Source organism: Mercurialis annua, linkage group LG4 (assembly GCF_937616625.2).
Source record: "Mercurialis annua linkage group LG4, ddMerAnnu1.2, whole genome shotgun sequence".
In the NCBI taxonomy this organism is placed as follows: Eukaryota; Viridiplantae; Streptophyta; class Magnoliopsida; order Malpighiales; family Euphorbiaceae; genus Mercurialis; species Mercurialis annua.
Window position 1 is genome coordinate 38,266,216 of NC_065573.1, and position 61,569 is coordinate 38,327,784.

Below are 61,569 nucleotides of genomic sequence, written 5' to 3' on the forward strand. Positions count from 1 at the left end.
AAAATTTACCATAATCACAGTGCCATGGCCAGGCTGATGCTATGACAGACAAACGAAAAAATGTTAATTTCCCAAGTTTCAGTTGTACTTCCATGCTGGTTTTTTTCATAGATGTAACATTGCACTATCCACAACTCATATAGAAATTCCAAATCACAAATGCATTTCTAGTTATGCTTATGAATTATTAGCAGGCAATCTTATATTTCTGGTCAATTTATCCACAGAAAGAGACAGATTTTCATAGATAAGTAATCCACATCAAATTGGAGGCTAACCAACCTTCAGGGACCCCTTGGCCAATCAACCGGGCGGTTCGACCTGTCTGCTCCAAAGCTTCACTCATAATCTTTACAGGTGAAGAACCAAGAACCCTAACCACTTGATTCCCCAAATCCACCTCCACTTTCCTCACTCCTAATATTTCACCAACAGGGCAAAAAACAGAAAATTAAAAACCTAACATATCATTAATTCATCAACCAATGCTTGTTTGCACCAATTAAACTAAAAATAATATAACAGCATACCATTAACAGTCTGCAATTTATTCTTGACAGCATTAACACAACCTTCACTATTCATATACACCATGAATTCCGTCTGTCACCAATTCATTTAATCATAATCATAACATAAAACCAAAACCAAAATTTAGCTCAAAAAAATTGAGGTCAAACTCATATAAACTTACAAGTAGCTCAGGCCGCAAGACTGCATCTTCCTATAAAAAAACATGAAAAAAAATCAAATTTTAAAACCAAATTCAACAAAAATTAATTTCTAAACAAAAGGGCAGTGGTTAATTAAGAAACCTGAGAGGTGAGCGTGTGATCAGATGTTGGTGCTGCCATGCTAGCTGCAGAGGAACGGTGAGTCAAGCTCTTGACTCGGTCAAAGCAAAATGGAGATAAATTACAAACTGAAAGTTTGAGATTGGGAGAAGCAAATGCTGCCACTGAGCTGGTTTGAATTTGTTGTTGTTGCCACTGACCAGGTGTTGATTTGTAGATGTTGCCACTATGGGGTGAAAATGAATTATTAATCGATGTTTTAAATGCTACAAATTCCTTAATGTGCATGGCTCAATTTGTGATGTTCATGAAGTGGTGTGCATGATATTGATAACAAGCTCACATTTTGTAGGAAAGATCGATGGTGCTTGAATTTCTCCATTGAGCTGGTGTGGATTGGTCCACCTAATTCGTTATGGCTTCATTTAGAATTGGATGTACTTTTGGAATTGCATGTACTTGCCTCTCAGTACTAATGTACTAACTCATGTTCCATAAAAAACTATGTACTATTCTTTTTTTGAACTTCAATATGTACTAATGGATATCACATTATGTTGACATCAATGACATGTACAAACGGAATCTTATAAAAAAGAATATCAATTACTTCTATTTTTTTCCATTTTATGTTTAACAATGCCCTTTAATTTTTCTCCTTTTTCAAAGGATAACGGTGTTTGATTCTTTTATTCTTTCAAATATATACTAGTATTTTAGTATTTGATTTTTTTATCGTATAATATTTTTAATCATTTTCAGCCACTAGTATGTTAAAAAATAAAATTAAGTCATTTTTGCTTTTATTTTTAGTATATTAGTAATTAAATGATGATAGTATATGCAAATAACACACTTACCTATATGTGTAATTCAAAATCTTTTTGTTAATAGTTTGGTGGTAAGAAATAGCTCTTTTGATATATATTTTTAAAATTGAAATATTCATTGAAATAAAATAAGAATTCATACATTAAAATAGCAGATCTTCTTCACATTTTATAAAAATGAAAATGAGGGTTTGACAACTGGTTATGTGAAAGACGAAAAAATCCTAGGTAAATCAACATATATCTCAAACAAAAATGATTTAACTACAATTGGCAAGTCATATAATAAGCATGGGATAACTACAAATACAATAATATCCTAAAAATCACTTTATTTACAAACATACGAACTTAGTCAAAAAAATTCACTTCCACCTATAAATTGAATATTTTACATAATTCACGTACTTTTTTTTAACTACAAAAAAATTATATTTTTGACACATCTCTGCTATAATATGTAAAAGATAAAAACATATTTTGTATTTTTGTACATTTTTTAGATATCAAATATAATTTTTTTTGAAAAGTACCTAATTTTATAATTTTTTTCGTTTTTTTTTGTAATTTTTCCTATAAGCATGGTGATAGTCCTATTTTGGAAATAAATATGGGCTGTTAGCATATTGGGCCTCGTTAACATCAAATCTATAAAATGGCCCTCGGTCCACTAAACAAACTCTAATTGTAGAAGATAAAAATGGGTTTTTTACATAAATCCCTCAAAAGTGCTATAGTGTTCCATTTTTCTCTCAACATTTTGATTTTAGCAAAAATCACTCAAAAAAAAAGAAAAGTTTTCAAAAATCTCCCATAACCCAAAATAAAAGAAAATGAGACAATATTGTCCTTACTATTTGTCAATATCTTATTGGTCTATATTTGAGTCAATAAAATGTTGACATGTGGCAAATATGGGTTTGGTTAGACTAACCAACCGACCGCAATCGACCACCGGCCAATTCCGGTCCAACCACACAGTCAACGGCGGAGGTCAACGCCGGTCAACGCCGGTCAACGGAGGTCAACGCCGGTCAACGGCGGTGGTCAATGACGGTCAGCGGAGGTCAACGGCGGCGGTCAACAGAGGTCGGCGGCGGTCAGCGGTGGTCAACACCCGGTCAGCGGCGGTCAACTATAGTGGTGAGATTTTAAAAGAATTAATAAAACACAAATTTGCTCTTGGTAGGGTTTGAACCTATGACCTCTCACTCTTTGTCTAAGTGCCTAACCACCAAGGCAAGACATGTTTGTTGTCTTTATTTACTCTTTAATATATATACATGTTCTCTTTAATAATATATAAAAAAGCATATAAACTAAATATCAACCTATTAAAATGGTTGATTATAAATAATATATTATTATAAAACACTAATAAGATATTACGCTTGTCAAAATTTAAAAAATTTATTCTAATTAAATATTAACTTAAAGTAAACTAAGTTAAAATAGATTTTATAAATTAATGTATTAAAAACACAATCAACTTAATATCAACTCGACATAAACTCAAAACAAATTATATATGTTAATTGAGTTGATATTAAGTTAATTTTTAAAATTATAATAATTTACTAAAAAAATTACTTTAAATTGACATGTAATTTACATTGAGTTGACATTGAGTCGATATTAGGTTTACATTGAGTTGACATTGAGTTGACATTAGTTTGACATTGAGTCGACGTTCAGTTATTAAGTTTGCATTGAGTTGATATTAATTTACATTTCAAAATTAAAATAATTTACTAAAAAATTACTTTGGATTGACATTAGGTTTACATTGAGTCGGCATTAGGTTTACATTGAGTTGACATAGAGTCGGCATTAGGTTTACATTGAGTTGACGTTGAGTTATTAAGTTTACATTAAGTTGATATCAATTTACATTTGAAAATTAAAATAATTTACTAAAACATTACTTCGGATTGACATTAGGTTTACATTGAGTTGATATTGAGTTGACATTGAGTCGATATTAGGTTTACATTGAGTTGACATTGAGTCGACGTTGACTTATTAAGTTTACATTGAGTTGATATTAATTTACATTTTAAAATTAATATAATTTACTAAAAAGGTACTTCGGATTTACATTAAGTTTACATTGAGTTGATATTAGGATTACATTGAGTTGACATTGAATTGACGTTGAGTTGATATTAAATTGACATTGAGATGATATTAAGTTTATTTTTAAAACTATACTTACTAAAATACATTATTGAGTTGACATTAGGTTTACATTGAGTTGATATTGGGTCGTCATTGAGTTGATATTGAGTCGATATTGAGTTGACATTAAATTTACACAAATTACTGTAATAATAACTTAAATAATTTACTTTCAATCTACTATAGTTTATTTTTGAAAGTATAAATTATAGAAAAAAAATTATATAATAATAAAAAAAATTCATTTTAAAATTATAATTATTTATCAAAACATTTACTTTAAGTTAACATTCAGTGAACATTAAATTGATATTGAATTTATATTGAGTTCACATTTAGTTTACTTTGAGTTTATATTGCGTTGACATTGAGTTAATATTAAGTTTATATTCAGTTCACTTATATTAAAATTACTTTCGGTTTATTTTATTTTAATAAAAGCTTAAATAATTTACTTTCAAATTACTATTACTTTATTTGTAATATTATAAATTACTTTTAATAATATACATAATGAAGTTGACATTAAGTTATCATTGATTTGACATTAAGTCATCATTGAGTTTATATTGAGTTTTTATTGAGTTTTCGGACACTACGGGGGTCCCACCACCACATATTCGACCACGACCACTAAACCATTATATTTTTTAATTTTAAAAGTGAAATATTTTTATTAGTTGTACTTATGTATTAATAAATTGTATAAAATATAAATATATGTATATTTTATTTTTTTATTGTATAAATATTTAAAAAATAAATAAATTTAATTAGACTAATTTAATATTAAATTTATAATAAATTTAATTTAAGTTGATATTTAGTTGATATTTAATTTGCATTATAAATTAATTTCATTCTAATAAGTTAATCTAAATTTATAATCAGTTATATATATATATATATATTATAGAGTAAAGGTTGACAACAATCAGCCTTTGCCTCAATGGCAAAGCACAAGCTCTCCCTTATAAGAGGTCAAGGGTTTAAATCCCCTCACCCACAAAAAAGTGTTTTATTTAATTTTTAATTATTTAACTAAAATTGGTCCAACCATTAAAAATGGTTAGACCACAAACCAGTAATGGTCTGGCCGTTGACCGCGGTGGTCCGGCCGTTGACCGCGGTGGTCCGGTCGTTGACCGCGGTGGTCCGGCCGTTGACCGGCGTTGACCGCGGTGGTCCGGCCGTTGACCGGCGTTGACCGCGGTGGTCCGGCCGTTGACCGGCGTTGACCGCGGTGGTCCGGCCGTTGACCGGCCAATAATAGTCCGACCGGTGGTGGTTCGGTTAGAAATGGTCCGGTTTATGTAAAATGAGGAGAAATTATTAGGTGTAATGGAAACACAATTGGTAAAATACACCATAAGGATAAAATAGTAATCACAACTATTAAAAGGTAGAGATGAAAAGAATCTTTTAAAATTGAGGGATTTTTGCAAAAAAAAAAAAGTTGGGTGATTTACACAAACTTTTGAATTTTTGGGTGATTTGGTGTAATTTTCTCGATAAAAATTGACAATTGTACAACCTAACCATAAATAATTAGAGAAATACGCCTATGATTTTCCATTTAGATAATTATTTTTCCCTTCTTTTTTCTTGCAAAATTAACTTTCATAAATTAGAGATATACGATTAACATTTGATTAAGGTAACAAACAGCTCTGATCAAAGATTCCCCTAAAATTGCTCTCAATTTTTAATTCACACAAATCTTTCCTAATTAGAAAAATATTTGATCCCATGAAATCTGTTGATATTCAGTTCTTCAAAAGTGAGAGACTACAGAGAATTCCATCAAACAACAGAGAGTAAAGTAAGAAATTTCAGAGAATCCAATCAATTGAAGAGAAAAAGGTTGAAAATTCAGCGGCGGACGTGGAAGTCGCGATTGTGGAGGCCACGGTGGTGGGTTTGAGTTCCGTGATGAAGGTCATCCTTCTTTTCAGCGATGTCATCTTCTCCATCTCGTCTTTGTATCATCTACGCAGCAACGACGTCATCTTCTCCATCTCGTCGTCGTTCCTCAGAAGTGAAAGCGTCGCCGTTCTTCCCGCCATCAATAGTGACACCACTAGTGGAGACGACAATTGTTCTGCTTTAATGATCCTCTTGTTTTAGAGAAATCAGTGAATCAAAGTCACGCAAATCTCCCAAAGATAATCAAATCGGAATCATGAAATATTTTTGCTCTTAATTTTGTTTTAAAATTCAATTTTAGAAAAAAAAGATTTGATCTTTAATGTTTATAGCTGCAATTGGATTATGTTTTTGGAACGATGAACACTAGTTCAATGATGAACAATGTTAAATAACCTAGTTTATTTTCAGTTTTAACAAATTCTATTGTTTTAATTTAAATTTTTGTTCAAACAATTCCGTTTAATCTTATTAACTGATTTTAATTATAGGAATGACAACATTGAAAATACTTACTACAATGGAGTATGAGATGAGAGTTTCAGGCACTCGAATTATAAAATCAAGATAGTGCTTGTCAAAGAGGATATAAATTGTGAACAGTTAAGCAGGATGATATCTAGTATACTGAAAGATACTAGTTGGAATACCAAATTAGAAATCAGATATCAATTGAGACCTAATCAGTAGCCGTTGGATGTCGAGGATAATGAAAGCGTACAACGCAGCCGATGTGGACATCAGAGACATAATAAAAGACTTGTCGCGGTCTATCAAAATAGTTATAGATATGATATAATTCAATTTTTTGGTCTGAGTAGTATGCTATTAGTTGTTGCTTGTTATACCGTTATAACCATTGCTTAATTGTTTAGCGGTTGTTTTATTCAACCATTTTTTGACATATAAAAAATAATAAAAGAAAAATTTAGCAAAACTTTATGTGTGTTTTTAATTAAAAATATATGCGGGGTGTTTATAATTTTTTAACCAATTTGTTAATTAGTTACCCAGTTATCAACCAAACGATTACTATGTATATACTAACTAACAACTTCACCAGTATGTAATAGGTAAAAAAACATCAAGTATAGTCTAATTCTGGTAAAAAAAAGTGATATATATTGTTTGAATCACAATGCAATACAAATTATAAACTAGATTGTATAACAAAAAAAAATTGTGCAATAACAAAACACAAAATATTAGAATAACCAAATAGGAACCAACTGTGTATCAAATGTTATCCAAAATAGAAACCAAATATGTACCAAAAACTGGAGTGTACCAACTAGTACCCAAATGTGTTCCACAAACAGTTATCAAGTGTGTTTGAAACACAAACAAAAATATCAAAAACATCTAAAGTAACAACTATATTACATCTATTCAAAGTTTTTCTTCAATCTACCAGTCTTCAATTTTAGTTTTGGTTCAAGCTCCTCGTCGCTGTCAATGTTTATATCAATCTTCATCTGTCCATAATTATTACAAGTTAACCAACGGTTTACCCAATATTAACCATTGGTCAACCAACACCTAAAACATTACATACATAACCGTTTTATTCTCATAAGCATTTCTTCAAACACCAAGAGTGCAGGCTGTGCGTACTAAAAAATCGAACCAGCAGTTGCAAATCAATTTCCACCATAGTCACTGCAAATCAATTTCCATGTTAATTACCAAAATCAAAGAGCGAGAAAAAAATGAAAGGGATCGAGAGAGATTGAATCACTAGAAATCAACAGACATTATTATAAGCATTTTTATTCTCATAAACACACATTAACGTTCTATTCTCATAAGCATTTCTATTCTCATAAGCATTTTTTTCATCTTGTTATTGGTTAACCATTAGTTAACCATTGGTTAACCAACTGAAAACCTGATCATAACAACTACAAATTAAAAACTTCCTTCATCTCCAAACAATTTGAATTTGTGACTCACTAACAGCTGCAGCGGTAAACAAAGCCACCACCACTACACCAGAAGCTCTTCCTCTTCCGCCTTTTTTCCTCCGTCGAACTCACTCCGTTCAATAACATAGCGCCGTCTCCGCCTCCATAGCAACAACGCGCCAACTTCATCTCTATTGCAGAGCAGCGATTGATTGGAAAATAGAAGAGAGCAGCAACTGATTTTGGTCGATGGCGATGATGATCCACGCCGCCGCTGCTCCTCGATGATCCACGCCGCCGAGCAGCAACTAATTTTGGTCGATGGCGATGATGATCCACGCCGCCGCTGCTCCTCGATGATCCACGCCGCCGAGCAACAATTGATTTTGGTTGATGGCGATGATGATCCACGCCGCCGCTGCTCCTCGATGATCCACACCGCCGCATCATACGAGATCCATGGAGAGTTTTTGCTCTCTTTGCTTCATAATCATCAACAACAACCGCCGCAATTTCCAATTCCGATTCCGATGACTCCAGTACACCACCAACAACAACAACAAACTGTGAATGAATTCAAATTCTGAAAACATATTAAAATATGAAGTTTGAAAGAAAAGAAAACCATAATTTGAATGGAGAAAAGGAAGCCGAGGATCTCGTCAAATCTCTTAGCGTTTACAATCGTATTTTTCTAATTATAAAAGTATAAAAATTGAAATTAGAAAGGTTAGAAATAGAATAATTGAAGATGAAATGATAAATATCAATTTTGAAACTTAAGGCCGTAATTCTCTTATTATTTTGTGCTAAGACCGTGTTTCCTCTAAAAAAGTCATTGTAGAAATCTATAAAATGGCCATTGCGGGCTTCTCTTCCCAATGATTGGAGAGACTCTCTCCCCAATCATTGAGAAGATATAATTAATTTTTTTAAAAATTTTAATTTTAATTTTTTTTAAAAGAATAGTTAAATTATTGCAGAATTAATTTTAGAAGTTTAATAAATAATAATAATAATAGAAAATAAATGACAATTAATAAAAAAGATGATTTTAAAACTACCATAAATAAAAAAAAGATTAAAAAAGGTAAGCAATAATACACCAAATCATTCCACCATAATTTATATATCATATATATGTCCATATTTGTATTTCTCACAAAATTAGGAGAATAGTCAAATTAGGGAATAAAAAGTTAAGATTAAAGTGGGCTAAAATAGAATAAATTAAAAAATGTAATAACATAAATATAAAATAAAGTAAGTCAAAAATAGAATAGAATAAAATTAAATAAAAAAATAATGATTAAATATTAAAAAAAACAGCATTTTAATTCAATTAGCAAATTAAATTTAAAATATAATTATATTTTTAAAATTTTTTTATACAATCTTATATATAAATTATATATTGCTATAATTAAGTTGAAAATAAATATCATATTTGACTTAAATATTGAAAAGCTACCATTTTCAAGTCAATTAGCAATTAAAATTATTTATTAAGATTTCATTACCAAATGATAAATAAAATAAATAAATGACATATCTTTTTAAATTTTAATTAAGATATTAAAGTTAAAGTATTATTATATTTTCAAAATTACATATAAGATTTTAATCTTAAGAAGTCAAAAAATTTATAAGTTATTGCTCTTAGAATATTAGAAGTCTAACAAATAATAATAATGGAAAAGAAATGGCAATTAATAAAAAAGATGATTTTAAAATTACCATAAATAAAAGAAAAAGATTGAAAAAGGTAAGCAATAATATAACAAATCATCCCACCATAATTTATACATCATATATGTCCATATTTGTTTCCTCGCAAAATTAGAAGAATAGTCAAATTAGGGAATAAAAAGTTAAGATTAAAGAGTGCTAAAAATAGAATAAATTAAAGAAATATTATCATATATAATTATTTTATACAATCTTATATATAAATTAAATATTGCTATAATTAAGTAGGAAATAAATATCATATTTGACTTAAATATTGAAAAGTTACCATTTTTAAGTCAATTAACAATTAAAATTATTTGTTAAAATGCTACACTCGTAATTTATTTTTATCGTAAAAATACTTATTAAAAAAATTTAAATTGTTGATTTTAAGAAAAAAGTTAATTATATCACGAAAATGTATGGGACACAAAAAAAAAGAATTCCCCCAATTAAGGGGGAATAAATTTGTCAAAAATCCTAACGAAATAAATCAAGCTCAACCAATGACCTATACTTCAAATGTTATGTATCGTGTGATCAAATTTTCCCAAAAGCTCCAAAATCTCCACTCTCCCAGTTATTTGTACAAGCCATCAGCTTTTAAAACAAATTCAATTCTACAACAATCTACCAACTTTTGCTCTACTTTATTTCTTAAAGATAACCTATAAATTTAGGAACACGTTCAGTAAATTGTAGCTAGTAACCCAGAATTGCATGCCATTCTAATTTCTAAACATGGAGAACAAAACATGCAGCTCCTTACCTAAAATAATGGTTATTTTTTTAGTTAGTTTCATTTCAATATTTTGTTTATCTCTAGCAATCAATGAGGATCAAGCAGACACTTACATTGTTTTCTTGGAGAAACCTGAAGGTGTTGATTCTTTGCATTTTACAGATTTAGAAAAATGGCATCAGTCGCTTTTGCCTGTTTCTAATTCGGCCTCGATCAAACCAAGAATCGTGCATCATTACCGCAATGTGGCTACCGGCTTTGCTGCAAAAATGTCAGCTAAGCAAGCAAAATCAATGGAAGAGAAGAAAGGTTCTGTTTCTGTTATTCTGTCAAAGATGTTGCCTTTGTATACTACTCATACTCCAAGTTTCTTGGGGCTTCATCAGAATTCAGGTTTCTGGAAAAATTCGAGTTACGGAAAAGGGGTGATTATTGGGGTTCTTGACACTGGAATAACACCTGATCATCCTTCGTTTAGCGAACAAGGTATGATTCCTCCGCCGGCAAAATGGAAGGGGAAATGTGAATTCAACAACAGGACGGTATGCAATAATAAGCTAATCGGTGCGAGAAATCTGGTTTCTGCTGGTGAACCTCCATTGGATGATATAGGCCATGGGACTCACACAGCCAGTACAGCAGCAGGAAGTCCTGTACAGGGCGCTAGTTATTATGGTCAGGTTAACGGAACTGCGATTGGCATTGCACCATTAGCGCATTTGGCGTTTTACAAGATTTGTGGAGATGCAGGTTGTGGCGAGGCTGAGGTATTGGCCGCAATGGATGCTGCAATTGAGGATGGTGTTGATGTGATTTCACTTTCGCTCGGGGGAGAATCGGCCCCTTTCTACGCGGATGTGATTGCAATAGGTGCATATGGGGCTATTAAGAACGGGGTTTTTGTCAGCTGTGCAGCTGGAAATTCCGGGCCTGATAATAGCTCTTTATCAAACGAGGCACCTTGGATTCTGACAGTAGGAGCCGGAACTGTCGACAGAGCAATACGAGCAACTGTGTTACTCGGAAACAACTCAAAGCTGAATGGTCAATCCCTTTTTCAGCCTAAAGACTTCGTTGCAAAGCAATTACCTCTTGTTTATCTAGGCGGGGATGCATCAAGGTGTCAGACAGGGTCATTAAACAATAGTGATGTCAAAGGGAAGATTGTATTATGCGACAGAGGACGTGATATAGAGATAATTGAGAAAGGACAAGAGGTGAAGAATAATGGCGGTGCTGCCATGATTCTAGTGAACGATCACGAAAGTGGCTATGATACCTCAGCGGATCTTCATGTTCTGCCTGCATCGCATGTTGACTATGTCGATGGTTTAGTCATCAAGGCCTACTTAAACACCAGTTCATCACCAGAAGCTACAATCTTCTTTCAAGGAACTGTGACAGGATTGCAAGAGGCTCCTCAAGTTGCTACGTTTTCTTCACGAGGCCCTAGCCAGGCGAGTCCTGGGATCTTAAAGCCTGACATTATAGGCCCTGGTGTTAAAATTCTTGCCGCTTGGCCAGAATCAACAGATAATTCTGACAAAAGGTTTAATATGATATCAGGAACTTCAATGTCTTGCCCTCATCTTACCGGCGTTGCTGCTTTGCTGAAAAGTGCTCATCCAGATTGGTCACCGGCTGCCATAAAATCCGCCATTATGACTACTTCGAGTTTATCTACCCTTTCGGGAAATCCCATTTCTGATCAACAATTCGTTGCTGCAACAGTCTTTGATATTGGTGCAGGCCATGTGAATCCAACGGCTGCAAATAGTCCAGGGCTCGTATATGATATCCAACCTGAGGATTACATTCCGTATTTGCGTGGTCTTGGCTATTCTGATAGCCAGGTAGGACTTATTGTGCACCATACCGCCGAGTTTTCAGATGATTCAAGCAGCAGTATACCTGAAGCTCAGCTGAACTATCCTTCATTTTCAATCAAAATGGGATCTGATCCACAAACATACACAAGAACCGTCACAAATGTGGGCGTGGCAGGTTCGAGTTTCAACAATGAGATTACTCCACCACAAGGCATAGATATTAGGGTTACACCTGATAAGCTTGTGTTTAATGCTGTGAACCAGAAAGCAACATACTCCGTGACATTTACGAAAAATGGGAACGTCACAGGATCTTTTTCTCAGGGATATCTTACTTGGAAGACAAACCTGTATACTGTTAGAAGCCCGATTGCTGTCATTTTTGCTTAGAATTAAAGAAATGCTCAAAATTGCTAGAATTAATAATTGTGTTGAATGATCATAGCTGTCTGATTTTTTTCTATATGGCTTAATCATAGGCATCACATAAGAAACTTTACGAAATCTACTTTTTCGCTTCTGATGGCAGGAAACACTTGCAACATAAATTATTCTAATCCTAAGATCATTTATGCAACTTAATTAACAATTTTTTTAAGTAAAATTTGCAGTCAAGAAATTAAAATTTCTCGCTGCCTAATATTAAAAAGAAAATAAAAAATCAATTACAAAAACTCAAAAAACCAATACTACTGCTACAACAAAATTATGTTGCAAAAATTATAAAACTTGAATGCCTATTTTTTTTTGATAATATATTGATTCAACAAGCTAGTAGAAACTGCAACTGACAATTAAAAATAGATAAACCAGTTGACATTTTAGAAGCATCAAGGGTCAACCAGAACACGATGATGATGTTTCGGCTGATCCCAAATCTCTATTATATAGTTTGGGTGTTAATTTTCGATTGCTCTGCTCACTACAGCGTTTAACTCTACGGCCATGTTTGGTTCATGGAATGGAATAGTATGGAATAGAATAGCTATTCCATAAGGAATGGAATAGCCATTCTTTAGTTTTTGAGAGGAGTCCTTATTCCACAAAATCATGGAATAGCAATTCTTTAGAATACCTATTCCATGAACCAAAGTAAAGAATTGTCATTCTATACGGAATAGCTATTCCATTCCGCACCTATTCCATGAACCAAACATGGCCTACAGGCAAAACCAAGGACTGATTAATGCAAATCTCTTAGAAAACTCTATTAATTCTGACTCATCTTAAGAAAAATTCAAGAACTTCTTGCTAACAAGTTATAAACTATTTGGCTTTAAAGCCAGATTCAACATTACCAAAAAAGAAACCCTAATCTTGCATAACTTATACCGCAGCTTTGTTACAACATGGACAGAGCCAACAAATTAAACTTGGTCCAAATTTATACTCCCTAGAGGTAGCCATGGGCCAGGTTGAGCTGTGAACGGGCCGGGTTGAACTGTGAACGGATCCGGTCAAATCTTGAATTGTGTCTAACTCGGCCCAGAACCGCCGGCAGGCCAGTTCGGGCCGCTTCAGTATTTTTTTGGAACCGGACCGTATATTTTCAAATATATATATACCTTAAATTATTTATTATATATATATATATGATGAATTATTAATAGAGCGTACTATATTTATTTATAATATATATCGTTATAATTATATAAAGATTATTTATTTATTTTAATTTTTTTATTCCTTTTAAATACTAAACACTAATTGTATTTCATTTTTATAGCAATATATGATTATATCAACCATATGAAAATAATTAATTATCAAAATTTATGATATATTAAATGTTGTTTTTAATTTTGAGTATAATTAATTATTTATATTAAGTAAAATTTCAATTTTAGCTTGTTTTAAAATATTTAAATTTAATTTTATAAAATATGTTTTTTTATTTTTCAAACCGTCAAAATCGAAATCGTGAACCGGAACCGGCGGGTTCTAAACCGGCATGGAACCACCCAAAGGGATGTTCAGGGTCGGTTTCAAGTATACCTTGAACTGTGACCCGACAGTTCCAAATTGGGACCGTCGATTCATGAACCGTGGCCACTCCTAATAGTCCATTTGTTCTAATAAAATTGCCCACTTCCATTTTTTACACAGTTTAAGAAAACATAATTAATATTATTGATGTTACAAATTTAGATCAACTTTCCTTAGTATACCCTTATTTAATGATTGATAACAATAAATATTAATAATAAATAATTGATGAGTGAGTTTTAAATAGAGATAATATAGAAAAAATTATTTTAAAAATTGTTATTTATTAGAATTGGACAAGAGTTTTGGGATAAATTTTTTATGAAAGTGGACAATTCTATTGTGATAGATAGAGTAATTTTATTCGGTGTTTAATTTTTCTCTTTCTAAATTTTTGTGCTCTCTCTTCTCTTTAAAAACTGTTTTTCATCTTCCTCTCCGCTCATAAATAATATATAATCTATAATCTTAATCTTCTTTTCAATAAAATCTCTTCGATATGAAGTTTATCTATCCGTCATGGAGTTTATCTTTTCTTGAAAGAATTCTTTTATGATTGTATGTTTATTTTGTAGTTTGTTTTCTTAAATTGATCAAGAATCTTTAGTGATTGTTCGGGGTTTAGAGTCAGTTTTTTGTAGATTTAATCTGTCAATCTAACTTTCAAAATTCTCATTGTAAAAAATGATCAAGTTTCAACGGATCAAGTGGGTCGTGTGTATGGCCGGTCAGTCGGAAAAAAGACAAATCTAAATATCTGCTTCGACGGAACTCTTAATTCTCGTTCGGTCCAAATATGCAGAATCTATGTCCAAATTTGCCGTTTTTTCGATTTACTTATTGCTTGTATTTTGTTTTATTTGTTAGTATTTGTTAGATCAAAGATTAAAAGATAATATTTTTTTTTATTAAATGATTTTTTTTATAATTTAATCTTTATCGATGGATTCTATTTAAATAAAAAATAGAGTAACTTTTATGTATGGACTACTATATGTCATAGGAAAATACAAGAAAAATTCGAGCTGATGTAAATGCAGACCATAATCATATTCATCCACTATATTATTAGAAAAAGGGTCATGTTACCCTCTCAACTTGGCACCAAAAATCAAAAAGGTCAGAATTTACAAAATCGGTTTATTTTTATCATGAATTTAACAAAATTAATTCGGTTTCATTCACAGGCAAAAAAAGAGAATGGGATAGTTAATTCAACCCACTTAATAATCATATTTAATATTAATTAATCCCTAATTATAACCTTTTGTATGAATACTTTAATTTAAAATCTTAAGTAACCTAGTTAACTTGATTAAATCTGATAAACTAATCTAATCAAAATTAATTAAATCTAAACCTAAACCTAATCTACCGTAATCTATCCCGCCATAAGGTCCAAATTAAATTATCCGTGTTTTTTCTGTTCTTCTTTATCTTTTTTATACCTCCTCACTTGCCAATACTGATACATCATCTAATGCGAAAGAGACGAAAACTTATATCATCCTCGTAAAGAAATCAGAAAACTTTGTGTTCACTAGACCTGTTCATGGACTGGGTTTGGGCGGGCTTGACTTTTTTAAAGGCAAACAAAAGCCTGACTTGAGCCCGGTTCAAGCTTCAAATATACTACCCAAATCCGGCCCTATTACACCATTTTTATGGGCTCAGGCCAGATTTGGGCAAGTCTATATTGATTTTTTTATAATATGAAAAGGCCAAGTCCGCCCATAATATGACAGGCTTTTTTCGGGCTCGGGATGAGCTTGAGATAACAAATCATGCTCAAGCCCGGCCCTAGGCGAACGGGTCTGGGCGGGATACCCAGGCCCATGAACAAGTATAGTGTTTACTCAGTCAAAAGATTTAAAAACATGGTACGCGCCATTATTTCCAGATAACACCTTTAGCAATGATTAAGGATTTGCTGCAAAACCTACAGCAGAAGATGTTAAGGCAGTGGAGAAAAAGACGGGTTTGTATTCGATCGTCCGAGAAGGATGGTTCCTCTGCATACAACTCATACGCGTAGCTTCTTAAGTCTAGACTATGGTTTAGGCTTACGGAACCACTCGAATTATAGGAGTGGAATTATTGTTGGACTAATTGATAGTGGAATTATGGGTGGCCACCCTTCTTTCAGCAGTGAAGGAATGCCTACTCCACCAACAAAATGGAAAGGAAAATGTGACAATTCAACACTTTGCAACAACAAACTTATCGGTGCAAGAAAGTTTTCCAGCGAAGGTAATTATACTTCATACGACTACATGCATGGGCCTCACACGGCTAGCACAGTTGTAGGAAGTCATGTCCTAAATGCCAGTTTTTTCGGGCAAGCCAACGTAACTGAAGATATCCGACCTAAAGATTACATTTCGTACTTATGTGGATTGAATTATTATGACGCACAATGAACTATAAAATGCTCAAACGAATCAACCACACTTGAAGATCAGCTCAATTGCCCTTCATTTTTCTATCAAACTGGGTTATGCTACAAAGTCTTACACCAGAACAGCAACAAATGTTGGCAAACCTCCGTGAGCATACACTCTTATTATATACCCACTACTGGGCGTAGATATGAAGGTGACACCTGATATAATTTATTTTAGTGAGGCGAATCAGAAAACCATGTATATAATAACATTTGGTAGAAAGGCCAATGCTAGTGGAACATTTTCTCAAGATTATCTGACCTTGTTGGGTGTAGGCTATACTGTTACAAGCCCAATTGCTGTCATCTTTGAATAAACAGACATTCATTTGATTATTTCATTAATTCTAGTTATATGTACCAGGTTATCATACTCTTTATTTTCTTCCTTTTAAATAAAATCTGACTTAAAAAATTTTCTTGTTCATATACTGTTCTTTCTTTTAAATATATATATTTGCAACAACTCAGGAAGAGGGAGAGAAAACATTGACTAATACTCCTTCTGTCCCACAAAAATAAGTTTAATTTACGCAGAAATTAAACAATAGAAGTTAGATTAATTATTTTTAATTAACTTCCTATCTTGCTCTTAACTTAATTATCTAGATATTTTAAATATTTTTAATTATACACTTTGAAAACATCAATTGCTTGTTTAAGCTACAAATAAATTTTTAAAAACTAAATTTGTTTTTATTTTTTATATTGAAATAATTGTAAAAATGGTGATTAAATAATATGATATAAATGATTGTAATAAATGAAGGATAAAGTTGACATTTCAACTTAACCAACTAAATTGAAATGACAACTTGGCTTATATTTTAGAACGCCCAAATAGAAATTTGGCCTATATTTTGAAACGCTCAAAATAGAAATGCAGCCTATCTTTGTCGGACGGAGGGAGTAACTCTTAATTAGACTTGTTCATGGATCTGGGTACCTGCCCTGACCCGCCCAAGCCTGCATCTTAGGGACGAGATTCGATAGTTATTTTTCGTCCAAAGTCTGGCTCGAGCCCAAAAAAATCCGGTCATATCACGGGCGGGCTTATACTTTTATTTTTATATAATTTTCCACGTAAGCCTGAAAAACCCCGCCCGAGCCCGCATATATATAGTGTAAGGCCCATGTTTGAATAGGAAATTTGAAGACGAAACCAAGCTCAGACTCGGCTTAAGCTTATATGAAAAATTTAAAAGCCCAACTGATCCGATTTGAGCTCGGCCCGAGTCCGGCCCTTGAACAGGTATACTTTTAGCCTTAACACATATCAATTTTAAAGCCGGACTAGACCGGCCGACTAAACCGGGTTAACTAGAAACCGATCATCCTGCCCGGTTCGGTCAGCCATCAAAGTCAAAGTTTCAAAAAATCGGTCAAATAGCGGATTAAACTGAAAAAAACCGAGTTTTGGCCGAAATCAGACAAATTTGATTTTAAAAGAATGGTCAAAAACTCTCTTTTTTTGCCCAAGAGAATATTTGTGTGGTCCTTCATACATGTGTCAACCTTCTGTGTGTCAATTTTTTTTTATTTTTTACACAACCACATAACATTCTCTTTCATACATTACAATTTTTTTTGTGTCATATTAATACATTTTTTCTCTTTCTCCATACATATTAATTAATCTAGATACTTTTAAATCAAATTATTATATTATTTATTTCATCCAAATAATTTATAAATTATTTTTTACTTAAATATGTATCATATTTTCTATTTATTACTTTTAGCTATTTAATTAAATAATTATCATTTATGAAAATTTTAAAAGTTATGTTTTTTCTCTCATACAATATAATTATTCTATATACACATAAATTTTGATAAATTATAATTGTATTTCACATATTTAGTAATTAGTTTTATTAAAATATGTTGTCTGATTTATTTCTAAATGGGTTAATCAATAGCCAACCAACACATAAGAAAGCTTACGAAATCAACTCTTTTGCTTCTGATGGCAGGATAAACTTGCAGTGTAAATTTTTCAGACTTAATTAGCAACTTGAATGCGTTTTTTCCTGGTAATATGATGATTCAACATGCTAATAGAAAATTGAAACTAGAAACTGTGTGCGATTCGAACGATTTGACGGTAGTTCTCTTTCAAGTATTAATTTCCTTTGCCCTAGAAAGTAAAGCAAACCACTTTTCAGATGTACTCTAGCAATAATGGCTATTGTCAATTAAGGGGTTAAATATTTTTTAGATCACCGAACTATAGTGTTTTTATAAAACGGTTACCAAATTATTAAATGTTACAAAATAGTTACCGAACTATGGTATTTTTACAAAATGGTTACCGAATTATAAAAAGTTACAAAATGACTATCAAGCTATAGTTTTATTACAAAACGGTTACCGAACTGTTGTTGTTTTACAAAAAAAGTTATCTTATTCCTTGTTCACATCATCAAGATGGTAACCAGTTTGTAAAAATATAATACTCCAGTAACCGTTTTGTAACTTTTCATAGTTCGGTAACCGGTTTGTAAAAAAACTATACTTCGGTAACTATTTTATAATTTTTTATAATTCGGTAACCATTTTGTAAAAATACTATACAGTCGACTCTCTGATAATTAATACACATGGTGGATCAAAAATTTATTAATTTATTGAATTTGTATAAAAAAATTATAGAAGATATTTTAAAGCATCTACATTAATAGACCTATTATTAATATTATATTATAAAAAAACTAACAAAATACACTTTGCAATTACTCAATTTAAAAGAAATAATTTTATATTCAATTTAAGAAATATCAATTGATATTAAACTAAAAAATAATTATTAAGAAGTTGTATTCATAAAGTAAAATAATTTTTAATATTTTTTATACTAGAGATACTTTACTTACTTTAATTTGTTTATCTAATAGCTTCTTTTAAAAAATTTCAAAAGAATAAGAAAGTCATAATTTGATGGTATTTTAACTTCCACTTTATGAATTAAGGTTAGTATTGCCTCAAATAAATAATCAATTGTTATATATTTCTTTTAAAAAATCTCTCTAATAATTAATATTCATGTAGAATATATTTTAAATTTTATTAATTATTAAATAATAGAATTATTAATTATCCGACGTGGAATGAAGTTGGTTCTCTCAATTTTCTATTAATTATTAGAATTATTAATTTATAGAATATTAACTATTAGAGGGTCGATTGTAGTTCGGTGACCTAAAGAATAATTAACCCTTCAATTAAGTTAACTATAATATTAATAAGTTAAATTGCTAGAATGGTAAAGCAGTTCACATTTTAGTAGCATCATGAGTCAACGAGATCATAGTGATCAACCAATTAACCATCATCCTGAGCCAACCATATTATAGCTGCATGCCCAACAGGCCACTTATTGATGAGATTATATTTACATGATTAAAAACATAAGTTCAGTCTAAATTATCGTTTGTGGGACTAAAAATGCTATTGCATACATTCAATTCAAAGCTCAAATAATAACGTTTTTGCTAATCTCAAATCACTGTATGTATAAACTGGGTGCTAATTATCTTTTGTTCTCCTAGCTACTGAGTTTAACTCTGGAGGCAAAACCAAGACTGATGGAAATTTCTTAGAAAACTCTCTATTAATTTTGACTCATCTGAAGAAATATTCAAAGAATTTCTTGCTAAACAAGGCATAAATTATTTGGCTTCCAATCCAATATTAAAATATGAAGAAACCTTAATTTTGCATAAGTTACATCGCAGCTTTGTTACAACATGACAGACGGCAATAATAATCAGGTCCAATTGCACAACTTTTATGCATGGACTACTATACATGAGAAAAATAAAAAGTTAATGTTAATGCTGGCCATAATCACATAGTCAACTATAAATAATGTATGTTCATCCATAAATCTGCAGCAGATATAAGACATCAGCAATATAATTTCTAGTTTCTCCAATATGGAAAACACAAGGTTTAAAGTTTATTTATCCATGTTGGTTCTGTTCTTTTTTATTCTTTTTACCTCCTCACTTGCCATTACTGATTCATCATCCGATGAAACAGTGAAAGAGGTAGAAACTTATATTGTCCTCTTAAAGAAACCAGAAAGCTCAGTGTTCACTGATTCAAAAGATTTAGATTCATGGTATGAGTCATTTTTGCCAGTCAACACCTTTAGCTCAGATCAACCACGCTTAGTCCACTCCTATCGCCATGTGACAACAGGGTTTGCTGCAAAACTTACAGCAGAAGATGTCAAGGCAATGGAAAATAAGGACGGGTTCATGTTTGCCCGTCCGAGAAGGATGGTGCCTCTGCATACAACCCATACACCTAGCTTCTTGGGTCTGGATTATGGTTTAGGCTTATGGAACCACTCGAATTATGGGAGTGGGGTTATTGTTGGACTAATTGACAGTGGAATTACGGCTGATCACCCTTCGTTCAGCGGTGAAGGAATGCCTGCTCCGCCAGCAAAATGGAAAGGGAAATGTGACAATTCAACACTTTGTAACAACAAGCTTATCGGTGCAAGAAATTTTGCTACCGACAGTAACAGCACTTCAGATGACTATATGCATGGGACTCACACAGCCAGCACAGCTGCAGGAAGCCCTGTCGTAAATGCTAATTTCTTCGGGCAAGCCAATGGAACTGCAATTGGAATGGCACCATTAGCCCACTTAGCAATGTATAAAGTTTCTGGCAGAGGAAATGAAGCAGGGGAGAGTGAGATATTGGCTGCAATGGATGCTGCGATTGAAGATGGCGTCGACGTTCTTTCGCTCTCCCTCGGAATTGGCTCGCATCCTTTTTACGATGATGTGATTGCATTAGGTGCATATGCAGCAATGCAGAAAGGGATCTTCGTCAGTTGCTCAGCAGGAAACTCTGGACCTGATAATAGCTCTTTGTCAAATGAGGCACCATGGATTTTAACCGTAGGAGCCAGCACTGTCGATAGAGCTATTAGAGCGACGGTGGTTCTCGGAAATAGTGAAGAGCTAAATGGCGAATCACTTTTCCAGCCGAAAGATTTTCCTTCCACATTGCTTCCACTAGTTTACGGCGGATTGTGCTTGCCAGGATCATTGAAAAACGTCGACGTCAAAGGCAAGATAGTGTTATGCGACGGAGCAGAATTCGGATCAATTTCCAGAGGCCAGGAAGTGAAAGACAATGGTGGCGCCGCCATGATTGTAACGAATGAAGATGGCTTTATTACAGCACCAAGTCTGCATGTTCTTCCCGCGTCAAATGTCGATGTTGTTTCAGGATCATTCATAAAAACCTATCTCAACACATCATCATCACCAACAGCTACAATTTTGTTTAAAGGAACTGTTGTTGGATTACCAGATGCTCCTCAAGTTGCTGATTTTTCATCACGAGGTCCCAGCATTGCAAGTCCCGGAATCCTAAAGCCTGACATAATCGGCCCCGGTGTCAGAATTTTAGCTGCTTGGCCAATTTCAGTTGATAATACCACCAATAAGTTTGATATGATCTCAGGAACCTCAATGTCTTGTCCCCATCTTAGTGGCATTGCTGCTTTGCTAAAAAATTCTCATCCTGACTGGTCACCTGCTGCCATAAAATCCGCCATCATGACCACCGCACGTTTATATAATCTCGGAAGCAAGCCTATTTCCGACCAAGAATTCGTTCAGGCTACTGTCTTTGATCTGGGTTCTGGTCACGTAAACCCACAAAGAGCAAACAATCCAGGGCTTATTTACGATATCCAACCTGAAGATTACATTCCTTACTTATGTGGACTCGATTATTCTGATGCACAGGTGGGACTTATCGTGCAAGGAACCGTAAAATGCTCGAACGAATCGGCCATTCCTGAAGCTCAGCTCAATTACCCCTCATTTTCAATCAAATTAGGTTCTGCTTCAAAATCTTATACAAGAACAATAACAAATGTTGGCAAGCCTGCGTCAGCATACACTCCTATGATATACCCACCACCGGGCGTAGATGTGAAGGTGACGCCTGATATGATTTATTTCACTGAGGTGAATCAGAAAGGCACTTACACAGTAACGTTTAGCAAAAATGCAAACGCTAGTGGAATATTTTCTCAGGGTTATTTGACTTGGGTGGGTGCGGGCTATACTGTTACAAGCCCAATTGCTGTCATCTTTGAATAAGCTGGCATTCATTAGATTGCTTACATTAATTATGCTCAATTTCTGGTTTTATGGAGTTGAAAATCATGCTCTTTCTTTTCTTCCTTCAAATAAAATCTGACAAAGAAATTTTCTTTACATTTTGTTCTTTCTTTCTTATACATCTTTACAGCAGCTCCATATGGGAAAAAACTGAGTTATTTTAAAGTTTCTTGTCTAGAATGTTGACTTTCCGACACGTTTTTGAAACAAGAAATGTTATTTGAATGAAGTGTTGGTGGTAATTCAACCTACCTCACTTTTCTTACATTTACATTTGCTCCTTAGCTAACAAGATATTACCACCAACAATAATGCTCCCCTGCTGCAATGCATATTTAGGCAGCACATGCAAAACAGATTAAGAAATTGCTTTACTTATAAATAATTCTGAAACAGAGGAAATGGGACTAATATTAGTATTACTTTTAACTTGAAAGTATGTTACAAGCCCAATTGTTGTCATCTTTGAATTAGCAGGCATTCATTAGATTTGTTTACATTAATAATCCTCAAGATTCTGGCTTTATTGAGCAGGCTATTATGTAGTTTCTATAATTACATGACATGTTGAGGCTAATGACCAGTGGATCCTTATAAAACTGAAAAAAAAAATCAATTTACCAAGCAAGCAAGTAAAACCATAATGAAGAACAAGCTTTTAGTTTGTATCAAATACTTCAAAAAATTTGCATCAGTCAGATTGCAAAACCATAAAAAAATACTCGAAATTAATCTTGATGATGTAAGACAAGATAACAAAATTGCCAAGTACCCTAACTACTATAAAAGCAAATGGAGCGATCAACCTGATGATTATATTCCTTATTTATGCGGTCTTGGATATTCCGACAAACACGTACGAGTCACTATACAACGTAGAGTGAAGTGCTCGAATGTTGTAAGCATACCTGAAGCTCAGCTGAATTACCCTTCATTTTCCATCAAATTGGGGTCTAGTCCACAGATATACACAAGAACTGTTACGAATATTGGCGGGCCACATTCAACTTACAACCTCGAGATTGTCGAGCCTGAAGGTGTCGATCTTGAGATCATCTCTCATACAATAAGTTTTCTCAGAGTAAAACAGAATGCTACATACTCCATAACATTTAGGAGAAAAGGGAATGCTAATGGACATTTTGCTCAAGGATACCTGAAATGGGTGGCTGATGGGTATAGTGTTGGAAGTCCAATTGCTGTTTTATTTGAATAAGCAGTACATAAGTAATTATATAATTGTAATGCTGAAAAGAGTGATTTACTTTTTATTAACTAAATAATACTAATATTAAACAAACCCAAGATCAAAGAAAGCTAAAACAAAAAACTTCCTATTCTTCTTGAATGTTTCTGCATAACTTTTAACCTCAATTTACATATCTCAATTTTTAATAATTAATAATGTGAATCCACAAGCTGTTTTTTTTTCTTTCAAAGATGACTTTGACAAGTAAAGTGATCAAATATTTCCAATTATGGTGACATATGATATGGACCATCTTTACATTCAAATAAAGACAATAAACAACCAATAAGATTATGACAGAGTGCCAATAATGGTGGAAGGCAACACATCTTAGCTCCAACTTGTATGGCAAATGTTGCCAGTATTCCATTTCAGCACTTTGATCAGCAGAAGCTGTATTATGACATCAAAATTGTATTGTGTTTTTTTTATATATAATTAGAGAGGAGGAGCGTTTGTATTGTTATTCCTCAATGTTAGACTTTTCAATAAAATGAAAAGTTATTGAACTGGAGAAAAAAAAAACCAAGCTATGTTGAACTTGAAAAATAAATTGGAACTGATTTATTTAAAATATGTAAAATGACAACGTATAAATAATAAAATTTCAAAATGTATAATAAAATTTTATTTTTATTATATGTAACTATATTTCTTACAAATAAGTTAACATATATTTTTAACAATTAATAAAATAAAAAATCTAAAATATAGATAAATTTCAGTTTTTGGCAAATCTGAAGACCGGCCTATTTTTCATTTAAAAAAAAAACTCAAATGAGGCAACCAAACATCTGTTTGATGAACACAAGCAAACTCGTTAGCAATTAACTTTACTTGGCATAAAGATGATGTACTGAGTTAAGAGTAGGGATTGGAATGTTTAATTAACCAATTCATGTTTTTTTTAGGGAAAAAAAAACATGAATTGGTTAATTAAACATTGTGCACATTCATGTTTTATTAATAAGACTATGTGCACATAGTCTGGAGGAGCAGGAAAATTTAGTTCTTACAACAATTACTTTACGTAGTACGGTGCCGATAAATTAATAATCCTGAAACAGAGGAGATGAGATTAATGTTCATATAAATTAGTATACATTTTCTTGGGATTGACCTTTAAAAGAAAGGCAGAAGGTACAAAAAAACCATCGACTTTTTTTTAAAAGTATATATCAACTCTTTTATTTTTTTTGGGCACAATTAAGCCTTTGTGTTTTTAAAATTGAACAATTAAACCCTTATTGTTTTAAAATCGAACAAAAATAAACCCTTTTAGTTTACTTTTGGGACACTTACCCCCTCAAATTTTTGATAAATATTTTAAACATTAAAATTATTTTTGAACATTTTTCCTATATGATTATGAGAGATATGTCAGCTATTAACGAATGTTTCTAATGATGTTGGCAGAAAGGAGTTATTTGTTCTATTTGAAAATAAAAAGGGGTTACTTATACCTCAAAAAAGTAAAAGGGCTGATATATACTTTTGCAAAAACTATGAGGGTTTTTTTTGTACTTTTTACCTAAAAAAAGCATAATAAGATGCTACATAAAATCAGAATTAACTTCAGCATAATTAATAATATGAACAATCTAATTAAATTAATAATTTAAACAATTTAATCAATGGATGGCTGCCAATGAAGGCTTGGCCTAATGGCCAAGTCCTTCCAAGTGCCCGAGGCTGGAAGTCCGAACCCCGACTCTCACCAGGCTATTGATTGTCTGTTAATTAATTCCCATTGACCCCCTGCTCACTTATGATATAATTAGATTCTATATATCGTTAAAAATAAATAATGAATGACTGCTTATTCAAAAATGACAGCTATTGGGCTTGTAACACTATAGCCTCCACACACCAAAATTAGATAACCCTAAAAAAATGTTCCACTAGCGTTCCCATTTCTGCTAAATGTTACTGTGTACATGGCTTTCTGATTCATACCACTGAAATAAATCATATCGGACGTCACATTGGCTTCATATAGACTTGTTTATGGGTCGGGCTTAGACTGAACCTACCGGGCTTTTTTATTTCTTAGTTAAACCTAAGCTCGGCTCAAGTCCAAAATCGGCTTCAATTTTACTATCCAAATTCGGTCTTTACATTTTATTTTTGTGGGCTCAGATCGAATTTTTTTGGGCCTATATAAGATTGATGAAAAAAGAAGTCTAAACCTTGCCCATAAAATAGTGGGCTTTTTCAGATTCGGGCTCGGGCCGGGTTTCGAACAAAAAATTAGTGGCCAAGCCCGACCCCAGGGGAGCGAGCCTGGGCGGTCCAGACGGGTATCCAAGCCCATGAACATGTCTACTTTCATATCTACGCCCTGTGGTGGATATATCGTAGGAGTGTATGCTTACAAACATTTGTCAGTGATCTTGAATAAGATTTTGAATTTGAATCCAATTTGATTGAAAATGAAGGATAAATGAGTTCAGCTTCATGTATGGCTAATTCTTTCGAGTATTTTACAGTTCCTTGCACGATAAGTCCTACTTGTGCGTCAAAATAATCTAATCCGCATAAGTACGAAATGTAATCTTTAGATTGGATATCGTAAATGAAGCTTGGATTGTTTACTCTTTTTTGGTTTATATGGCCGGAACCTATGTCTAAGACAATAGCACAAACAAATTCTTGATCTGAAATAGACTTGCCTTCGAGGCTATACACTTGTACAGTGGTCATGAAGGCATATTTTATGGCGGTGGATGACTAGTCAGGATGAGAATTTTTGAGCAAATCACATTCCCACTAAGATGTGGATATGCCATTGAAGTTTCCGACATCATATCAAACTTTTTGGTGGTACTATCAACTGAAACTGGTCAAGCAGCTAAAATTCTAACACATGGCCGATTATGTCAGGTTTCAGGACTCCAAAACTTGCAATGATAGGACCTCTTGATGAAAACTTTGCAACCTGAAGAGCATATGGCAATCCAACAACAGTTCCTTTAAACAAGATTATAGCTTTTAGAGATGATGTTGAGTTTATGTATAATTTAATTGCTGGTCATGAAACATAATCTACATTTGACGCGGGAAGAACATGAAGATGTGGCGTCGTAATAAATTCAAAGTCATTCGTTACAATCATGGCGGCGATGCCGTTATCTTTCACTTTTTGGGAGTGGCGGGGCCATGCGATTTAATCAGGGGTGGAAAATATGTTGTTCGATTCTTTTTCCCATATTATACATGGGATTTCACTTCAATTTAATTGAGCTGATGAATGTGCACACCTCTTTTTTTTAATAAAATAATAAAAATAGAATAAAAATTAAAAATATATAATATGATGGTTTGTTTAATTTATTCTAATGTAATTATTAAAATTGAATCAAATAAAATTAATAAAAAGTAAAAAAGTAAACTAAATTAATTAGTTAAATAGAAAAAATTTGGTTTAATTTTTAGATTGAATTTTGATTTTAACCATAAATTTAAGAAATTAACTCATTCTTTAAGTTTATTTTTAAAATTTACAAAATAAAAATAAAAAAATTATATTCATTAACAATGATATAAAGGAAAAGAACCATTTTTATTACTTATAATAAAAATAGGATGACGCTATTGTTAGAGCAACATTTGATGGAGCCAGAATAATATTTTTTATTCTAACAAAATCACCCTATTTTAATGATAATATATATGAAATCATATTCAAATTAAAAAAAGATAATTTTGTCAAACTAAAAATAATACTCTAATCTTATTAAACGTTGCTCTGGAAATAGTGTTGTCCTGAAAATAAAGCCATTAGATTTTTATATGTTTATAGACTAAAGCCTATCAGACTTAAAGCAAAACTTAAAAACTAAAGCCCATATAAATTTTGTCCATGTCCTATGATTTTGCCCTAAATCGACTACATTAACAAGTAAAAGAAAAAGAATGGCAGAAGAATCGGCATAATCGTAGGTCTTGGGACCTTTTCGGTGAGAGGGGGGCGGCTGCACGGGCTCACCCCCTGCCTCCTAGAGTTTTGACATCTAACATAAACGGCCCTGATGTCAGAATTTTAGCTGTTTGACCAGTTTTAATTGATAATACCACCAATAAGTTTGATATGATCTCGAGAATTTCAATGTTATGACCACATCTTAGTGGCAATGTGGTTTGCTCAAAAATTGTCATCATGACTAGTCATCCGCGACCATAAAATATGCCTTCATGACCACTGTACAAGTGTATAGCCTCGGAGGCAAGCCTATTTCAGATCAAGAATTTGTTCGTACTACTGTTTTAGACATAGGTTCTGACCATGTAAACCCACAAAGAGTAAATAATCCAAGGTTCATTTACGATATCCAACCTAAAGATCACATTCCGTACTTATGCAGATTGGATTATTTTGACGCACAAGTGGGACATATCGTGCAAAGAACTGTAAAATACTCAAAGGAATCAGCCATACATGAAGCCGAACTCAATTATCCTTCATTTGGGTTCAGCTTCAAAATCTTATTCAATAACAGTAACAAATGTTGGCAAGCTAACGCCAGCATACACTTTTATGATATACCCACACCGGTATATCATGCCCGCTCTTTAGGGTCGGGCATGGACACTAATTTTTAGTTCCAAGCCCGGCTCGAGCCCGACTCTAAAAAATGCCCGCTATTTTATTTTGTAGGCGAGGTCAGATTTTTTTTTTATCATTTTTACAAGTAGCCCTAAAAAATTCAGCTTGGCCCACAAAAATAGAGTATAAAGGCTGGATTTGGGTAGTAAAAATGAAGCCCGGTTTGGACTCGAGTCGGACTTGGGCTTATTTAAGAAATAAAAAAGCCCGATGGGTTCGGTCTAAACCCGATGGTGATTATTGCGATTTTATTAACATTCAGGTCTAAATAAAGCACTCTTGAATTTTTTTTCAATTTTAGATATAAAAATCTGCATGAAAAAACGATCTTATGATGAAAAAAACAATTTTCTGCACAAAAAATAATTTTCTGCAAAAAAACAGCATCTGATTATCATATGATTATCATATGATTATCATAACACTGCAGAAAAAATGATTTTTTATAAAAAAAAAACAGCCTCTAATTATCATATGAGTACTACTGTATTATCCTGTTGTTATCATAATACTATACAAATTATGTATTTTTGCAAATAACTACCTGATTTGTATAATTAAGTAAAATAATGAGGTAATTAATAATGGATAAAATATTAATTAAATTGATAAATCCATGTCTTTATTGCCTCCAGAAAATATGTAATATACTTACAATCAAATTCAATTCGAAAAATTGATCTTAAACTTCAAAGAAAATTTCCAATTAAATCCTCAAAAATAGAAATACACTTTAATAAAAGAAAAAATATTTCTTTATAGGTTGAATTTAAACTTATAAATTAATAAAAAAATATTTTATTAAATACTCCAGTTGATAATTTTGGAAGCAAATTGTTTTCAATTGGTAAGTTTTATCTTGCTATCTTCATCATACCATCACTCATTCCGTATCAAAAGTAACAGTAATTAATTACACTTGGACAGCATATGCTAGTGGAACTATTTCTCTAAGTACCTGACTTTGATATTTGAATCAATTCCATTATCAGCATTTGTGTAGGAGAATGATTTCTAAGAAAATTTATGTCATATTGTTCATATGTGGATCCAACTTCACCATTCAAATCAAGAAAATGGAAGAACATATAAAATCCTTTTCTTTATGATAACCAATGAAATTATCAATATGAAAAGTGCTCATAATATTAGTTTTTTTTTTCATTCCATCAACCTCTCTACTAAATCAATTTATTTATATTATTGATGAGAATTTAAATGATATTTGTAATTTTTTTACCAATTCAAATATAAAAAAAAAATCTATTTTCTCCGCAAAATTGAAATCACCAAATATTTTTTAAAAAAAAAATCTACTCCAAATATTATGGATATGATAAATATTGTTAAAATAAAAGTTAAATATTATAGAATTCAATTTCACTATATATATCATAGAGAAATTTTTAGTTAGGTTCAGTCCACCACGTCATTCATGGACTAAACCTATCACATTATGACATGTCATTAAAATAGTGGCACTGTTAACACGAATTTCTTGTCCTGAAATTAAGAAACAAGAAAGTATGCACAAATGTCAATTTTATTGAATTTAATCAAAAAAGCGAGTACAATCTCTATGGGGTAATTTCTACACGTGTAGAAATTAAATCCTTTGATGCTTTCCTTCAATATTTTCGGATCAAAGGCTTTTGAAGCTTGTTCTTGAATCCGTTGTAGAATCTCCTTCGATTTAGTGAAGGAAATTGTTGAATCGTTGACGAGTGATGAACACGCCGTATGAAGATTCGAATATGAAGACTTGATTTGATATGTAGTCACTTGGTTGAATCCTCGACGGGTGATGAACACAACGTATGAAGATTCGAATATGGAGGCTTGATTTGATGTAGTCGCTTGAAGAAATTATGCAGAGCTTCTATGTTGCTTTGTTTGCAGAATTCCGGCTAGAGAATTATGTGTCTCCTTTTTGTAGAAATTATGCAGAGCTTCTTTATCGCTTTGTTTGCAGAGTTTCCACGACTTGAGAGTGATATCTTGTGTTTTTTGTGTTGTGAAGACTCTCCTATTTATAGGAGTGTAGAGAATATGTATTTATGCACATATCTCTATACTTGGAAAGAATAATTAATTTATTCTAATTAGTTAAATGAGAATATTCACTTAACTAATAGAAAGATTAGTATATTCTTTAATATTAGGTAAGTATGATTTATTGACTTACCCAAAATGATTCATTTAATATTATTTAGACTTTATTTAATAATTAATTTTAAATTATTAAATATATTTAAAAGTCCAATAATATTAAGCCCAATTTATTTCATGGGCCAAAATTTATGGGTCAACAGGCACTATCGTAATTTTGATTATGACTTTTTACCATTTAAAAATATAAAAAGGTCATAATCAAAATTACGATAGTGCCACTATCTAAAAACCTATGGTGTTTGTGGCCCAATTTTTGACGAATAATTCAATGAGAGATTTAAGAATTTACCTAAAATAAAGAAATAATAGGATTTTATACCTCAACATAGAAAAGTCAGCACAAATACATCAGAGTTTTAACTTTATTTGAATATTACTCCCTGTGTCATAAATATTTGTGATTATGCTCTCTATCTAATAATCTCTCTCACACTCTCTTTCTCTCTTTGTGCGCCAGCTTTTACACATACATGCTATATTTCTTCTGTTCTTATTAATTACCAATTTCTTTACTCATCTTTAAGTAACACCTGTTGGTGTTTTTTTTCTTTTTTAAATTACTTGTTGACCTTTTTTTTTCAATTTTTTCATTTTTTCCCCTTCATTCTTTAAACTAATTATAAATTTTTTTTAATTACATGATGTTTTTTTTCCTATATCTTTTTAATTTTTTAAAATAATATTATTATAATATTTTCACAGAATTAATATAGCTTATTTTTTAATTTTTAATTTACTTAAGAGAATGTTAATAATAAAAAATAAATTTCTAAAATATTTGAATACATTTAATTTTTTATTTAATAATTATATATGTAATTTGTTTTTCATGCATGTATCATATTATCATACTATTATCATAAAATCTTATCATATTATCATTTTCACATTATCACCTCGTTATCATAATTTTTTTGTAATTTATTTTCATGCAAGTATCATATTATCATACTATTATCATTTTATTATCATAAAACCTTATCATATTATTATCTTCATATTATCATCTCGTTATCATACTTTTTTGTAATTTTTTTTATGAGATATCATATTATCATACTATTATCATTTTATTATTACCATTATCATACTATTATCTTCACATTATCATCTCATTATCATAATTGTTTTGTAATTTTTTTTTCATGCAGGTGTCATATTATCATACTATTATCATAAAACATTCTCATATTATTATTTCACATTCTCATCTCGTTATCATAATTTTTCTGTATTTTTTTCCATGCATATATCATATTATCATGCTATTATCATTTTATTATTAACATTGTCATACTATTATCTTCACATTATCATCTCGTTATCATAATTTTTATGAAATGGGTATCATATTATCATACTATTATCATAACTTTATTATTTTATTATCATTTGGTTATCACTGATATGATGAATCTTTTTATAATTATATTTTGACGTACGTTATCATCCAATTATCATAACTTTATCATACTTCATTATCATTTAGTTATCATAATGTAGTGTTATGATAACGACATGATAATGTAGTGATATTAACATGATCATCAGACACTATTTTATCATACATTATCATATATATTATCATAATATTATCATATAGGTACCATAAATATTATCATTTCGGTATCATATGATAATATTATGATAACTACATGTTAATGTTATGATAACGATATGATAATCAAACATTATTTTCTGCATAAAATCTTTTTTTTTCTGCAGTGTTGTGATAAATACATGATAATGCAGTGATACTCATATGATAATCAGACGTTTTTTATAAAAAAAAATTCTCTTTAGTTTTATGATAATGATATGATAACAGTGATAATTATATGATAATCAGATGCAGTTTTTTTTTGCAGAAAATCGTTTTTTGTGCAAAAAATTGTTTTTTTCATCATAACATCCTTTTTAATGCAGATTTTTAGATTAGAGTTGAAAAAATCTAGAGTAATTTGCTTAGATCTAAAAGTTAAAATAAATTGTAATTATCACCACGAATTAAGAAAAAAATCGCTAAAAATTAGATATGAAAGAACGGCAGAGCGACGACGAAACGATGGCGGAGCGACAGCGGATCGATGAAAAAACGACAACGAAAAAAGAATAAAGATGGAGAAGAGAAGAAGATAAAGAAGAAAAAAAAATGGCAAAGAGAAATGAAAACAGAGAAGAATAAAGAAGAAGAAAGAGAAAATAAAGAGAAAAAGAGAGAGAAAAGTGACAGGTGGTATAGTAAAAAATGATTAGAGTAAAAGATATATGATTAGAGTAAAATAATAATAAAAAGTAAGTATAATTATAATATAAACATGTCTTAGAGTAAAAATAAAATTATATTAAAAGGGTGAGGTATTTTTTCTATCTCTTTCTTATTGAGGTAGAAAATCATATTATTTTTAAAAAGAGAGTATTTTTTCTAATTTTTTCTGATTCAATTGATAATGAAAAACAATATATAACTTCACACTTGACACTACACAGACCAGTGAACCACTACTAATAATCCTCTTTCTTCTTTTGGCAGCACGCCACTGCCAAGTCCGCTTCAAGTTTTATGAGGCGTCAACACAAAAAACAAAGTGCGTCAACTATACAAACAAATTTTGAAAGGGTGTCAAAATATAGATTCCCATTCAGCAGTGTAATCAAATAATTCTCCAACAACATATAATTATATAAAGATGATTAAATTTAAAAAATAGAAAATGAATAAAATTGCGCTATTAAATATTATACTAATGAGATAATTTAAAAAGTTATATTTTGATTTACTTGTACATATGTGTCTATGAATTTGTAATTTTTTTATAAAAGATTAAAAATTATCATTTGTAATATCAAATAAATTAATTTTGAAAAATATTGAACCGACTGAAATAGATTTCCAATGAAATTTATTGACAGAATGATTTTATAGATTTTTAAATATGATTAGAATGAACCTAAACAAATTTATGAAAAAATATATGGTAGACAATTGGTCATTTTAAATTTTTGAAAAATTTAATATATTTCCAGCAAATTGATAATTTGGCACAGTTAGACCTCTTTAAAAATCTAACATTATTAAAGAAAACAAATGTACAACACGTTCCAAATTTTTTGTGAAAAAGATGTTACCATTAACTAACAAAAGTTGATGTATTGGGTTGGGACCATTTGAAGTGTTTATGGGATTATGAGTTGAACCCGATGAACCCAAAACATAAAATATTATATAAGGAAGCTCCAATATGAGTGTAAGAAGCTCACAAATAGCAGAGAACAGCTTCTTTGTCTATCCTCCAAACAATATGCAGAAAACAACACTGTTTTTATTGTGCCTCCTTATCCTCAATTTCTTCAATTTCTGCTCATCAATCACTAATCAAGACAGCAACTTATTACAGACTTATATTGTTCTCTTAGAGAAATCTGAAGAAATAGAGTTCACACAGTCTGCTAATTTAGAAGACTGGTATCAAACATTTTTACCAGACTCCACATTAAACTCGGACCAACCACGGTTGCTTCACTCTTATCGTCATGTGGTTACCGGCTTTGCTGCAAAACTTACGGCAGACGAAGTAAAAGCAATGGAGAAGAGCGAAAATTTGGTGCTAGCTCGCCCTGAAAGGATGATACCTCTGCATACGACTCATACGCCTAGCTTCTTGGGTCTGCAACAAAACTCTGGATTCTGGAAATATTCAAATTACGGCAAGGGAGTGATAATCGGAATGGTTGATAGCGGAATAACTCCTGACCATCCCTCATTTAGCGGTAATACGAAGAATACAATGAGTTTATAAAATTTATGGACTAACAGTAGTCATTTTGTGTATAGTTGGATCCAAATTCATTTTATATGCATACGGACTCTTACATTCGAACGCATTTAATTCTAACAGGTAAGGGCATGCCTAGTCCGCCGGCAAAATGGAAAGGAAAATGCGAGCTGAATGAGACATCACCCTGCAACAATAAGCTCATCGGTGCTAGAAATTTTGCTACTAATAGTAATGACATGTTGGACCAAGTCCGCCATGGGACGCACACGGCTAGCACAGCAGCAGGATCTCCGGTCCAAGGCGCCAGTTACTTCGGCCAATACAGAGGCACTGCGATTGGTGTGGCGCCATTAGCCCACTTGGCAATGTATAAAGTTTCCGGCAGGGATAAAAAAGCTGGCGAGAGTGAGATACTGGCTGCGATGGATGCTGCCATCGAAGACGGTGTTGATATTCTTTCGCTTTCAATCGGAACCGGCTCTCATCCTTTCTACGACGATGTGATTGCATTAGGTGCATATGCAGCTATCCAGAAGGGGATTTTTGTCAGCTGCTCTGCAGGAAACTCCGGGCCTGATAATAGCTCCTTGTCAAATGAAGCTCCATGGATTCTGACGGTAGGAGCCAGTACTGTTGACAGAGCTATTAGAGCAACGGTTTTACTAGGAAACAAAGTAGAGTTAGACGGTGAATCCATTTCGCAGCCAAACAACTTTCCGTCAAAGTTGCTGCCGCTTGTTTATGGAGACGGAAATGGAAATATAGCAGCCACATTCTGCTTGACAGGATCATTAAAAAATGTTAATGTCAAGGGCAAAATAGTTTTATGCGACGGCGGATTTTCCGACGGCCAAGAAGTGAAAGAAAATGGGGGCGCTGCCATGATTTTAATGAATAATGAAATTGATGGATTTGAAATAGATCCAGATGTTTATAATATTCCTACATCATTAGTAAGTTACAGTTCAGGATCCGCAATTAAAACATATATAAACTCGACATCATCACCAAAGGCGACAATTTTGTTTAAAGGTACAGTATTTGGCTTGCCAAATGCTCCACAAGTTGCAGAGTTTTCGTCAAGAGGTCCTAGCAAAGCGAGCCCCGGAATCCTGAAACCTGACATAATCGGCCCCGGTGTCAGAGTATTAGCTGCTTGGCCAGTGTCAAAAGACAATACTACCAACAGGTTCGCTACAGATTCTGGCACCTCAATGTCTTGTCCGCATCTTAGTGGCATTGCTGCTCTGCTCAAAAGTGCCCATCCTGACTGGTCACCGGCTGCCATAAAATCCGCCATTATGACCACTGCTGATTTAGAAAACCTCGGAGGCAAGCCAATCTCCGATCAACAATTCGTTTCAGCTACTGTCTTCGACATGGGTTCCGGCCATGTGAATCCATCGAAAGCAAACAATCCAGGGCTTATTTACGATATCCAACCTGATGATTATATTCCTTACTTATGTGGTCTTGGCTATTCGGAAAAACACGTACGAGTTATTGTACAGCGCAGAGTGACGTGCTCAAATGTTGTCAGCATACCTGAAGCTCAACTGAATTACCCTTCTTTCTCTATCAAAATGGGTTCTATCCCACAGACATACACAAGAACTGTTACGAATATCGGCCAGCCACATTCAACTTACAAACTCGAGATTGTCGAGCCAGAAGGTGTGGATGTTAAGGTTGTCCCTCATTTGATTAGTTTTAGAGGAGTAAAACAGAATGCTACATACTCGGTTACGTTTAGCAAGAAAGGAAATGCTAAGGAACATTTTGGTCAGGGATACCTGAAATGGGTGGCTGATGGATATAGTGTTGGAAGTCCAATTGCTGTTTTATTTGAATAAGCAGTACATAAGTAAATATATAATTGTAATGCTGAAAAGATTGATCTACTTTTAATTAACTAAATAATAATATCAAACAGACCCAAGATGAAAGAAAGCTAAAATGAAAATTTCTATCCTTGTTCTATGTTTTTGCATTTAACCTCAATTTATATATCTCAATTATTAATTATCAATAATGTGAATCCATAAGCTATTTTCTTCAAAGACGACTTTGACAAGTAAATTGATCAAACATTTCCAATTATGGTGACATATGAACCGATCTTTATCATTGAAATCAAGACCATAATGAGACAGAGTGCCAATAATAGTGGAAGCCATAACATGTTAGCTCCAACTTATGTGGCTAATATTGCCCATATTCCATCCATTTCAGCAATTGGCAAGCAGAAATTGTATTGGGACATCAAAATTGTGTTAGTATTCTTCAACGTTAGACTTTTTAAATAAAATATTAAAATTAATGGTATTGAAGATTTTTAGATGAGATGTGGATCAACTCAGAACTGTTGGAGTTTTGGAAAACTGCCAACAATAAATCAAAATTAGTGTCAGTTAAATTTTTTTTATTTAATCACTTTTTCAACCACCAAGCTACGTTAAACCGGGAAAAAAATAGATTTATTCAAAATATATAAAATCAAAACGTATAAATAATATAACTACAAAATACAATTATAAATATTAAAAAGTTAAAAAAATGATGTATTTAAATTTATTACTAGTATTTAAAAAATATATTTTCATATAAACAAATTACTATTCATTTTTTGACAATTAATAAAATTAATACCTGAATATAATTAAAGTTTAAGTTTGTAACAATAATAATTTAGAATTTTTTTTATTACAATTTGAAAGGAAAAATTTGGTGCATTTGGAAGGACTCGAATGCTGCTTATATCAATAACTTGTAGTAATATATATTTTTAAGAAAGAAGAACAAGAATTCTAATTTGTGATTTGTGGATAATACGAATAATAAATTTAAAGATAATTAATTATACGTATTATTCTATTAATGTATTTATGTAATTATTTATAGGTAGAAGTATCAAACTAATTTATTTATTTTCAGATTTTTATATCCCATTTTACTTTTAGGTACCTTTTTGGATACATTTTGTACCATCATCTTTTTTTAGTGAAAGCATCTCAACTAGCTAGATTGACACCTTTTTAGCGTTTACATCACGCTTTTAAAAATCCTAAAATATCATAAAAAATAAAAATCAAATGTCAAATAAAGAAAAACAAGAGACTGACAGAATCTATAAGATGTCTGCCTACTAAAATCTCTTTGAATTAAATAATTACAAAAAAAGGAGCTAAATCCCACTAAAGAAACGAACTAGAAGAAACCTGTTTTTTAGCTATCAAGTTTACCACTAGATTTCTTTCTCTGTATATGTGAGAAATTCTTAAAGAAATTACCCGAAATCTGACACTTTAATTTGGTATATTTTACTATATATAAAACAAGATTTAATTACTATAAAGTTACCAATTTTAGTTTAAATGTTAGACCATCGATCCAAGTCTCTGGAGCCAACCCTAACTTTAATATAAGTCTCGAGTCTAACACAAATTCTAGTCTCGGTCGAGTTAGGAATCAAACTCGGGCCCCAAACCCGATATCGAATCTCGGCCCCAATCCCGAATTTTGACCTTGATCTTAGATAGAAGTAGAAATGCTCATATTCTTTAGGTGTTCTATTATTGTTAATTGTGAATTTGTTGCGTATTTTAGAGTGTTATATATCTTATTATTATGTTTGAGCATTTTTCAAGGTCAAATGTTCGAAGCATTTCGGAGCACAAACAAAGTGTCTGGGATTGAATGGGCCGGAGCTAAGAAGAGTATAATTGAGTGTGTTGAGATGAAGATTGAGGCCTTGCTATGCCTTTGCGATCACAAGACATTTCACCCAAATGCAGAATGCATTTCCAGGATTGCATGAGATAGCAAGCCATGGCGCAAGGCACTTCAAAGCTATCTTACGATAGCAAGCTTGGTTTTTTGCAGTCGTAAGTTCTCTTCTTGCGGTCACAAGCTTGCTTCTTGAGGTCGCAAGTGATAGGAGTAGAATTACTCTTATAATTCATGTGTAATTTGGCGACTATATCATATAATTGTTGTTTATATTGAGTGTTTCGTGTTTCATTTGATTCATAAATATTTCAAGCACATTGTTGATGTTTTAGAAGAATTTTTAGCATTATATAAGCCATCATGATCATAATTGTGAGTATAATTGAAAGTTGTTCGTAGATATGAAGAAAATAAACGCCGAGAGCACAAATACATATTTGTGATTTTGACCCCTGTGCAGTAATTGACGATTTTGGACTATTTAGAGACTTATAACGAGTTTTTGTTCTTCATAAAAGAAAAAGTAGACATCCTAATTTTTCTAAAAAATCAAGAACCAACTCATTTAAAAGTTTCTACATCAAATTATAAAGTGAATCATGACCTTAAATCGAGTCCCGGTCCGACCCCGAGTCTCAAATTCTAACCTGAATTTTGAGTTTTGACCCCGAATCATGAATCGAGTTCTAACATTGAGCCCTAATCCCAACTCAACTCCAAGGTCTGATTCTAAATCGATTCATGACCCATTAATTAATTTTATTTTTAATTTTCTATCATTAAATTTTAGAAATTAAAAGGAAATGCCATCTTAATACCATTTTTTATTATAGATATTAATATTTTTTCTATTTTGTATAATAAGGATCTTAGTGGAATCATATTCATTGGTTAATTTTAGGGTTAATTACATATAAAATCACCACCTTTACACGAAATTGCAAAAATAACACGACTTTTAAAACGTGGCAATTCAGGGCACTACCTTTCATTTCTTTTCAAAAATAACATGGGCACATTTTTAAAGGCATTTTGCGTGACACATGGCACTCTCATCGGGTGTCCAAGTCAGCAAAATTTTATCAAAAAACGTGCCCATGTTGTTTTTGAAAAGAAATGAAAGGTGATGCCCTGAATTGACACATTTTAAAGGTCGTGTTATTTTTGAAAATTCGTGTAAAGGTAGTGATTTTATATGTAATTAACCCTTAATTTTATACTTAGGTACTAGATTCAGAAATTAAAATGAAAAATTAGAATAAGAATAAAATTCTCATTCCAAATTGGAATACCACCTGTTGTCCTTTAGGTTTTTTTCCCTTTAAAAAATAAGTTTTCTTCAAGAAAAAAATTAATTTCTTATATTTTATTAAAACGGCCAAAAGTATTTTATACAAGTTTTTGAGAGTTTTGATGAAAATAAAATAAAAGACAGTTTTTTTCAAGGTTTTCATGCATCATAGCTACCAAATGGCGACTTAATGGAGATTCTCAAAATTGCTAACTCACTTATCTTCAACAAGAGTCATCAAAATTAGATAATCAAATATCAATTCAAACAATGATTATTTAAACCAATGCCAAAAAATTTATCTTTTTAGATTTAATCATTTAATCATTTTTTATCTCTAACTTAATATACATTTTTTTTACCAATTACGCCCATAAATTTATTTTTGTTACATATCCATCCAATTAATATAATATTTTTATGTAATATCATAGTAGTATGTTTTGTATTTAAGTTATCGTCCCGTAAAATTATTTATATGATTAAGATATTTTTTATATTCGTGTGTAAAATTATTTTATATTAATATAGTAATAGTATAATATTTATTTATATTAAAGTCGTTAATTAAATAAAGTCTTCAATCAAATAAAAGATAAATTACAAGTATTAAAATGTAAATTAATCAAATAATACAATATTATGAATAGTGATTAGGTGATACAAAAGAAAAATCGCATAATTCGATAATAGAATGTATGAAAAAAGGGTATGGAGTCATCAAATTAATATTGATGACCCTTGTTTGTTGGAGATGCCTTTAGTAAAATCAATTATTGATAATAAAAAAGTTGCATTTGATTTCCATACAAACATCAAAGGTAATACTAATTCATTCCCTCAAAGCAATTATCTTGAAGAAATTTAAGGCCACGACCATACTTGGAAGATGGACGGAACTTTTGAATCCAACAATTCTGCGTCATATTCTTGACTGCTCTACAGCAATTATGGGGCAGCGTTGCAGCATCTCGATTCAAAAGCGACTCCTCGATCATAAAAACGCACCACGTTTTTTCAAGAGCCGACCAACATTTTGGATGCGAAACTGAACTCGAACTTCCTGTTGGAACAAGAGCTGCTATTCCAACAACAATCATAAAAAATGCAACTTTTTTTGATGTTAATGTTGCCATGGAAATCAGAAAATTGTAGAAATCTTTTTGGTTGTGTGGTTTATAAAAGAAATCGAAGGCTATTATAAGTTGATGCTTTGGTGGACGTTATGATACTTTAATTAGCTGACTTATTTGGTTGGTGAAAGGATAGGAAAATGAAATCCTAAAATTAAAATGGTTAATTTAGGATTTTTATGGTTTTATTTCATAAATGATAGATTTACTAAAAGACAATATAATAGTTTAATTTTATTCAATCCTTGCAATTAAAAACAAATGAGTTGGTTAAATATAAAATCATATAATGCCATTTTAGTTATAATTAAAAAATTTAATAAAATTTGGTTAGAGGTGCTTTTGTTAGTTTTGATTTTTCTTATCATTAAACCTTACACTTATACCTTAACTCAAATTAATATGGATGCTTTCAGTGTTTTGAAGACTTGATGAACCACTGGCATTTTAATGAATAAAGTTTATCGCAAATAAGTAATAAAAAGTAAGTAAAGTATCGATTCCATAGATAATAAGTTTAGTACCAAATAAATCAAGTATTCTACTATTTAAACTAAAAATAATGGTTTTTGAAGTTTTATTGACTAAATTATTAAAAATAAAAAATAAACATTATGAATAATTTAGGATAATGATTCATATGAGTTTTTTATAATTCAATTAATTCTCATATTTATAAATTAATTTTAATTACTGCATACAACAGAAGATATATTAAAGTTTGTCAACTTTCTATTTTTAGACGTTAATGGCCAATTAATTATAACTTGACACCTCGAATTAATTCCACTGTCACCATGAGTGATCACCCGTTTCTCACACGAGTTAATAAAAAAAATTAAAGTTTACTAACCAAAATATAAAAAATTAAAGTTTAGTCACAAAATTAGAAAAATGATAGTTTAAATACCCTAAGGATTTATTTATTTTATGAATACCCTACGGATTAATCACCCATATATATATATATATAATTTAAATATTTTTTCAGACATCAATTCTTTTTTATTTATTTTTTGATTTTTTAAAATATTAGTTTTTTCATTCCATACGAAATCAATTTATTTATATTATAAATGTAAATTTAAATAATTTTTGTAATTTTCTTGACCAATTCAAATATAAAAGTTTTATTTTCTGTGCAAAATTAAAATCACCAAATATTTAAAAAAAAACACAAAGAAATTTCTACTCCACTTATTTGAGTGGAAATCATTGTAGATGTGTTATATCTTATAACTGAGACCTCTACTGGAATTGGAATATACACTTCTTTTTTATGAATAATTGGAATATATACTTAATTAGTACTTCTACAGCTTCTTAAGATAGAATCCAATTGAATTCACACAAAATAAAAAGATAGAATCCAGTTTTTCCAATGATTAAGCTTATTTATAAGCATTTTTCAAGTGGTATTTGTGGCCAATTTTTTGACGAATAATCAAATTGATAATGAAGAACAATATACGACTTCACACTTGACGGCTGACGCTGCAAAGACTAGTGAACCACAACTAATTATTCTCTTACTTTTGGCAGCACGCCAGGGCCAACTCCCTTTTAAGTTTTATAAGGCGTAACACTAAAAACAAAGTGCGTCAACTATATAAACAAATTTAGAAAATAGAATGGGTGTCGAATGTAGATGCCCATTCAGCAGTACAAAATTAAAGTTATTTCATATTTAATTATTATTTTATAAAGATGACTAAATTAAAAAAATTAGAAAATGGATATAATTACGCTATTAAATTTAATGCCGATAAGATTATTAAATTTATAAGATGAACAATTATCTATTTAACTAAAAGGAGATTACTAGTCTAACCTCTAGTAATATTTAATTTTTTTCACATAGATAGACCTACTAAAATCTCAATTATTAGATGTTAGTCGCAATGCATTTCAAGACGCCTTAACCATTAAGTTAGGTTCTCACCGATATATTTAAAATTAATAAAATCTCTTTAGTATAGTGCTTAAAAAACTAACTTTATTAAAAAAAACAAACGGACAACACATTTCATGACTTTTGTGAAAAAGTTGTTGGCATTTACTAACAAAAGTTGATGTATTGGGACCATCTGAAGTGTTTATTATGGGATTATGAGTTCGAACCCAATGAACTAAAACATATAATACTACTTATAAAAGGAAGCTTCAACATGACTGTAAGAAGCTCACAACAGCTTTCTTTGTTTCTCCCTCCAAACAATATGGAGAAAACAACACTGTTTTTATTGTGCCTCCTTGTCCTTAATTTCTTCAATTTCTGTTCATCAATCACTAATCAAGACAGCAACTCATTACAGACTTATATTGTTGTCTTAGAGAAATCTGAAGAAACAGAGTTCACACAGTTTGCTAATTTAGAAGACTGGTATCAAACATTTCTACCAGATTCCAAATTGAACTCGGACAAACCACGCTTGCTTCACTCTTACCGCCATGTGATGGCTGGCTTTGCTGCAAAACTTACGGCAGACGAAGCAAAAGCGATGGAGAAAAGTGAAAATTTTGTGTTTGCTCGCCCCGAAAGGATGGTACCTCTGCATACGACTCATACGCCTAGCTTCTTGGGTCTGCAGCAAAATTCTGGATTCTGGAAATATTCGAATTACGGCAAGGGAGTGATAATCGGAATGATTGATAGCGGAATAACTCCCGATCATCCCTCATTTAGCGGTAATATAAAAATATCCCACGTTGCTAAAATACAAAGAATAGAATGATTATGAGTTTATAGAAGTAATGGACAAACAGTAGTTGTTTTGTTTATAGTTGGACCGAAATTCATTCTAACGCATTTATTTATGAGAAAATTAGGATAATACTCTATTTTCTAAAATAATTTGATTTCCTACCTCAATAAGGAAAAAATAGAAAATATACCTCATTATTTTAATACTTTTATTTTTTTACTCTAAAGCATGTTTATATTATGATTATACCTACTTTTTATTATTTTTTACTCCAAGTATATATTTTTACTCTTGTCATATGACAACTGTCATATTTTCACATTTTCTTTTCTTTTTCTTTCTCTCTCCTCTCTCCTCTCTCCTCTCTCTTCTTCTTCTTCTTCCTCTTCTTTTCTGTTCTTCGTCAAATTTTTTTTCTTATTTCTTCTTTTCTTCTTCATTTTTTTCTTTCTTCTCTGTCGTTCCTTCATCGCTACGCCGCCGTTTTTTCGTCGCTCCACCGTCGCTCCATTGTTCTTTCATTCTTTATTTTAGCAAACTTTTCTTTAGTTCATGGTGATTATTGCGATTTTTTAACATTCAAATATAAATAAATTACTCTTAATTTTTTTTTTCAATTTTAGATCTAAAAATCTGCATGAAAAAACGATATTATGATGAAAAAAATAATTTTCTGCACAAAAAACGATTTTCTGCAACAAACAGCATCTGATTATCATATGATTATCATAACACTGCAGAAAAAATGATTTTATATATATATAAAAAAAACAGTCTCTGATTATCATATGAGTATCACTGTATTATCATGTTGTTATCATAACACTGCATAAAGGAAGATTTTTTTAAAAATTGATTATCATGTTGTTATCACTGTATTACCATCTCATTATCATAATATAATCATATGATACCGACATGATAATGTATTATTGTACCTAAATGATAATGTTATGACAACGACAAAATAATAAAATTATGATAATAGTATGATAATATGATACCTATATGAAAAAAATTACATAAAAATTATGATAACGAGATGATAATATGAAAAAAATAGTATTTAATGAAGTATAATAAGGTCATGTTAACATACTATTATCGTCACCTTATCATCTTATTATCATAATTTTTTTGTAATTATTTTTTTAATACATGTATCATATTATCATACTATTATCTTCACGTTATCATCTCGTTATCATAATTTTTTTGTAATTATTTTTTTCATACATGTATCATATTATCATATTATTATCTTTACATTATCATCTCATTATCATAATTTTTATGTGATTTGTTTACATATAGGTATCATATTATCATACTATTATCATAACTTTATTATTTTATTATCATCTGGTTATCATACTGGTGTCATGAATCTTTTTATAATTCTATTTTCACGTACGTTATCATCCAGTTATAATAAATTTATCAATAATTCATTATCATCTAATTATCATACTCCAGTGTTATGATAACGATATGATAATCAGAAACTATTTTATCATACATTATCATAGATATTATCATATATGTTCCATAAATATTATCATCTCGTTATCATATGATAAAACATTATCATATGACACTATTTCTGTATTTTTTTCTAATATAGATATCATATTATCATACTATTATCATAACTTTATTATTTAATTATCATATGATTATCACTGATTTCATGAATTTTTTTGTAAGTATATTTTCACGTACGTTATCATCCAATTATCATAACTTTATCATACTTCGTTATCATAGTGTTACAATGCAGTGATACTTATATGATAATCAGACGTTGTTTTTTTATAAAAAAAAATATTTTTCTCTTCAGTTTTATGATAATAGCATGATAATGCAGTGATAATCATATGATAATCAGATGCTGTTTTTCTGCAGAAAATCGTTTTTTTGTGCAGAAAATCGTTTTTTTCATCATAACATCGTTTTTTTGCAGATTTTTATATCCAAAGTTAAAAAAATCAAGATTAATTTATATAGATCTGAAAGTTAAATTAAATTGTATTTATTACCACGAATTAAGAAAAAAATCGCTAAAATCAAATATGAAAGAACGAAGGAGCGACGACGTAACGATGGCGGAGCAACGGCGGATCGATGAAGGAACAACGACGGAAAAAGGAATAAAAATGGAGAAGAAAAGAAGAAGAAAGAAGAAAAAGATGAAGAAAAATGGCGATAAAAAAAGAAAGCAGAGAAGAGAAAGAGAGAAGAAAGAGAGAAGAAAGAGAAAGAGAACAAAGAAATGACAGGTGGTATAATAAAATATGATTAGAGTAAAAGAAATAGGATTAGAGTAAAATAATAATAAAAAGTAGGTATAATTCTAATATAAACATGTTATAGAGTAAAAAAATAACTATATTAAAAGGGTGAGGTATTTTCTCTATCTTTTTCTTATTGAGGTAGGAAATCATATTATTTTTAAAAAGAGAGTATTTTTCCTAATTTTCTCTTTATTTATAACAGGTAAGGGCATGCCTAGTCCTCCGGCAAAATGGAAAGGAAAATGCGAACTGAATGAGACATCACCATGCAATAATAAGCTCATCGGTGCAAGAAATTTTGCTACTAATAGTAATGACATGTTGGACCAAGTCCGCCATGGAACACACACGGCTAGCACAGCAGCAGGAAGTCCCGTCGAAGGTGCCAATTACTTTGGCCAATTCAACGGCACTGCGATTGGTGTGGCGCCCTTAGCCCACTTGGCAATGTACAAAGTTTCCGGCAGAGCAAAAAAAGCAGGGGAGAGTGAGATACTGGCTGCGATGGATGCTGCCATTGACGACGGTGTTGACATTCTTTCGCTTTCACTCGGAACTGGCTCTCACCCTTTCTACGATGATGTAATAGCATTAGGTGCATATGCAGCTATTCAGAAGGGTATTTTTGTCAGCTGCTCGGCAGGAAATATGGGGCCTAATAATAGCTCCTTATCAAATGAAGCTCCATGGATTCTGACGGTAGGAGCAAGTACTGTCGACAGAGCTGTAAGAGCAACAGTTCTACTAGGAAACAAAACAGAGTTATTAGACGGTGAATCACTTACGCAGCCAAAAGATTTTCCTTCAAAGTTGCTTCCGCTTGTTTATGCAGGCGCAAATGGAAATGCATCGGCTAAATTCTGCTCACCAGGATCATTAAAAAATGTTGATGTTAAAGGCAAGATAGTTTTATGTGAGGGCGGATTTTCCGATGGCCAAGAAGTGAAAGACAACGGGGGAGCTGCCATGATTTTAATGAACGATGAGATTGATGGGTTTCAAATAGATCCAGATGTTTATAATCTTCCTGCATCATTAGTAAGTTACAGTTCAGGATCCGCAATTAAAACATATATAAACTCGACATCATCACCGGAGGCGACAATTTTGTTTGAAGGTACAGTATTTGGCTTGCCAGATGCTCCTCAAGTTGCAGAATTTTCATCGAGAGGTCCTAGCGTTGCGAGCCCTGGAATCCTGAAACCTGACATAATCGGTCCCGGTGTCAGAATTTTAGCCGCCTGGCCAGTTTCAGAAGATAATACCACAAACAGGTTTAATACAGAATCAGGCACTTCAATGTCTTGTCCACATCTTAGTGGCATTGCTGCTCTGCTCAAAAGTGCCCATCCTGACTGGTCACCAGCTGCCATAAAATCTTCCATTATGACCACTGCAGATTTAAAAAACCTAGGAGGCAAGGCTATTTACGATCAACAATTCGTTTCAGCTACTGTCTTCGATATGGGTTCCGGCCATGTGAATCCGTCAAAAGCAAATGATCCGGGGCTTATTTACGATATCCAACCCGATGATTACATTCCTTACTTATGTGGTCTTGGATATTCCGACAAACACATACGAGTCATTGTAAACCGCAGAGTGAAGTGCTCAAATGTTGTAAGCATACCTGAAGCTCAGCTGAATTACCCTTCATTTTCCATCAAATTGGGGTCTAGTCCTCAGACATACACAAGAACTGTCACAAATATCGGCCGGCCACATTCAAATTACAATCTAGAGATTGTCGAGCCTGAAGATGTCGATGTTAAGGTCATCCCTCGCACGATTAGTTTTAGCGGAGTAAAACAGAATGCTACATACTCCATAACATTTAGCAGAAAAGGGAATGCTAATCTACATTTTGCTCAAGGATACCTGAAATGGGTGGCTGATGGGTATATTGTTGGAAGTCCAATTGCTGTTTTATTTGAATAAGCAGTGCATAAGTAATTGTATAATTGTAATGCTGAAAAGAGTGATTTACTTGTAATCAACAAAATATAATAGTAAACATACCCAAGATAAGCTGTTTCTGCATTTAATCTCAATTGGCCTAATCACTCAAAAACCCCTCACCTTTCATTTTTTTTTCAATTCCACCCCGACGTTGAAAATTTGTCAATTTTACCCACTTTTGAATTTTCCATTTTCAATTGTACCCCAATATTTTAATTTTTGTTAATTTTTTTTACTGAAATGATGAAATCATTCAATTAATTAAGTTTAAACATGAAATTAAATTCTTTTTTATTCAAAAAAGTACAAATAAGTCCTTTATTTTTAAAAACTAACTAAAAACCATAATCAAATTAACACTAATTTAAATTTTTAATTAATTTAACTAAATTTAAATAAATTTTAAAAATATACAATTAATATATGCGAGACATGGAGAATGTTTTAAACAAATTTCCAAACGCAAAAGACGTTAATTTAATTTTTCAGAGTACAATTGAAACACAAAAATACAAAATAGGGTACAATTGACAAATTTTCAACGTCAGGGTATGATTGAAAAGGGGCTAAAAAGTCGGGGTTTTTTAAGACATTAGACCATCTCAATTTATATATTTCAATAATTAATTATTAATAATGTGAATTGATAGGCTGTTTCTTTCATAGATGACTTTGACAAGGAATGTGATTGAACATTTCCAATTATGGTGACATATGGACCCATCTTTAACATCCTAATAAAGACAATAAACAGCCAATGAGACTATGACAGAGTGCCAATAATAGTGGAAGCCATAACATTTTTAGCTCCAACTTTTGTGGCTGATATTGCCCATATTCCATTTCAGCACTTAGACAGCAGAAACTGTATAATAACACTAAAAGAATTTATCGATTAGGTGAATAAGGCGGCACATGTGTTAGTAATTTATCGATCATGTGAATGAATGAGGCGGCACATATTTAGCGCAAAACACATATTCCATGTCAAATTATCAGAATTAATTTTTATCATTTTTAAATTTCTTACAAGTGACTACTTCAGATTTGATATAATATTACCGAATTGTTTTTTTAAAAAAATGACATTGAAATTTGTATTATCAATCTTAAATGTTAGACTGTTCTTTTTTTTTTTGGTACAAGGGAAAGAGGCAAACGCCTAAAGACAACTAGGAACTAACATTCCTACTATAAGAGGTACCATAGAGGTCATGCAAAATCCAATGTCTGAGACTCGGAGGAGGGCTGTCATGATAAGTACACCCGATAACGTAGTCTTCACCCATCGAAGCTAGGTGATCCGCCGCAAAGTTTGCTTCCCTATAGATGTGGTATACCTTGATCTCCCAATTCCTTCTAATCAACTCCCGAATGGCATTAACTATGTTAGACATATTACCTGCATCAGCTTGACTCGAAATCTTGTCCACGACAGCCTTGCTATCCACTTCAAGGATGACCCTTCTCAAACCCAATCTCCATGCCAACTGCAACCCCAAGAACACACCTCGATACTCCGCCTCCAATACAGATCCGGAACCCAGCGTGGAAGAGAAACTAGCAACCCAAGAGCCCGAACTCTCTCTGATGATTCCCCCAGCTTTCGCCACGTCAATTGCCGTGTTATAAGCCCCATCTGTGTTAATCTTTAACCATGATTCTGGAGGGCAGCTCCACCCTACATCTATATCACGTCTCGTACGGCTAGGACCTGAGTGAAGATGACTCTTTGCTAGCGCAAGCTGAATATACTCAAAACGATGATAAATATCTTCCACCACTATATTCACAGGTAAGCTTTTATTCCCAATAACCGTGCTATTTCTCCATTGCCACAACCTCCAAACGGTAACTCCAAAGAGACAACTCCAATTCCTTGCAGAGTTCAAGCTATTCCTACCTGACAAATTTTGCAACATCCAATCCTTAAAATTCAGATCAAAAAAGCCGTCCTTCGCATCTGGATCAATAAGACGTAGCCACACCTGCTTAGCGTAGATACAATGTCTTAAGATATGGTCTAAATCTTCGTCCTCTCCATGACAGCGCATGCACAAACTAACGTTGCAAATATGACGACGACACCGCTCAACATTACTCAAGAGTCTGCCATGCAGGGTGAGCCACAGCATGTGGCGAATGCGCTCCGGTCCTGGCCAATCCCAGACCAGCTTCCAAGACGAGTCTTCATCATCCCAATCATTAACTTCTAAGGCTTTATAGGCAGAACTGGTAGAAAAGAGACCCGAAGGAGAATGACCCCAGAAAATAAAGTCTTCACCATAACCAATTTTCGGAGGAATGAAGCTACCAATCTTCAAGAGCAGGTTATTAGGAAGGAAACTCGAGATCTTGTCCCAATTCCAGTCACCATTATCGTTGACATAGCAATTAACAGTGGATTCCAAATCCATAACAGGAACCGGCCTAGTAGTAAGATGAATGAGACTATTGCCATCCCCTAGCCACGGGTCAAGCCAAAAGCGAATTTTGGCCCCATCACCTAGAGCCCATCTCACACCAGCACAAACCATAGGCCAAATCTTGTGAAGGGATTTCCAAAGATGAGAAGCCCCAGAGGTTCTCGCCAGGTTACGAAAATTATCCACATTAAAGGAATACTTGGAACGAAGGAGCTGAACCCAAAACTTCTCCGGGCTCGTAATGATATGCCATCCAAGCTTCATGAGAAGGGCGTGATTCATAGAAGTCATATGTTTAAAGCCAAGCCCACCACGCTTCTTCGGTTGACAAATAGTATCCCACTTAACTAAATTCATCTTCCTGCTCTCATCTGTGGATCCCCATAATAACTTTCTGCACATCAGCTCAATATCATCACAGTCTCCCTTAGGAAGGGCTAGGGTTTGCATGGTGTATAAGGGGATCGCAGCTACGACCGATTTAGCCAACGTGGCTCTACCCGCCATAGCTAAGGCCCTGGTATTCCAACTAGAGAATCTGGTCTTTATGCGCGTCATCATGCTACCTGTATGCTTCTTCGTTAGACGGCCATGGAGAAGAGGAATTCCCAGGTAGGTTCCTAGATCTGACGTAATCTCAAATCCCAACCTACCTGCTACAGCAATACCAGTATCCCTAGGGACGTTCCGAGAGAAAATGACCTTAGTCTTTTCTCTATTAATTCTTTGGCCCGACGAATTGCAGAAAGTATTCAACACTTTATTCACCACTGCCGCTTGATCCAAGGAAGCTTCACAAAACAGCAGGAGATCGTCCGCAAAGAACAAATAGGACAGCGAAGGGCAGTTACGACTCATGACTAAGGGTTTCCAGCTCCTATTAACACATTCTCTGTTGATAAGATGGCCCAGTCTTTCGATGCAAAGAACGAAGAGATACGGAGAGAGCGGGTCACCTTGTCTCAACCCACAAGTCGGAGAAAACGAATCAGACGGGCTCCCATTCCACAAAATACTCATGGTGGGCGTAGTCACACATTTCATAATCACATCCGATAAGTACCTTGGAACACCAACTTCATCAAGAGTATCGTTAAGAAATCCCCAAGATATCTTATCATAGGCTTTCTCCAAATCAATTTTAATGGCCATAACCCCTTTACAACCTTTTTTATTCCGCATCGAATGGAGTGCTTCTTGAGCCAAAATAATATTATCCGTGATTTGGCGACCCGCAACAAAACTCGTTTGTGCTGGATTGATGAGAAGCGGCATAGTGACCTTAAGTCTATTAGCAATAAGCTTAGTAATGATTTTATAGCTGACATTACATAAGCTAATTGGCCTAAAAGACTTGAGAGAGATAGGATTATTGCATTTCGGGATCAAAGTAATTAAGGTACTGTTGACATCTTCCGGCAACGGATTGCCATCAAAAATGCCTCTCACAAAATTGCAAACACTGTTACCTACAATGTCCCACTGACTTTGATAGAACATGGCATGTAGACCATCAACGCCCGGAGCTTTCAACGGTTTCATCTCCCAAAGAGCTCCTCTGATCTCCTCCGAGGTAACAGGCTTAGCAAGATCCGAGCTAAACTTTTCTCCTAAGTCAGGGAAGCAGCCCTTCAAAGGAAACGGAAGTTCAGGACTGCCACTCTTAGAATAGAGACTAGAGAAATACTCAGTTGCCATCTGCTTTAACGTAGTCTGATCATCTATGAACTCACCATTCCCATTCTGTAAAACTTTAATTCTATTATGTCTCCTCCTGTTGGTGACTTTCCCGTGGAAAAACTTCGTGTTACGATCTCCGTCAACAACCCAATCATTTCTCGACTTCTGGAACCATAATAACTCTTCTTGGAAAAGAGTCTCATTCAGCTCATTATTAAGTTGAGCCTCAATGTCATGCAATTTTTGCGAATTATAATTCTCTCTAGCACGTTGGATACCTCTAATTCTAGCTAGCAAACTATCTTTCCTCTTGAAGATGTTACCAAAAATATTGGCATTCCAACTCCTAGCTTCCACCGTAAAGTTAGAGATAGAGTCAGACAAGGGTTGAGAGATGTCCCAACATCGCTGGACTAAGTCTTTGAACCCAATATTCCCAGTCCAAGCCGCCTGAAATCTGAAAGGCTTAGGACCAGAAGCTTTATCTCGATGAGTGCTAAAGCGAACAAAGATGGGACTATGATCCGACTGGATTCTAGGCAGATGAAGAACGAAATGATACGTAAATTTCCTCACCCAGCTGTCGTTACTAATAAAACGATCAAGTCTCTTCAAAAGACTTCCACGCCTCCAGGTAAACTTAGAACCACAGAAACCCAGATCAATCATCTCATTACGATCAAACCACCCTTTGAAATTCTTGCACCCTCCGATATAGCCAGCTGCTCCACCTTTCCTCTCATCATCGTGTAGAGCTGCATTGAAATCCCCGCCAAGGATCCAGGGGCCAGAGACCGACTTAGCTAAAATATCCAAATCTGCCCAGAGGTGATTCCTTAGCGTTGCGTTAGGGCTTGCATACACAATGGTAAAGAAAAAGTCGTCTGTACCATCAAAGACTTTCAAATGCACAAAATACTTGTTATTCTCAACCACCTCAATCTTGAATTCCTGCTTCCACAGAATCCAGATGCCACCAGAAAATCCAACCGCTTCAACTCTATGAGAACAACTAAAGCCACTATTCTTGATAAAGAAATCAGCATTATCACCGCTAATTCTAGGTTCAAGAATACCCACAATATCAAAAGAATACTTTCTACATAAGGTTTTAAAAATTCTCCTAAAACCCTTCGAACCTGCTCCTTGCACATTCCAAACCATTATTCTTAAGTTTTCAGACATTAAAAAACTAAGAAAAAAGGGGAACAGCATGATTATAACGGGCTATGCGAAATCCCATCCATCTCCTCCACTGCATCTGAGGGAACATCATTCTCACCATTCGCATTTTCACAAATTATCATGTCTGAATTGCTTCCACCGTCTTGCTCCAACTCACTGCATGACTGAGTCGTAGCTTCAGGGCATATGCTGTTCAACATAAGGGGTCCTGGATCAATGTCAATAGTTTCTACAATATCCTTGCCGGTAGTAATATTCCCCAGCTCTCTGGGATGGGAGTCGGGGTTAAGATTCTCATTATTGTATCTCACAGTAACCACTGAATGGTGAACAGTGTCCAAGGAAGTGGTAGCCTTGTTAACCACAAACCGGGCTTTAGGTTTCTGGGCTTGGTTAGCAGGCCTGCTAATCTCATTAGTTTTATCATGAAGAGCACGGTTTCCTTTGGGGGCAGTTTTGTCCTTCTCTGCATGAGGCATATTATCGCTAGGTTTCGGTGGAGGGCCAGAATAATTCTTGTTATGGACAGCAATATTCTCCGAAATCTGTGGAGCTGAATATTCTCCCATATCTTCCTCAATCTCCTCCGAATTTAGAGCATTGAATCTGTTGCTAGGGATATTCTTTTCTTTGTGAGGAATAGACCCTTGACCACTTCTAAAATTACTGTTATTCCCTCCCAACTTTCCTTTTCTTCCTACCATCATCCAAGGACCGTAGCTAGGGTTACCATTTTTAACTCCATCACTACCAATCTTGCCATCAACTCTGGTCGAAGCTTCTTTACTGGGACTCTCAGTACCAGCCATGGCTGCTTTACCAGCACCTTCAATCCTCTTATTACTGATGATGTGTGGACAGCTATCTCTGACATGACCAAACCGACCACATTCAAAACAAATACGGGGCAAACATTCATATTCCACATACTGAACCCTTCCATCCAAACGAAACTGTGAAACCAAAGGTTTTTTAAGATCCAATTCCACAGCTATACGAGCGAACTTCCCCCTTTCGGCCGCTTCCGTGCAATAGTCAATCTTAATAACCCTTCCAATCACCTCCCCAATATATCTGAGGACTTTCTTGTTGTAATAATGAATAGGCATTCTTGGCAATCTAACCCAAGCGTTAATGAACCGAATTTGATCAGTAGAACAATCAAATTCTGAAAACCATTCTTGGACGGACAAATAATGGCCAAGCATAACCCACGGCCCTCCGGTTAACACTGACTTCAAATCATCGCCATTCTTAAATTTGATGAGGAAATAATCATTATCAAGATCAATGACATCAAAGGATTCAACAAAATTCCATAACCTATCCAGCCTGTTACAGAGATTTCTGTAACCAATCGGCCTTCCCAAGAGTTTAACCACAGCTGTTGACCGCCATTGCTTCGACAGCTCTTCCTGAATCCTTTCTGAGAAGGTAATCGAGGGCATACCATCTCCCTGGACAACTAGCACATCTTCATCATCCACTTCAAAATCATCTGTGAGCCCTGTTAACGAATCCTCCATCTCCTTATCAGCCTGAACAAGCTTATCTCTGAAAGACATACCACTCTGTGGCGCAAGATCCCCTCCATCTTCTCTGAATTTCGCCTTTTTAGTCGACCTATCATCCTCTGCCGGTTCCCGATTTTCTTTCAGAAGACAGTCCTCCATCAGAGAGAAAAAAAATTATTAGCGTGTTAAATGTTAGACTGTTCAATACAATTATTAGCGTGTTCAAAATAAAGCTGCATATTGTCAGACCTCACTTTTTACACTCCAAAATGATTGAACTGACTAATATACCCCTTACTATTATTGATACTAATTGAATTTTAAATTAAAATATAAACTAATTATGTAGAAATAATTTTCAGTTTAATTATATATAGATAAACTATCTTATATTCCTAGAATTTTAGCAGTGTTTTTTATGAATTCAAATTTTCAAACCCAGTATCCAAATACCCGGCCAACAATTCTCAAATTTAATTATTAATTCTCTATGAATTTTTTGTCTATTTTTTTAAAAAAAATTCTAGATTATGAATACATTTATTGTAATAATACTAAAAAATGTCAACTCTAATAAAATAATTCGGGCAAATTTTAACGCAATCAAATTAATTAGGTGTCGTTTAGCCCGGGCTGAAAATATTTTCTGGTTCCGCCACTGATGCTGATGTCGGCGATGTCTTTCCAGTCTTTTGAGATTTGGGGAAATTTATGAGAGAATTGAGGGTTCAAAACAGCAGCAAATGTTGGAGTTAGAGAAGCAGATGGTAGAAATTACTGACGAAGTTTTTTTTTTTGTCGAAAATGAAGAAGTTAGAGTTTGGGAAGTTGAATATGTTAATGGGTGCTCAATTAGATATAAAACAAAAGTTGAGTTTGATGATGTAATTTATTAAAGTTGCTCTTCAGTTTGCTCTCAGTTGTGATATAATTTATCCTGAAATTAAATGTAATGACATTGTTTATAATCAGTCATTTTAAATATGAATTATTGTTGTTTTTGAATGGTTATAATGATAGAGTGTTAATCTTATGTTGATTTTATGTTGACATTATGTTGATTTATGGTTGATATTTTATTAATTTTAACATTGATAAAGAAGATAACATTGTACGTAATATGAACTAAAAAAATTAAAATTAAATTGAAACTGAATAATTATATGTTAATTGTTTTTGTTAATGTTAGGTTAATATTTAAATTAGCTTGTTTATTACATATTGTTGATTATGTGTTGATTTTATGTTGATATTAAAACTAACAAAAATACAATAATAATGTTAAATTATTATATAAAAAAAATTAAAAATGAATATTACCCTAAAATAAAGATTATAAAATATATAAAAAAAGTAAAATTAGTGTAAGAAAATATTTAAAAAGTTCAATTAGTAAGTTTATTAAATGTTGTTGATCTTGTGTTAATATTATGTTGATATTTGGTTAATTTTAACATTAGCAAAAAAGACCATATTGAACGTGAGATAAAATAAAAAAATAAAAATTAAATTGAAACAATGTTGAAAAACTAAAAATTAGTGTTAAAATTTTTAAATTTCAATTAGTTACAGTTGTTGATTTTGTGTTGATTTTATGTTGATATATGAAAAAATTAAAATTAAATATATGATAACTAATAAATGCTGATTAATAATAAGCAAAAAATAAAGATACAAAACATATAAAAAATTTAAAATTACTATAAAAAAGATTTAAAAATTAATATTATCTAGTTTATTAAATGTTGTTGATATTGTGTTGACATTTTGTTGATATTGTGTTGATGTTCGGTTGACATTTGGATGATTTTAACATCAGTAAAAAAAACAAGTTTGTACGTGAAATTAAATAAATTAAAATAAATTAAATTAAAATAATACTGGAAAAATAAAAATTAGTATTAAAAGATTTAAAAAATAATATTACCTAGTTTATTAAATTTTGTTGATATTGTGTTGACAGTTTGTTGATATTGTGTTGATGTTCAGTTGATATTTGGGTGATTTTAACATAAGTAAAAAGAAGTTTGTACGTGAAATAATATCAAAAAAATTAAATTGAAATAATGCTGGAAAATAAAAATGAGTGTTAAAAAATTTAAAAATTAATATTACCTAGTTTATTAAATGTTGTTGATATTGTGTTGACATTTTGTTGATATTTTGTTGATGTTTGGTTGATATTTGAGTGATTTTAACATTAGTAAAAAAACAAGTTTGTACGTGAAATGAAATCAAAAAATGAAAAGTAAGTTAAAATAATGCTGGAAAAATAAAAATTAATGTTAAAAAATTTAAAAATTAATATAAAAACGATTTAAAAATTAATATTATCTAGTTTATTAAATATTGTTGATATTTTGTTGATATTGTGTTGATGTTCGGTTGATATTAGGGTGATTTTAACATTAATACAAAAAACAGGTTTGTACGTGAAGAAATCATAAAACTAAAAGTTAAATTGAAATTGAAATAATGTTGGAGAAATAAAAATTAGTATTAAAAAAGATGCATATAAGTGATAAGACATTTCCCAAATTTGACAATATAAGTATGCATTAAAATGTATTTGGTAACTAAGTATAAAATGATGGTACAACAGAGGCTTAGTTGTAAGTTGGCATATTTTCACAAGTATGGCTGAATACTACTTTGGATTGCACTCATGAAGCGAAACTTATGTTTACCAATCTTACCATTTCAATGAATATGCATATTTCATTGTAGATTTTCTTCTATGTATGATAAGATGCAAAATTCATTATTTGAATTGTACATAAATTGTGTATCAGTAGTACCCCTGCTCCATGTAGGTCAAAATATTAAAATTGTCAGATGTTGATCAAGACAAGAACCAAGGCATCAAGGCAAATGATTGTTTACTTGATCCTAGCCTCTCAAGTAACGACAACCTAGAGCTTAATCTGCTGGGCCATTTTGGTATTTTGGAATCATCAACTAGCGATGAGAGTAACAAGAAGGGTGCAGTAGCAGCAAAGCAAAGACATTTGCTGTGCAAATATTGCAACAGAAGTTTCTGTACTGGGATTGCCTGCATTGCATATACAATTAGAGGTTTTAATCTGATAAATCCAAATACTGAATTATAAATCTTACAGCTAATCTAGTATACCAGCTAAGTCAGAGTCTGAAATCAGATTAACATATATCACATCATATGTAAAACCCATCAAATTTTTTAATGCTAATCTTACCTCGGAATCAATATTGTTTTCCTAAATTTTATTACGTGTTGATAGATAATAGAGAAAGAAAGAAAGACGCAAGAAGAGCGAGATCCTGCTATCTCTCGAGCAAAGAGACGGAAACAGATTATTGCCTGCCTACCCAAGCTGTTCAACATGATGCATTTCTTGTTTCAATCAATAAAGCGATCAGCTATCACGAAAGATGAACTTATACACAAGATAATTGCCGGCCATACCAATATTTCTGATAGACGTAAGTATATAAATAGCAATAAGTGCTCATAATCAGTGGTTGATTTGTTATCTGATTGTTGAAAGCATGAGCTAAGATCAAAACATTTTACATTGTATTCACAGGAGAAGTTGAAGAACAGCTTGAATTGCTAACTGAAGTAGTTCTTGATTGGATTTCAAAGAAATTGGCATCTAGTGGTGATTTACTCTTCTGGTAAGTCATTATGAATCTTTGTTTTATTTTAAATAGATGAATTATACTGAAATGCTAATCAACATATGATTAAATTGTTTGACATTCATATTTTTTTTGTTAAATTGTACAGCGTTAACAAAATGCTAATCACATCAGATGTAAAATCCATCAAATTAGTAAAGAAATTCAAATATATAAACAGCTTGACATTATAAAGTATAAAATAAAATTAGTCAATAGCATGAAGAAAAATTACCAGTCAATTCAAACAAGGGTGAAGGCAGCGTAATGGTGGCTGTGCACTAGAACAATGGTGAAGGCAGTACAACTGTTGCAGCGAATCGGCGGCGAAGACAGGATGATGGTGAAGCAGATCGGCGGCGAAAACAGAACGACGGTGAAGCGAAACGGGGCAGAAACAAACGATGGTGAAGACGGCGACGACATTGTAAGTGATATGTAGGAGCTTGAACAGGCACATGCGCTGGAGCATCAATTCTCGGAGTATGTGCAGCCGACAACAACTTAGACGGTGGAGAAAGAGTCGGTCGGTTCAGAAAATCATGGAGAAGAGAGAAGAAACCGATGTTCTGCCTTCTCCATTACCGCTGCCGTTTTGCCTCACCATCGTTCAACTGTTTCCGCCGTTCTATTTTCACCATGTCGCCGCCGCCACTACCGTTTCGTCTTCCCCATCGAGGAGAAGAGAAAAAAACAACAGAAAATGAGAGAAAACAGATAAAATCGTAGAAAAGAAAAGAATATAAAAGTTAGGTCTAAAAAGAAAACTAATTTGGTGCTGAATGTAAATAATTAGAGTCCACTGTATAAAAGTAAATGTCCGTGAAAAAACGGTAAAACATATAAAAAGCCCGAATCACAATCGGGTCCTAAGTCCAATATGGAGTCTCGGCCCCGAGCCCAAGTCCTGACCTCAATTTCAAGTTTTTTTTTTAGAGGATCTTAATGGAATTTATTCTATTGGTTAACTTTATATTTAGGCACTAAATTAGTAAATTCAGAAATTAAAATGAAAAATTACAAAGAGAATAAATTTTATTCCAAATTGGAATACCCTTTAGTTTTTTTTTTCTTTAAGAAACAAGTTTTCTATAAGGGCAATGAGAGGTTTATTTATAATAAATTAATAATAGATTTACAAAAAAGCAATGAGAGGTTTATTCAAAATCCTTTTTCAGAATTCATGTAACTACCCCATTACTCATTCAACATAGTATATAATAGTTTTATGTGATTGTACTGAAAATAATTCAAAGTAGATATAATTTATGGATTAATGGCACTATAATATCCTTTTGAAGTTCATAAAACAAAAATCCAATGAAGTTTATTAAACTAAAAATTGAATTAAACAAAATAACCGAAATGAATTGACAAATTCGATAGATTTAATATTATTAAAAACCAACTTTTTTTTCGATTTTAAATATAAAATAAATTAATTATATTTTAGAACAAAGCAAACTAAATCAAAAAAATTAACAAAAATAACACCTCTAATGAATATCTTATAATTATTCATTAAATACAACGTGTTTATGATGAGGCGACACTATGAGACGAGTAGACAAATCTTAATTATATCCAAAATCGTATTATTTCCATATAATTTTGTCCATCGCTTGAAATTGAATGAAATTGAGACATTGTGTTCGATGACATGCATGGGTTGGTTTGGTTAAATATAAAATCATATAATGTGATTTTAGTTACAATCGAGATTTAAATTAATGTAGATGCTTTCAATGTTTAAGAAATGTGTGGTTCTGATCTTAAATATAAAATGAATATTAGTGAATATATATGGCTATGTAGCAAATGAAAATCAATTATTGTAATATAAAAGTCGCATTAGATTTGGATACAAGCATCAAAGTTAATACTAATTCATCCGACAAGACAATGATCTTGAAGAAATCTAAGGCCATCACCGTACAATGACTGTGGAGGGAATATCTGAGACCAACAATCCTGAGTCATTTTCTTGATTGCTCTACAGCAATCATAGGGTATTGATTTAGCATCTCTATTCAAAATCGCCTCCTCGATCATAGGAACGCAATACATTTCATCAATAGCTACCCAACATTTCGGTACACCTGGACGTGAAACTGAACTCGGTACACCTGCATCCCGAACTGAACTCGAACTTCCTGTCGGAACAAGAGCTGCTATTCCTACAACAATCATCAAAAACGCGACTTTCATTGATGGTAATACTGCCATGGTTATAAGAAAATTGTATAAAATATATTATGACTGTTTTAATTATCGAAGAAATTGAGGGCTCTTTTTATACTTAGTTAGTGTTACTAGCATATTTGGTTAGTGAATAAAATAGGAAAATGAAATCCTAAAATGGTTAGGTTTGGATTTTTCATAATTTTATTTCTTAAATGATTATAGATTTACAAAAATGCAATGAAAGGTTTATTACAAAATTTCTCTAATTACCCTATTACTCATTCAACAATAAGGATGCGGATTTTCACGCTCCAGTAATTATAAATTGCACTTCACTAAAGATTTAGATAGTGTATTTCCATATATATATTACCCCCTTGTACAGTCCCCACACAATTATTCTCACTTCGTAGTTAATTTTATATTAATTAAAGAATATAACTTCTAAAATGAAGATAATATACTATTAGTTGACATCGTAATTAATTTTAAATAACTCTTTTTATATATATAATTTAATTTAATATTAATGTAACATAAGTAAAAATTTAATAATCTTAAAAAAACCTATTAAAAAGAAAAAGTACGACAAAAAGAGAAAAATAATGTAAAAATAGATAAATGATCTCCATATCCTATAATTATTAATTGTTAATTTAAAAGATTATCTGGATCATAAGATTTATTATTTTAATTATATTTCATTATCATTTTATTAAATTTTAATTTTGTTGTCTCAATTTAGAGTTTATTAAATTTTCTAATTGATTTTTTATAAAACGTAATATATAACTCCATATCACCGTAGCATAACCTATCAAAATTAACATCTATAATAAAAATAGTTTTTGTTATAATAGCTTAATAATACTTTAATTGTATCATTTTACATCACATATTAAATTTTAATTGATAAAATAGTAAGTTTAATTTTCATATATTTTAAACTATAATTAATATTGAAAACATATTATTATTATTATTAGTATTATCATTTCTTCAATTTAACTTCTAAATGTATTATATGAACTATTATTAATTAGTAATTAATATTGTAAATTTGTTCAATATGATTATATCTTACAAAAATATATTAATTATGTTCAATACATATAAATTATTTTTTCAATAAATTTCGATCATTTTAAATGATGTGTATTCATTAAAAAAGATATTAAGTAAATAAACTAATGCCATGACAAAAAGTTTGAAGTATGCAAAATAATAATTAAACAATAAAAATTAGTAATGTAGCAAGTTTAGTATTAAAAAAATAACAATAACATAATAATGGTTTACAGCGATTATCAAGAAAAAAAAAACAAATAACTACAAAACCTCTCATGTTTATCATCATTCACATTTTAATTCTTTTTGTTTGAAAATCAAAAGATGTGATCCCTCTTTTTTTCTATCAAAATTTGGTCCCTTCGTCTACTAGCTATAAAAAACAGCTAAATCAAACAGTTGCTTAATATT

General features: G+C 32.2%; 5 protein-coding genes and 1 long non-coding RNA gene across 6 annotated transcripts in view; 4 read left to right on the forward strand and 2 right to left on the reverse strand.

Annotated features, from left to right (window-relative positions):
- The window catches only part of LOC126677113 (copper chaperone for superoxide dismutase, chloroplastic/cytosolic-like), a 2,195-nt gene extending 999 nt beyond the window's left edge, over positions 1-1,196 (reverse strand). Inside the window, exons 1-4 of the mRNA XM_050371570.2 lie at positions 816-1,196; positions 695-724; positions 531-603; positions 283-417 (exon numbers count right to left, since the gene is read on the reverse strand). Coding sequence (XP_050227527.1) covers positions 283-417; positions 531-603; positions 695-724; positions 816-1,082 — 505 coding nt within the window. The 5' untranslated portion in view covers positions 1,083-1,196. The remainder of the gene's footprint in view (positions 1-282; positions 418-530; positions 604-694; positions 725-815) is intronic.
- An 8,870-nt stretch (positions 1,197-10,066) lies between these two features.
- On the forward strand, positions 10,067-12,395 carry LOC126676514 (subtilisin-like protease). The gene has a single exon (XM_050370732.2). It carries the CDS (start codon positions 10,105-10,107, stop codon positions 12,322-12,324), a length of 2,220 nt encoding a protein of 739 aa, XP_050226689.1. The 5' UTR covers positions 10,067-10,104; the 3' UTR covers positions 12,325-12,395.
- A 7,906-nt stretch (positions 12,396-20,301) lies between these two features.
- On the forward strand, positions 20,302-22,503 carry LOC126676515 (subtilisin-like protease). Its single transcript, XM_050370733.1, has one exon. It carries the CDS (start codon positions 20,302-20,304, stop codon positions 22,501-22,503), a length of 2,202 nt encoding a protein of 733 aa, XP_050226690.1.
- An 11,275-nt stretch (positions 22,504-33,778) lies between these two features.
- LOC126677102 (subtilisin-like protease) lies at positions 33,779-36,310 on the forward strand. The gene is made up of 2 exons (XM_050371558.2): positions 33,779-34,322; positions 34,451-36,310. The coding sequence occupies exons 1-2, from the start codon at positions 33,794-33,796 to the stop codon at positions 36,181-36,183; spliced, it is 2,262 nt and encodes a 753-aa protein (XP_050227515.1). The 5' UTR covers positions 33,779-33,793; the 3' UTR covers positions 36,184-36,310.
- Positions 36,311-42,615: 6,305 nt separating this feature from the next.
- LOC126677101 (subtilisin-like protease) lies at positions 42,616-47,527 on the forward strand. The gene is made up of 2 exons (XM_050371557.2): positions 42,616-43,171; positions 45,685-47,527. Exons 1-2 carry the CDS (start codon positions 42,652-42,654, stop codon positions 47,418-47,420), a joined length of 2,256 nt encoding a protein of 751 aa, XP_050227514.1. The 5' UTR covers positions 42,616-42,651; the 3' UTR covers positions 47,421-47,527.
- Positions 47,528-56,784: 9,257 nt separating this feature from the next.
- Positions 56,785-58,753, reverse strand: LOC130015371 (uncharacterized). Its single transcript, XR_008790519.1, has 2 exons — positions 58,142-58,753; positions 56,785-57,298 (listed from the first exon to the last, which is right to left on the reverse strand). It is a non-coding gene; the product is annotated as an uncharacterized LOC130015371 (long non-coding RNA).
- Positions 58,754-61,569: the final 2,816 nt, after the last annotated feature.

Bases quoted from the DNA above. Each gene is read 5' to 3' on its own strand.
- LOC126677102 (XM_050371558.2), top strand. From the start codon at position 33,794: ATGAGTGTAAGAAGCTCACAAATAGCAGAGAACAGCTTCTTTGTCTAT. The intron at 34,323-34,450 runs GTAATACGAAGA...TAATTCTAACAG, and splicing joins TGACCATCCCTCATTTAGCG to GTAAGGGCATGCCTAGTCCG.
- LOC126676515 (XM_050370733.1), top strand. From the start codon at position 20,302: ATGGAAAACACAAGGTTTAAAGTTTATTTATCCATGTTGGTTCTGTTC.
- LOC126677101 (XM_050371557.2), top strand. From the start codon at position 42,652: ATGACTGTAAGAAGCTCACAACAGCTTTCTTTGTTTCTCCCTCCAAAC. The intron at 43,172-45,684 runs GTAATATAAAAA...TATTTATAACAG, and splicing joins CGATCATCCCTCATTTAGCG to GTAAGGGCATGCCTAGTCCT.
- LOC126676514 (XM_050370732.2), top strand. From the start codon at position 10,105: ATGGAGAACAAAACATGCAGCTCCTTACCTAAAATAATGGTTATTTTT.